Below are 72,089 nucleotides of genomic sequence, written 5' to 3'. Positions count from 1 at the left end.
TGTCTCAAACTAAAACTGAAAATAACTTCTATTCTTTTTTCTTCTCAACTTAGTGTCTCAAATTAAAACGGAAAATAACTTCTATTCTTTTTTCTTTTAAACCTAGTGTCTCAAACTAAAATTGAAAATAACTTCTATCCTTTTTTCTTCTCAACCTAGTGTCTCAAACTAAACCTCTTCTATTCTTCTCTTTTAATATCATTTACTTGTGTACTTACACTAGAAAAAGTTCTATCTTTTTTTTCTTTTCTATTCTTTTTTCTTCTCTCTACCGAATTAACTTCTATTCTTTTTTCTTCTAACTTCTATTGTTTTTTTCTTCTCTCTACCGTAATTAACTTTTTTTTTTCTTCTAACTTCTATTTCTTTTTATTTCTGCAGGTAATTAACTTCTATTCTTTTTTCTTCTAACTTCTATTTTTTTTTTCTTCTCTACAGGAATTAACTTCTATTATTTTTTCTTTCTACAATAATTAACTTTTATTATCTTTTTTCTTCTCAACCTAGTGTCTCAAACTAAAACTGAAAATAACTTCTATTCTTTTTTCTTTTCAACCTAGTGTCTCAAACTAAAATTGAAAATAACTTCTATCATTTTTTCTTCTCAACCTAGTGTCTCAAGCTAAAACTCTTCTATTCTTCTCTTTTAATATCATTTACTTGTGTACTTACACTAGAAAAACTTCTATTTTTTTTTCTTTTCTATTCTTTTTTCTTCTCTCTACCGAATTAACTTCTATTCTTTTTTCTTCTAACTTCTATTCTTTTTTTCTTCTCTCTACGGTAATTAACTTTTTTTTTTCTTCTAACTTCTATTCCTTTTTATTTCTGTACGTAATTAACTTCTATTCTTTTTTCTTCTAACTTCTATTTTTTTTCTTCTCTACAGTAATTAACTTCTATTATTTTTTCTCTCTACAATAATTAACTTTTATTATTTTTTCTTCTCTCTGCATTAATTAACTTCTATTGTTTTTTTCTTCTCTCTACAGTAATTATCGCAAAAATAGTTTCTATCAAACTAAAACTTACACTAGAAAATAACTTCTATTCTTTTTTCTTCTCTACAATAATTAACTTCTATTCTTTTTTCTTCTCTCTACAGTAATTATCGCAAAAATAACTTCTATTCCTTTTTCTTCTCTCTATAGTAATTATCTTCTATTCTTTTTTCTTCTCTCGACAGTAATTATCGCAAACCCGATGTAAATAATTTAACAGCGGTTTAGATCTAAAAGATATAATAATAATTGCTCATGGATTTCATTAACAAAGAAAATAAATGAAATAATGATGATACATTCCATGAACAACTTAATATATAGTCCATAATAAGGGCATTTGGTCTAGTGGTATGATTCTTGCTTTCGAGTTCGATTCTCTGAATGCCCCTCCGAAAGTAAAAAAGCACAATTTTGAAAGGAAAAAAAAAATAGTTATCAATGGGCCTAACCCAAAAGAATGCGATGCAATGCACAGCTTCAACTTATATAAATTTCATATATAGACTAACAGCTAAGAATTATAAATCTACTACAAAAGCATTTGGTCTAAGTGGTATGATTATCGTTTTGGGTGTGAGAGGTCTCAAGTTCGATTCTCAAAATGCCCCCAACAATATTATATCAAAATGAATTATGGAAGATAATATGATTTAAAATGTGGTTTTTAAACATTGAACCAAGAAGATGAGAATAGAGAATGAAACATATTCTTGGAAGAATAAAGATCGTCTCGAGCCGGACTTCAAAAAGAGCATTACACAAATTGTTCTATTGTATTCTTTCTAGAATGAAACATATTCTTGGAAGAATAAAGATCGTCTCGAGCCGGACTTCAAAAAGAGCATTACACAAATTGTTGTATTGTATTCTTTCTAGGAACTTTTCATTATGTTGTCCGCTGTCGTCAAATAGGTCATCTGTTGTCACAATCATTTTAAGGAATATGCACCCAAATAACCAATGAAGAAGTTTCAGAGAGCCATAGGTTCGAATCCTGTCACCTTGATGTGGTATTCTCAGGGGCTGAAGTGCAAAGCCCCGTAGTCTATCCGTGGTCAGGAAGGCAGGCATGTTGTCCGCTGTCGTCACAATCCTTTTAAGAAAGATGCGCCCAAATAACAGATGAAGAAGTTTCAGAGAGCCATAGGTTCGAATCCTGTCACCTTTATGTGGTATTCTCAGGGGCCGAAGTGCAAAGCCCCATAGCCTATCTGTGGTCAAGAAGGCAGGAAAATTGTGCACACTGAAAAAAAAAAAAAAAAGAAGATCTTTTCTATCACACGTAGAATTTTCATTCTTTTGTCTTTTGAAACCCCTTACCTTATCAGTCAACAGGCAGGTTTTTGGAATCATATATCGAGATAATTATTATGAAAAAGCTATTCCACTAGTGTGACTTAGATACCCTTTCTTTGTGGCATAAGTCATGCTATTTTAATACTCTGAAGTCATCATAGCCTCTCCATCGGTTCCAAAGACTCCTTTGGCATCAATGTGCTCCAATGAAAGAGATCAGACCCTTTCCTGAACCAGAATCGGGCACAAAACGCCGAGGAGAATGTCGAAAGCGAGCTCTTTTCGCGTATACGCAATCTCGAAACCCAATTAGCTCACGGACTGTCTCCTCAACCCTAGGAAGTATGAGTGCTTGGTAAGAGAGAATGTCGAATGAGAAAGACATTCGATTACGGCAACATTCGCAACTACCAAAGTGCACTAAACCTAGTCGAGATCTTCGACCTAACGATAATGGAACTTCAAGCCCATTTAATCAATCCGCTTTGTACCTTATTGTTGACCGAATCGGATGCACGCCAGGCCTAAATTCTCTCTCAGTCACCCGGAGACGAAAGGAAGATCAGATCCGAAGTTTACGAATCGAAGAGAAAGTGGATGTGAGTTCTACACGCTTTTATTTTCAAAAGCTTCGCTTGCCTACGGTACTTTATTGAGGATGTGCAACAATACGGTCATCTCTCAGCCGTGTATAGAGAATTCTTTGATCTTTTCGTTGGCGGATAACACAAATGAAATCGCTTCCCTGACCGCCCATCTTATGAGTCCATTCTTGTCTTGTTGGTTTGTTGTACTATTCTATACCTCTCTCAATTGATAGAAAGACGTTCGGGAGCTGGGAGGGCCTATCATGAGGGAACTTTCCTTTTCATGAGGGAACTTTCCTTTTCATGGTAGGCAAAGGTAAAGCGGGAGCTGCATATGTCCACGGTGATCAAGGCAGAGCGACTCCTTCTTTAAAAGAGGTTGGTTTTATCGAAACTGTTAGATCCGCTTTCGTTAAAGAAAAAATAGGAGCTCTTGGTTTGGTCGATGTCGATTTGTATGGCAATGCGGACTCGACTCAGGATGAGGATTTCGCTTTTCATACTGCTGCTATGAGCCGAAAGAGCTGGTAAGCTATCTCGCTAAACGAAAGGAAAGAGCACGTACTGGTTGACCTTGTTACAAGGGGCGGGGGCCAGCCAAAGAAGGTTAGTCGGACTAGGTTAGGACCCTTGATCTGGTTCAGCTAGGTTCTTCCATGCGAGAATGTATGCGTATCGGTATCCTCTTTAGGACTGGTTGCTTCCTCTTTTTGTTTATACGTTTGGAGAAACCTGCTAAGCCTGCCTTTCTTACCAAGTGTGATTCAATCTTTCAGCTCAAACTTTCCTATCGTTCGACGGAAAAGGTAGGAGTACGACTACCTTTTCCTTTTCTTGCCCGAGCCAAGGGATCATTCAGTTTCTACCAAAAAGTTCGCTATCTATTAGTTGCCGTAATCGAATGTATTTCTCATTTCATGTTAGCTGCTCCAAGAGCTTCCATTGAGTGAACTTTTCTCATTTAGTTTTAAAATAAATTGATTTTTTAGTTTTAATTTTAGTCCCAATAAATTAATTTTGATGTGGTGTTATGTATTTTGATAAAATTAATAACTTAATCAACAAAAATTTGTATTTTCTTTAAAATTATAATCTAAATTAATAAAAATACCATTGAACTTTGCACTTTATCTAAAACAATACTCATAATTTTTTTTTTTTAAAAATACAGTTGAATTTTCAAAAAAAAAAAAAAAAAAAAAACTTCAAGAAGTAATATCCTAGCTTAAGGTCGCGATTGAGAACCTACTAGTAGGCTACTTACTAAGTTTTACTCACTCCATGTTTATCATTTTTTTCAAGTAACTAAGAGTTGGTCATGGATGAGAGCGGACTTGAGAGTGTGGGCCATGGACTAACCTCTGTTTTTAATCTAGTATTTTTTATTCTTCTTTTGATTCTGCTTCTTATTTTGTGTTTGTAACGAGTATGTATATGTAACACCCAAAAAATGAAAGAAATTAGCTCCCATAAGAATAAGCCACTCATTGAAGACCGAAAGGATAGAAAGGAAAAAAAATTAAAGGATTAAGCAAGAACAAAGGACTTAGTCAAGTCACTCGTGTACCCTAACAAGTGATTTCAAGGAGTTAAAGGCCCTTTGAAAAGGATTGGAAAGGAAAAAGTAAATCAAAAGGGCAAAAAAGTCATTTTATCAATTATCAAGAATCTTTCTGAATTTGTAATTCCTTATCTAGAAGGAATCTCAAGATTCAAAAAAAGGAAAAAATGATAAAAAGGATGAGAAATTTGTAGAAAAATTATGGATTTTTTTTGAGAAAAATAATAATAAAATATTCAGAAAGTGGCAAATTACCAAAATACCCTTGGAAGAATGGATAATTACAGAAATGCCACTATAATTCGATTCAGAGCATCTACCGTGATCATCCGAGCAAAATCTTTCAAACTCAAATCTCAACTGTTGGATCTCCTCCAAAATTTGATATGATCTAGAACGAACACGCACGGATCATCACATCCAACGACTAGTATTCAAAGCCAAGGTCGGTAAGGCTATGATCGGAGTTGATATCTCCAAAAAATTATCCATAAAGTTCGATCTCTAAATAACGAAGATTCTGGAGCTCTCAATATCGGTTTAAGCTCCTCCTATAAGGTCAAAAGTAGGAGCAACAATACGAAATAAGAATAAAAAAAGGTCGATCCCCCAATTGAAGGCAATAAGCGTTTAGATTATGGGTCTCCTACTCTCAGATTTCTTCAAAATTCGAGAGCAATCCTCTAGCATTTCTCTTCAAACTTCTAAATAACGAAGAATCTGGAGCTCTCAATGTCGGTTTAAGCTTCTCCTATAAAGTCTGAAGTAGGAGCAACAATACGGAATAAGAATCGAGAAAGGTCGATCCCCCAATCGAAGGCAATAAGCGTTTAGATTATGGGCCTCCTACTCTCAGATTTCTTCCAAATTCAAGAGCAATCCTCCGTCATTTCTCTTCAAACTTATTCCTACCGTTTCTCAACAAGATTACCCACAAGTTCTATGAAGGAATAGAGTGCTGAAAGTGCCTAGAAATCATTCCCCCAATTCAATCAGCCATTGAAGAACTTCAAGAAAAACTTGAAAATCAAATCCGAGGATACATGATTACTCGTCGAGCAAGAATGATTCCAATCAGTTTCTGCACCTCCAAGGAATGCTTCCATAGAAGACCACGAAGAAAAATAACCTCGAGAGCGTGCCAAATTGAAGGAAATAGGTTTCGAAATTAAATTGGGGATAAGAGTCAAAATTACTATCTACGATCTCTTTTTCTTCAAATTAAGGATTCCTCTAGCTTCAGAGGAAGAAGTTGAGTAAACTTGATGAAGGAATCGAGAGCTGAGACATCGTAGAACAAGCTACCCACGAGATCGAAAATCTGGCGTTTCGAGTGAGTTGCATACCGAGAACGATTTTTGAAAATTAAGGTCCTACACTCAAAGACGTTCCTCCAAACCAATTCCTTTAGCCTGAAGATAGGATATGGAAGGGGTTCAATGAAAAAATTGGGCCTTGAAACCCCTAGAATCGGCTACCCAATAAGAAATCATTTGTTTTATCTCCAGCGATAAATAAGATTTTGGATGAACTTTGGTAGCGAATATCTTAGGCTACGATCCACGAGAAGTTATCAAATAAATCCCTAGTCCTTTCTTGTAACATCCATCTTTAAGTTTCACGAAGAAATCGAGGAGAGAAACACTGTAAATGTTGGCTGTACAGGGCGAGTTTCAGATGACGGTGATGCGAAAAATGCGCATCTTCTTCCTGTTTAGAGGAAGAAAACGATGATACAGCCAATTCAACTGAACTGTCCAAGTCAACTCAAAATTTGACCTTTTCTCGGGTTTTCTCAGTAGATCTTATTTTATGAAATGGTGTATGAATTCTTATCCCGAGAGGTTATATAAGGTAATGAAGTTTGAAAGTTATTGGAAAACTTTAGTTAGCGAAACCAAGATATGGGAGAAAATGCTCATCACGATCCATATGACTTTACCTCCTAGGATAACTAAAGTGGTATCCCTGAAATAATAGATTCTCCAGATGTACCCTTGGTCTCTAATAGATACTACGGGCACAATATCATGCTGAGCTATTCCTAAGAACTTATAAGTTCCAAGCTTGACCCAAGACGTTATGCATAAACATAGGATCACCAAGAATCCAAGAAAACACCTAGGTTAATGCAAACATCATGCTTAAAAAGTTGCTAGGATCCATGCCTGAAGTAACCATATCTCACTTCACGAAGTGTACCGCGAGCCCTCTATTTCTCTTCAGGTGGGATGCTATGGTATATTTACCATGAGTAGGATTCCATGATGAACTTATTATCTCCCTCACCGAAATGAGATGCCCTGCACCACGATTTGCTAGCAGGATGCCACGATTATGACAACGCCACCTATGCACTCATGGGGAGAAAATTAAGAGTTACTTCGGAAGAGTTTTCATGGTTAAAATACGACGCATGACATGACAACCTCTAAAGTTTAGTTCCTAAAAACGAAACAAGAAGTCATATGACATGAGAATAACCATGTAATTTTATATATTTCTTATAGTTAATTTATATATTGTTGTATATTACAAACAAATTGAAATAATACATTACATCCCAGTCTTTCTTTCTTCGGTACAAAACTTAACATGAAAACTATATTATTTCAATATTCAGTCGAGAAACAATGGGTGAAAACTATATTATTTCAAACCCTCCATTATTGCTTCTACTTTGCCTGAAAATGCTTCCACTAAATCATGTTACTAATTAGTTGGTTTGGTTCGGTTCAATTCTTGGGTCCACTAGATTGAATCGACCTAGCTCAATTAAACTCTTGATAATATAAAAATCATAAGTTTCTTAAATTACTTGACCTAGTTTCATAAGTATTTTAATATTATCATTGTGAATTATTAATGGTATTAGATTAAATCTCATTAATAACAATATCCCAAAACTCAGGTAAAGATACATAATCATAATAGTCACGGTGCACATATATTTACAACCTTAAAAGGTAAAATATCAAGGAGTACAAGAGAAAAGTGCTTAAAATAGTTTCAAAATATAAAAAAAAAAAATAGTAAGAATTGGTCAAAGTCAACATCCATTTCTTATGGCACACCACAACACAGACGAGGGTAACATTTTTTTATTTCTCTACTATATTAGGCTCTTTGGTTTATTGGCTTTACAAGATGAAGACATGAAGTTTCCTATGTTTGAAATAAATTTGGTTGATTGTTTTCTGGTTAGGATTGGTACCATCCAAACTTATTTATTTCTTTGAAATGTTTGAGTTTACAATTTACATGTTTTCATTTTTCTACTTTGTCTGTCTGCCTGCATGCATTTAGAAATCAAGCAAAATTAGTCTAGGATTTTAGACAAATTGTTATAATTCTAATTTTTAACTAAAAAAAAAAAAAAATTAGTCTAGTTGTCACGCTTAAAACTAACCTATAGGTATAATCGACCTATTATCCTTCCACCAATAGGAGCAAAAGGCAACGCTACTATGTGAAACTAGTTTCATGTCATTTATTCAACAATAAGGGTGTTAGCATGCATTTGGAAATGAACCCATATTTAAAAAATTTAGATAAAATAGAAAAGAATTGTTATCTCAAAGACAATGATACTATGTGAAACTAGCCTCAACTTAACTCTTAGGGGCGGTAAACCAACCATTCCTTCACCTAAGACCCATGGCCCAACTCCCAACATGGAAGGGATAATCTAGAGAATCATTCCAAGAACCCTAACGGATGGGTTACAAACTCACATTATTAAGCTCGACAACAAATCATGTCGCCGGCAAACTTAGGAAAACTACATGAAATTACGAATATATCAATGTAGGATTTTTTAATTTACCGATTTTTAAAATGTTAAATTATGTGAAATTATTGACAAATTAGAGAGCTCTTCCTTTTTATTCCAGATTTTGATATTTAAGAAAAGAGAAAATGAATACAAATAGAAAACATTTTATAGATTTAGGAGGGGTAAGTGAAAACAAAAAGGGAGTCATGACCCATTTTTGGTGGGTTCATGAAGCACAGATTACAAGTGAAAACAAAAAGGGAGTCATGACCCATTTTTGGTGGGTTCGAAAACAAAGTAAAATGTTTTTTTGAAATTAAAATATAATGAATATATATTTACATTATATTCAAAATAGAGTTTATAAGTTCATGGTACAAAATAATAAAGGAAATGTTAAAAAAAAATCATTTTAAAACCTAAAAAAATAGTTGAACATATATATTTACATTATATTCAAAATAGAGTTTATAGGTTCATAGTACAAAATAAGGGAAATGTTAAAAAAAAAATCATTTTAAAACATAAAAAATAGTTGAACATATATATTTACATTATATTCTATTATAGGTTCATAGTACCAAATAAGGGAAATGTTAAAAAAAAATTATAAAAAAAATCATTTTAAAACATAAAAAATAGTTGGTGTTGTTTGTCTAGGGCAATGAACTGGTGACCTCTTAATTTGCAGTCAAATGCTCTGCCACTAAGCTACGAACCCATTTTGCATGATTTCAACCTTAGTGACCTCTTCTACAGAGTGTCAGTCCAAAAGTGTAAAAAGTGTCCATCCAAAATAAAAGGGCCCAACCAAATTCAAACGGGTGACCCGTCAAATTCTCTACCACTGAGCCATGGATTCATTTTGTAGGATTTTAACCTTAGTGACCCCTTAGACATAGTGTCGGTCCAAAAAGTATAACAAATTTCTATCCAAGATAGAAGGGCCCAACTAGGTTCGAATTGATGAACTCTTGATCTGCAGTTAAATGCTCTAACATTGAGCTATGGACCCATTTTGTATGATCTCAACCTTAGTGACCATTTCTACAGATTAACGGTCCAAAAGTGACCCTATCGAATTGGCTATGGACCAATTTTGTATAAATTGGTGGATTACCTATCGGAAATTAAACACAGGTCGTTAGATTCAAAGTCGAAAGTGCTAACCACTATACCATAGAACCAGTTGTTAAACTTTATTTTGGCAACGATTTTGATAAGCGCCAACAACGTTGGATTTTGCAAAGCTAGAGGTCGTAGTATCCTTACAGACTTTCACAAGGTGTTTTCAACTTCTTTTATAAGTAATTGAACTTTTGAGTCCATGCAAATGATTGGTTGGATTTGGATTAGTATCAGTTTGAGAAGACAGAGGAGAGAAGAGAGACTTTGTTAGAAACTCTCCCATTGGTAATCTTCCCAGGTGTTTTCAACTTCTTTTATTGGTAGAATTTTAAAATCAAACCACAACAAAATTTATTTCTATCTACCAAAATTATTTTTTGTTTGAAACAACATTATTCCCTTCTTTTTCTAAAACTAAATTTGACTCTTGAATAGATTTTAATAGTTTTGTTAATTAAATTTTCTTTAAAATTTGTGTACACCGAAATAATATATATATATATATATATATATATATATATATATTTTACTATTTTGTAATTTGTATGGTATTATTTGAGGTTTTTGAATGAAATATGATAATTGATTCTCTGTCCTCTTTGTCAATTTTAGATACCTCCATATTTGATATTTGATGCGTCACGTCTCATTATGAGATCTGCCCTTGGGTCAATAAGACTTAAGCAGAGAGTTTATTTGACTAATGATTTGATTTTTTTGGGTTGTAGAGATATCCCTTACAAATCAAGACTTTGTATTATTTTGAAGACACTCATCAAGACATTTGTAAATGTGCCTGATATCTTGAAGGATATAAGACACGTAAATGAGAGAACCTAAAATTTTTTGGATGTTGGCTTTTCTAGGATATGTCATCACCAAAGTTTGAGACAAAGACCATTGGATGAGTTTTAATAAGGCTCAAATAAATTTAAAATCCAAGAAAACGGATCTGAGTTTGATATTATTTGATTTTGGGTATGGACACAACTAGCTGTTTTCTTTTGATTACATTAATGAATGTATGTAGATGTTTAAAGTGTTGACCTTAATGGTTTTAGAAAATATCAACACATCATCAATATAAACTATCGAAATTTTTTGAAAGGATTGAAAATATCATTCATAATCTTCTGAAATTCGGATGGAGCGTTTTTTAGCCTAAATGGCATGACGTTCCTCTCATATTTTCTAAATTGGACATAAATGCTATTTTATATTTGTCCTTTTATGAAATTAGAATTTTCTGAAATCCCAATTTCATGTCGAATTCTATAAAAATATTTGACTATAAATTCTTTTTATCAAATCATTTTTGTTTTGGATTGGATGTCTTATTTATTCTAAAACATTATTCAAAGGTTTGTAGTTAATTACGAGTATCAGAATTTCTGGTTTCTTTTCACCATGTTGTTAACCTAAAATGTTAGACATGATCACATGCTCTTTGAAGACCGTATTAGCTTCCTCTGCAAAATATCACCTAAAATGTCACAGTATTTAGTGTTTGATGCGGTACCCCTGAGTACTCTAACACACACAGGGAAGGACGTGTAGAAGAGTTAGACATTAAGCAAAAGATCATGCTAAAACTCTTCAGCGATCTGACAAAAGACTTCAGGACATCTACACCAAAAATCCATTGTCGTCCAGCGGTTAGGATATCTGGCTTTCACACAGGAGACCCGGGTTCGATTCCCGGCAATGGAATATTATTTTCTTATTTTATTCATTTTATTTTACAGTTTCTATCTTAGATTAAAAAGACTTTTATGAACTTCGTACCTTTGTTCGAGTTATGTTATAGATATTTTGTTCAATTTCAAATGGTTAATGCGATAATCTAGTCGTTTTCGAGGTCTCTCTTGTTGAACGACATCATGGTTGAGATGAGCAGGTGATTCAAATGGTTAATGCGATAATCTAGTCGTTTTCGAGGTCTCTCTTGTTGAACGACATCATGGTTGAGATTAGCACTCGAGTGAGTTTGACAAGTTTGGCAGAAGAGAACCATTCCTCAAGCCAAGTTCATGTGGGCTTAACAAACTTAAAATCCAAGAACACAACCCCTTAAATGTAAATCGAGATGCTAAGGAATTAAAAAGCTTTATTTTTGACGTAGAACAATACTTGAAGGTTACTGGAACTTGCTCATAGTCCCTAAGAGTTACGTTGGTCGCAATGCATCTCATGGACAATGCAAAACTATGGTGGCGCTCGAAGGTGAATGGTATAAAAAATGGGTCATGCACCATAAACTCATGGGAAGATTGTTGATGGAATCGATGCAATCGACGCTCCTCTGGATGGGTTGCCAATCAAAGACCTGACGTTTGATGTTGACCCTTTTGAAGAAAGAGCCACACGATCGAACAGCTCGAAACGTCGCGGTAACTCTGAGAACTCTATCACACACATGAAAGGACGTGTCGAAGAGTTAGACATTACCCAAAATATCATAGTAAAACTCTTTAGCGATTAGACAAAAGACTTTAGGACAACTACACCAAAAATTCATTGTTGTCCAACGGTTTGGATATTTCGCTTTCACCTAGGAGATTATGGTTTGATTCTCTGAAATTGAATATTATTTTCTTATTTCTTTTTATTTTATAGTTTCATCTTTTGTCACCAATTATATTTAAACTTTACCTCATTTTGAGGAGAACTTTAATGGTCAAGTTCAATAGTATCTTAGATTAAAGAGTTTTATGGACATCGTACCTATGTTAGTGTTATGTTATAGATATTTGTTTCAATTTCAACGAGTGGGGTTGACGTGATTTAAATGGTTAATGCGATAATCTGGCTATTTTTGAGGTCTCTCTTGTTGAACGCCATCATGGTTGAAATGAGCACCCGGATGAGTTTGACAAGGAGACCCGAATTTAAACTTTACCTATGTTTGAGAGGCACTATAATGGTCAAGTTCAATGGTATTTTAGATTAAAAAGACTTTTATGAACTTTGTACCTTTGTTAGTGTTACTTTGTACGTTTGTTTGTGTTACTTTGTACCTTTGTTACCTTTGTTAGTGTTATGTTATAGACATTTGGTCAAGTTCAACAAGTAGGGTTGAGGTGATTCAAATGATTAATGTCACTTTATTTGATTCAAATCGTTAATGTGATAATCCAGTTGAATAGTTATAGGTTATTTCCAAGGTCTCTCTTATTGAACGCCAACAAGGCTCAAATGATTGAGATGAGCACCTAAGTGAGTTTGACAAAATTGAAATAAAATCACTAAAAAAAATCAATAAATTTAAAAAAATTAAAAAAAAGTTAGCCTTATGACACTTCCTTCAACTCGAAGGGTGGTAAATCAAGGATTTCTTCACCCAAGACCCATGATCCAACTCCCAACATGGAAATGATAAGCTATAGAATCATTCCAAGAACCTCAATGGATGTGTTACAAACTCACATTACCCATCTCGACAACTGGACGTGTCATCGGCGTTAGAAGAACGATCGCATCATTGCAAGTCATGGGGATAGAAGATCCCGTTGAAGGATGATAGACCAACTGTAATCTTCAGCCCAACGAGCCAAGCTTTTGTAGAAGCAAGAACCCTTGTATTAAAGAAATTAACACCTTCTTATACAAAATTTGGATCAACCAAGAGATAAAGCTAGAGTTAGATGATGAGATCCAAGATTGAGAAACAAGATTTGGAACCTTTTTCTAAACTGAGACACTTCACCATCGAACTTGATCAAGGCTTGATTGAATGACTCAGATGCAATCAACCACAAGAATTGCATGAAACTTAGAAAGGACCAAGATATGCTCAGATTTCTATAAGGGAGATCGTCTCAACTTGAGAGATGATCACAAATATGATTTTACATAATAATTTGTGGGTATTTATAGTCTCCCAACAAAAGACGTTAGTGGCCGTGATTTAACCTCGATCCCTTTAAATCTCCACAGAAGACGAAGTCTATTTGAGCATTACAAACTTTATGAAATTAAAATAATAAATAAAGTTTTCTAACCCCTCATGAAAAGATGCTTGCAACTTCATCCACTACTTCAACCGTGCAAATATTTACTTTTGAATCTCCAAATGGTCTTGACTCAAACGAATCAGCTTGTAACACATGAAATGATGGTTGAACCTAGCCTATCAAATTTTGTAGATGAAGTTTGAATGCTTGTTGAATCTTCTTGGCCTTGGGTTGTGTAATAGGTCCAGTTGGAACACCGTGATTCTTATCATCATCCCCCTCTTCAAAAGAATTCGTCCTCAAATCAGAAAAATCATCACCTACATCAAAAGGACTCAACTCAGCAACATTGAAAGTAGAATGTACACCGTGATTCTTATCATCATCCCCCTCTTCAGGATTCGTCCTCGAATCAGAAAAATCATAACCTACATCAAAAGGATTCAACTTAGCAACATTGAAAGTAGAATGTATTGACAGTTCTACCGGAACATCAATTTTATTGTTCCATGGAATAAAATGAGTCGTTTTCCTAAATGTCTTATAGAGCATTTATAGTCAAATAAATAAAGAATTCTTATAGAGCATTTATAGTCAAATAAAGAATTAGGAATCTGTAAAATTATTGACGCTAATTCATTGAAATTTTAAGATAAGATAGTAAAAAAATGTCTTATAGAGCATTTATAGTCAAATAAAGAATTAGGAATCCGTAAAATTATTGACACTAATTCATTGAAATTTTAAGATAAGATAGTAAGTTTTACTACTTGAATCAGGTGTGGTGAAGGTGGAACGAACACGTGACCTTCAAATCTTCAATATTACGGTCTCCCGTGACCTTCAAATCTTCAATATTACGGTCTCCCAACTAAGCTATCCCCTATAAGATTGAAAATGAAAATTATGAAATTTTATAAAGAAATAATAACTAAATTTAGATTAAATAGTCAAGTAATTTTAAAAAGAAATAATCACTCATTTTAAATTGAATATTTAGGTTATGCAAGTTAGTCAACTTGAATTAGGTTGAGTGAACGTGGATCAAACACGTGACTTTCAGATCATCAGTGACGCTCTCCAAACTGAGCTATCCCCACTAACATTAAAAATAAAAATTCATCGGTAAAGATATTTTCACTACTTCATTGAGATTTTAAAAAGAAATAATCACTAATTTTAGATTGAATAGCCAGGTTATGCAACTTAGTCAACTTGAATCAGGTGCGGTGAACGTGGATCAAACGCGTGACCTTTAGATCTACAGTGACGCGCTCCCAACTAAGCTATCCCCACTAACATTAAAAATGAAAACTCATTAGTAAGGTACTTAGCTAATTCATTGATATTTTAAAAAGAAATAATCACTAATTTTAAATTGAATAGTTAGGAGTCAAGTTATGTGACGTGAATCAGGTGCGGTGAAACCAAGTTATCTTCGCTAATATTTGAAAAAAAAAATCATAAGTAAAGTTATTTCTGCTAATTCATTATTTATTTAAATTTTAAAAATAGATAATAACTAAATTTTTATTGAATAGTCAGCTTATGCAAATGGAAACAGGTGCGGTGTGTCACAATCTGCAATATGATTGTGACCCGAGTAAGTCATCGAGGACGATGACTAAGTTAAGTGGGGGAGAATGTCACAACCTTACTATGGAGAGAGTAGGTTGTGACCCTCACGCCATGACAAGCAAAGGGGCGTCCCTCAAGAGACGCCCATCCGGCCATATGCGGGCCAACGTAGAAGAATGCCATGATGCGATCGAGGAGGACGATGCATCATCCAACACACCACCACGCAAAGTGGGTATTGAAGACATGTTGAGACACAAGCATAACAGAGACATCAGCATAGACATGAAGGACAAGATAGGCTTGTTGAAGGGCCGGGTAGGGCCCCGGGCCTTAACCTCAAAAGTCGAGGTTCCGGAAGGAATTTGGTCATGCGGTTCGGGAGTTAAGTCCGTCCATATGAAATATGAATGCTCGCCAAGCTTGGTGTCGATCGGACATTGGACGGACAATGCACGACACCGTATGACACCTCACGAAAATCATGTCTACTCCTGGTAGAATGAAAATGGCTCAAAATGTACTATAGGGGGTACCATGGTGTTAGCTCTCCACCACCCCTGGGCCCTGTGGCCTAAGTGAGCTACCCTGTGGCACATACGTGTGTCACAGTGTGGGCGAGCGTGCCGAGACGAGTGTCTCGGGCGACTTCCTTTGAAATGGGTTTTTGAAGGACAGTACCGGACGGCACGGGTGTGCCGGTATTGCGCCCTAGCCCGCGTGTTGGAGGTTGCTACATACACCCGCTATCCGGTACGGTATCCGTAAATGACTCGGCATGGGCACGGGAGGGCCTATGCCTCGATAGAACCCGGATGGATGGATGTTTGGGAAGTCCCGATGAGATGAACGACACGCGGGCCCATTCTCGATGGCACGACTGAACGAGTTATGATGGCCGACGACATCCCGAGACTCGGGATGGCGTCAAGACATATGGACCCCGTCGATGGGGATCGAGATGGCAAGATGAGATGCGACGTTGTATTGAGAGACCTTGGCCCGAGTAGAGGCAAGGTCGAGCCGAATGAGTTGGCCTAGCGTAGAGGCAAGTCGGATGTGTCGCAAACGATTGAACATACACGCACAGGCGGCGTGTGTGGTTGGACAAGCTTGGATTCCGCACAAGCGATGTTCGATTGGCGAAGACAAACCTCGCCTAAGGTCCGACGAAGCCACAAAGCCGGGGCGAAAAATATATATGGGGCTTAATTCCCCTTAAGGCTGGTCGTGAGCGTGTATAGATCACGACGCCGCACGGTTAAGAAAATAGGACCGTGACACGGTGAACGTGGAGATTAAACGAACACGTCACCTTCAAATCTTTAGTTTGACACTCTCCCAACTGAGCTATCCCTGGTAACGTTAAAAATAAAAATTCATAAGTAAAGCTATTTCCACTAATTCATTATATTTTTTTAAAAAAAATAATAATCAACTAAACCATAAGGTCTTATAATCCCAACTAAGTCATCCCAAATAACATAAAAAATGAATAAATCAACTAAACTATAAGATGTTATAATCCCGGTTAAGTTATGGAGTCTGCTCCCTATATTTATAGCTTAGTCAACGGCTATATCTGGTAAAGTTATATTTGGTAAAGCTATATCCGGTAAAGCTATATATGGTAAATAGCTATATATAGTAGATGGTTAAATCTTGTTAAGCTATATTTAGTAGACTGAACCATATATATATCCCATCCAGTAAAGATTTGGAAATGTAGTTTCTATTATCTGTACTCTCTCTTGTTGTACATACATGAAGTCATCAATAAAAAAAATCCTTTTAGCCAGAGTTCTCCTTGCAATTTTCTCTATCCTGTTCTTTGTGTTCATCTAGATCGAGCGTGTGCGTTGTTGTGCGATCCTAACAACTGGTATCAGAGCAAGGCAAAATTCACCACGATCTGTGAAGATGGAAAGTTTAAAGATTGGAATTGAGAAGTTCGATGGATCTGATTTCGGTTTTTGGAAGATGCAGATTGAAGATTATCTGTATCACAAAGATCTTCACGAACCTCTGTTGGGGGTGAAGCCGGATACCATGACCACGGAACAATGGATGCTCAAGGATCGACAAGCCTTAGGGATGATCCGGTTGACGCTATCCAGAAACGTGGCGTTTAACATCATCAAGGAGAAGACAACGTCAGATCTGATGAAGGCGCTGTCAAATATGTATGAAAAACCGTCGGCTATGAACAAGGTGTATTTGATGCGTAGATTGTTCAATCTACAGATGTCTGAAGGTGGACGTGTTGCTGATCATATAAATGAATTCAATATGATCATAAGTCAACTGGGTTCGGTGGAAATTAATTTCAAAGATGAAATTAAAGCGTTGATTTTGATGTCATCCTTACCCGAGTCATGGGATACTGTTGTTGCCGCAATCAGCAGTTCCCGAGGATCTGATAAACTGAAGTTTGATGAAATTCGAGATGTAGTTCTCAGCGAAAGTATTCGCAAACGGGAAACTGGAGATTCATCAGGCAATGCTCTCAGTGTTGACCGAAGGGGAAGAAGCAAATCAAAGAGTTCAAACAAACATGGGCGTTCAAAATCAAAGAACCGGGGAAAATCTCCAAATAAACCCAACGTAACGTGTTGGAGCTGTGGAGGAAAAGGACACTTTCGGACAGATTGTACAAAACTGAAGAAGAAGCAAAATCATAAATCTGAAGATGATGATGATTCTATATATACAATAGAAGATGCTGAGGACGTTTTAATCCTTAGTGTGGACAGCCCAACTGAATCCTTGATTTTGGATTCAGGTGCATCGTTCCATTCGTCTCCAAGTAAGGAATTGTTTCGAAATTTCAAATCAGGAAATTTCGGGAAGGTGTATCTTGCCGACAACAAAACCTTGGAGATTGAAGGAAAGGGAGATTTCTCCATACAAACTCCAGTAGGAAATCAATGGACATTACAAGATGTCAGATACATTCCTGGTCTCAAGAAGAACCTGATCTCTATTGGTCAGTTGGATAGCACAGGCTATGTAGCAGAGTTTGGAGAGAGTTCCTGGAAGATTGTGAAGGGCGCCATGGTTGTTGCACGTGGCACAAAATCCGGAACCTTATACACTACTGCAGAGTGTATAAACATGACTGCTGCTGCTGAGAGTGCTTCCAATTCAAGTCTATGTCACAATAGACTTGGACATATGAGCGTCAAAGGAATGAAGATGCTGACTGCGAAAGGAGCTTTAGAAGGCTTAAAATCTGTTGATATGGGTCTTTGTGAGAGCTGCGTTATGGGCAAACAGAAATGAGTTAGTTTCAGAAAGGCTGCCAGAGAACCGAAGAAAGTGCGGTTGGAAATGGTCCATACAGACGTCTGGGGACCATCTCCAGTTTTATCACTTGGTGGATCAAGATACTATGTCACCTTCATCGATGACTTCAGCAGGAAGGTATGGGTTTACTTTCTGAAACACAAGTCAGATGTGTTTACCACCTTCAAGAAGTGGAACGCTGAAGTTGAAAATCAGACCAGCTTGAAGATCAAATGCTTGAGGTCTGACAATGGAGGAGAGTACAACAAATCAGAGTTTATAACATTTTGTGCAGCTGAGGGAATTAGATTAATAAAAACAATTCCCGGTAAGGCAAAACAAAATGGTATTGCAGAAAGGATGAACAGAACATTGAATGAGCGAGCAAGAAGCATGAGGATTCATTCTGGACTGCCAAAGACATTCTGGGCTGATGCTGTGAACACAGTAGCATATTTGATTAATAGAGGGCCGTCAGTACCCTTGAAGTTCAAATTGCCCGAAGAAGTATGGACAGGAAAAGAACTCAAGTACTCTCACTTGAGAACCTTTGGTTGTACTGCGTATGTTCATGTTGATCCAGAGAAGAGAGATAAGCTTGATGCTAAGGCTGTGAAATGCTACTTCATAGGCTATGGCTCTGACATGTTCGGTACAGGTTTTGGGATGAGAAAAATATGAAGATCCTAAGACACTGTGATGTGACCTTTGATGAAAATGTCATGTACAAGGACAGAGAGAAGAAAAACTCTGAGACTACGAAGCAAGTGGGAGTTGAACTTGAGTGGCAAGAAAATTCACGCAATGATGGTACAACAGAAGCTCAAGAAACTCCTGATCCTATTGCTGAAGAACCAGACGTGGAGCAAGTTGCACCTGAGCAGGTGTTGAGAAGATCATCCAGAACTACCAGAGCACCAGATAGATATTCAACCTCATTACATTATTTGTTGCTGACTGACGAAGGAGAACCAAAGTCTTTTGATGAGGCCCTACAAGTGGAAGATTCAACCAAGTGGGAGCAAGCATGGATGATGAGATGAGCTCACTTGAAAGGAATAATACGTGGGTGCTGACTGAGTTGCCTACAGGAAAGAGAGCTCTGTTGAACAAATGGGTGTTCAAAATCAAGGTTGAACCAGATGGCAGAAGGAGGTTTAAGGCTCGGTTAGTAGTTAAAGAATATTCACAAAGAAAAGGCATTGATTATGCCGAGATCTTCTCTCCAGTGGTGAAATTAACTACTATCCGAATTCTGCTGAGTATTGTTACATCGGAGAATTTGCACCTTTAGCAAATGGATGTAAAAACGACATTTTTACATGGAGATCTAGATGAGGAGATCTATATGCAACAACCAGAAGGGTTTGCAGCTCCAGGCAAGGAGCACATGGTGTGTAAGCTCAATAAGAGCTTGTATGGACTGAAACAAGCACCGAGACAATGGTACAAGAAGTTTGACTCCTTCATTAGCAAGAGTGGTTTCCACAGAAGTGAAAAGGATCAATGTTGCTACCTCAAGAAATACACTGATTCTTATGTGTTTCTATTCCTGTATGTGGATGATATACTAATTGCTGGATCAAGTATGAGGGAGATAACCCACCTGAAGGCAAGCTTGTCTTCAGTATTTGAGATGAAAGATTTAGGTGCAGCGAAGCAAATCCTTGGGATGAGGATTTCTCGAGATAGATCTGCTGGCACATTAAATCTATCCCAAGAGCAGTACATTGAGAAGGTGTTGTCTAAATTCAAGATGAATAACGCTAAACCTAGGACTACCCCCTTGGCAAATCATATTAAATTGTCAAAGGGGCAATCTCCCAAGACAGTTGAGGAACGTGAGCACATGGCATCAGTTCCGTACGCTTCTGCAGTTGGGAGTTTGATGTATGCTATGGTCTGCACTAGACCTGACATAACACGTGCAGTGGGAGTTGCTAGCAAGTACATGGAAAATCCAAGGAAGAAACATTGAGAAGCTGTGAAGTGCCTTCTGAGATATCTGAGAGGTACATCCAATACTACACTTTGTTATGGCAATGGAAAAGTAGTTCTGCAAGGTTTTGTGCATGCTGATCTGAGTGGAGATGTAGACTCCAGCAAGAGCACATCTGAGTATATCTACATTATAGATGGAACAGCAGTGAGTTGGATGTCCAAGCTTCAGAAATGCGTTGCTCTTTCATCTACTGAAGCTGAGTACGTGGTCATAGCTGAAGCTAAAAAAAGGAGATGATATGGATGACAGACGATCTAGAAGAATTAGGCCGGAAGCAGTGCAAGAAGATCCTTTATAAAGATAGTCAGAGTGCCATACAGTTGGTGAAAAACCTAGTCTATCATTCAAGGATAAAACACATTAGAAGACGGTATCATTTCACTCGCAGGTTAGTGGAAGAAGGCGATATGTGTTTGGAGAAGATAGAGGGTGCAAAGAATCCAGCAGACATGTTGACAAAATGTGTTGATGTTGGAAAATTAAGGTTATGCAAAGCCCTAATTGGTATGGTGTAGGATCAGTCTCCAAGTGGGAGAATTGTTAAGTTATGAAGTCTGCTCCCTGTATTTATAGCTTGGTCAACGGCTATATCCGATAAAGCTATATTTGGTAAAGCCATATATGGTAAAGCTATATCCGGTAAAGCTATATATGGTAATAGCTATATATAGTAGATGGTTAAATCTGGTAAAGCTATATTTAGTAGACTGAACCATATATATATATCCCGTCAGCTTTGGAAATGTACTTTCTATTCTCTGTACTCTCTCTTGTTGTACATACCTGAAGTCATCAATAAAAAAATCCTTTTAGCCAAGAGTTCTCCTTGCAATTTTCTCTATCCTGTTCTTTGTGTACATACCTGAAGTCATCAATAAAAAAATCCTTTTAGCCAAGAGTTCTCCTTGCAATTTTCTCTATCCTGTTCTTTGTGTTCATCTAGATCGAGCGTGTGCGTTGTTGTGCGATCCTAACATAAAAAATGAATAATCACATGTTTTAGATTTGATAGTCAAGTTATGCAACTTAGTCAACCTATACAAGTTGGATAAAAACATAAAAAATGAATAATCACATGTTTTAGATTTGATAGTCAAGTTATGCAACTTAGTCAACCTATACAAGTTGGATAAAAAACGTGACGGTATTTCCACTAATTCATTATATTTTAAACATAATTAATCACTAATTTTGAAAAGAATAGTCAAATTATGCAACGTGAACCAAGTGCGGTGAACGTGGATTGAACAAGTGACCTTCAGATCTTCAGTCTGACGCTCTCCCAACTGAGCTATCCCCACAATCATTAAAAATGAAAATTTATCAGTAAAGATATTGTCGCTGATTCATTGAGATTTTAAAAAGAAATAATGACTAATTTTTTATTGAATAGTCAGGTTATGCAAATTGAAACAGGTGCGGTGAACGTGAACGTGGATAAAACACGTGTGACCTTCAAATCTTCAGTCTAACAATCTCCCAACTGAGCTACTCTTGCTAACATTAAAAATGAATATTCATCAGTAAAGGTATTGGGTACACTTCTTAAAGTTCAACAAAAGGCAATAGTATTAGACCGAGATGCCAGATTTAAATCTCCCTTCTGGAAAATTCAACAAAAGGCATTGGGTACGCAGTTATAGTACGACATTCCACCCATAAAAAGATGGTCAAACAGAAATGCTCAAGCAAATATTGGAAGACATGTTAAGGGTACATGTGATTGATTTTGCAGGAAGTTGGGATAAGTACCTACCCCTTATGAAATTCGCTTATAATAATATTTGCCAAGCCACCATACTAATGGCCACATACGAGGTTCTCTATGGACGAAGATTTCGATCCCCTATCTTTTGGGAAGAAGGGGGGCAAACGACAACTATTGGGCCAGAGCTGGTGCAAATTACAAACGCCGCAATCCAGAAGATTAAAGCTAGGATACAAACCGCACAAAGCTGAGAGAAAAGCTATGCAGACCTAAGGCGCAAGGACATGGAATTGTAGGTAGGGGATCATATATTCCTAAAGGTAGCACCCCATGAGAGGGGTGCTCAGGTAGGGTAAAAAGGGGAAGCTAAGCCTTAGGTTTATTCGTCCCTTTGAGATATTAGAAAGGATTGGATCTGTGGCCTATAGAATCGGGCAATGCCCAAACTTGTCTGCAGTACATAATATCTTTCATGTATCCATACTACGGAAGTATACCCTAAATCGTTCGCACGTACTGGCTCATGAAACTCTCTTCTTGAGAGATGACCTAACATATAAAGAAGACCTGATTCAAATAATAGACAAGAAAGTCAAATGATTGAGAAATAAGGAAATCTCTCTTGTTAACGTCCTCTGGAAGAATCATAGAGTAGAAGAAGCCACTTGGGAAATAGAACTTGGGAAATAGAAGGCAAATAAGAACCTTGTACCCTGACCTATTTTAGAATAAGCACTTTCGATGACCGAAAGTTTTCGAAGAAGAGTAGAATTTGCAACACTCAAGGTCTCCAATAAGAGACGGTGTATAATCCCTACTAGGTTGTATCTAGAAGTAAAGAACAAGTAAAATAGAAAAAACATTGAGAAAATGGTACATTTTCTAATTTTTATAAACTTCCCGAATCATTAAATTTTTTATAGAATAAGAATTACAAGGTGCTTAAAAAAGGAAGGCTCTGATCGGAGAAGACTTTGGCAGAAGATTCAGAAAAATCAAGAATGAAAGAGGTCCTGAAAGTGCTTGTAGATTTTCACACGAATTAGTCCACGTTAGGTTACCCTCTAATGTTTTCCTAAGCTAAAACCTCAACTCCTAAAGCCTAACCCATGACATTATGTATAAACCTAGGTTCATTAATAATCCATGTACCAAGTACCTAGAACTATATGAATAACATGCTAAATAAGTCGGTAGGATCCATACCCATAAGTAACCATTATCTGCATTACAATGTGTACTAAAAGGCCCCTATTCCTCTTTAGGTAGGATGTCATGCAATATGTATCATGAGCTGGATGTTATGATAGGCCTACCTTTCCCATCAGCTAAACAAGATGTCCTGCACCACGATTTACCAGTAGGATTACATGATTATGACGACACCATTCATGTGTTCATGGGGAGAAAATTGAAGGTTATTTTAGGGGAAGGTTTCTAGGATCAGTATATGATACATGACACGATGACCTCTAAGTTCTAAGATCCTGAAAACATAACAAGAAGTAATATCCTAGCTTAAGGTGCGATTAAGAACCTACTAGTAGACTACTTACTAAGTTTTACTCACTCTATGTTTATCATTTTTTTTTCAAGTAACTAAGAGTTGGTGGTGGATGAGAGTGGACTTTAGAGTGTGGGCCATGGACTAACCTCTATTTTTAATCTAGTATTTTTTGTTCTTCTTTTGAGTCTGCTTTTTATTTTGTGTTTGTAACGAGTATGTATATGTAACACCCCAAAAATGAAGGAAATTAGCTCCCATAAGAATAAGCCACTCATGAAAGACCCAAAGGATAGAAAGGAAAAAAAATTAAAGGATTAAGCAAGAACAAAGGACTTAGTCAAGTCACTCGTGTATCCTAACAAGTGATTTCAAGGAGTTAAAGGCGTTTTGAAAAGGATTGGAAAGGAAAAAGTAAATGAAAAGGGCAAAAAAGTCATTTTATCAATTATCAAGAATCTTTCCGGATATTTAATTCCTTATCTAGAAGGAATCTCAAGATTCAAAATAAGCGAAAAATGATCAAAAAGTGATGAGCAATTTGTAGAAAAATTATGGATTTTTCGAGAAAAATAATAATAAAATATTCAGAAAGTGGCAAATTACCAAAATACCCCTAGAAGAATGGATAATTACAAAAATGCCACTCTAATTAGAATGAGAGCATCTACCGTGACCATCCGAGCAAAATCCTTCGAACTCAAATTTCAACTATCGGATCTCCTCCAAAATTTGATATGATGAAGAACAACATGGACGGATCATCACATCCAACGACTAGTATTCAAAGCCAAGTCGGTAAGGATATGATCGGAGTTGTTATCTCTGAGAAATTATCCAGGAAGTTGGATCTCTAAATAACGAAGATTCTGGAGCTCTCAATGTCAGTTTAAGCTCCTCCTATAAAGTCTAAAGTAGGAGCAACAATACGGAATAAAACTCGAGAAAGGTCGATCCCCCAATCGAAGGCAATAAGCATTTAGATTGTGGGTCTCTTACTCTCAGATTTCTTCCAAATTCGAGAGCAATCCTCCACCATTTCTCTTCAAACTTCTAAATATCGAATAATCTGGAACTCTCAATGTCGGTTTAAGCTCCTCCTATAAAGCCTGAAGTAGGAGCAACAATACGGAATAAGAATTGAGAAAGGTCGATTCCCCTATCGAAGACAATAAGCGTTTAGATTATGAGTCTCCTACTCTCAGATTTCTTCCAAATTCTTGAGAAATCCTCCACCATTTCTCTTCAAACTTATTCTTATCGTTTCTCAACAAGATTACCCACAAGTTCTATGAAGGAATAGAGTTCTTAGAGTGCCTAGAAACCATTCCCCCATTTCAATCAGCCATTGAAGAACTTCAAGAAAAAGTTGAAAATCCAATCCGAGGATACATGATGATTCGTCGAGCAAGAATGATTCCAATCAGTTTCTGCACTTCCAAGGAATGCTTCCATAGAAGACCACGAAGAAAAATAACCTCGAGAGCGTGCCAAATTGAAGGAAATAGGTTTCGAAATTAAATTGGGGATAAGAGTCAAAATTCCTATCTACGATCTCTTTTCCTTCAAATTAAGGATTCCTCTAGCTTCAAAGGAAGAAGTCGAGTAAACTTGATGAAGGAATCGAGAGCTGAGACATCATAGAACAAGCTACCCATGAGATCGAAAATCTGGCGTTTCAAGTGAGTTGCATACCGAGAACGATTTTTTGAAATTAAGTTCCTACACTCAAATACGTTCCTCCAAACCAATTCCTTTAGCCTGAAGATAGGATATGGAAGGGGTTCAATGAAGAAATAGGGCCTTGAAACCCCTAAAATCGGCTACCCAATAAGAAATCCTTTGTTTTATCTCCAGCGATAAATCAAATTTTGGATGAACTTTGGTAACAAATATGTTAGGCTACGATCTACGAGAAGGTATCAAATAAATCCCTAGCCCTTTCTTGTAACATCCATCTTTAAGTTTCACGAAGAAATCGAGGAGAGAAACGCTGTAAATATGGCTGTACAAGCTGAGTTTCAAATGGCGGCGACGCGAAAAATGCGCATCTTCGAGTTTCAACTGAACTGTCCAAGTGAACTCAAAATTTGACATTTTCTCGGGTTTCTCAATTTCAACCCCATTCCAGACCGATTCTCATAGAAAATCTTATGGTTTCAGATACTAGACACAATAAGGAGTACGTGGAAGAAAATTTGAAATAATTCAGATACTGGAAGCTCAAGAATGGACGTCCCAAATGTCGACGACAAGGCAAGTAGCCACCTTGGACTTTTTGTTAAGAAATACTTGTAGAAATCGCTTGGATTTTATATGAACCCTAAACCAAGTATGAATTCAGGATATATGAAAGAAAAACCCAAAGAACCGTGAGTTAAGACCCTGAACCGGTCAAATAGCTCGAGATTTAAGTAACGTTAAAATAACCCACTATATGAGCTCCGCTGCCAATCAAATTATAATACTGAGAATATTATAGTATGTTGAAGTTAGATATGAAATTTGGTGGTCATTGGATAAGGATAAGTAGGTAAACAAAGAAACGGTGTAAAATGACCATAATGCCCCTAAGGTAATTTACCTTCGGTTCATGACCTAGATGACCTTCAAATGCTATAAAATTCATCAGTAGATCTTATTTTATTAAGTGTTATATGAATCCTTATCCCAGGGGTTATATAAGGTAATGAAGTTTGGGAGTTATTGGAAAACTTTAGTTAGTGAAACCAAGATATAGGAGAAAATGCTCAACACGATCCATATGACCTTTGCCATGAATTACGATGTTTATAAGTTTTGTAGTCAATGTTACCCATGTTTGCTGCACACAAAAAAGATAGGGATGTTAAATTTTTAAGTCACTCTTGGAAAGTATGGTGGATAAATTGGATATCAAATTATTGTTTTCAACTGCATGTCATCCTCAGACTCATGAGCAAACTGAGGTGGTTAATAAAATATTAGGAGCATTGCTTAGGGCTATTATTTATAAGAATATTAAGTCATAAATTGGGTAACAAATTATTGTTTTCAACTACATGTCATCTTCACATTAATGAGCAAACTGAGGTGGTTAATAGAAGATTAGGAGCATTGCTTAGGGCTATTATTTGTAAGAATATTAAGTCTTAGGACGAATGTTTGCCACTCATTGTTCTCTTTTTGAAGTTGCTTACGGATTTAATCCACTTACGCGTCTTGATTTGCTTTCTATTGATTCTAATATTTTTGTGAGTAAAGCAGCCACAAGTAAGGCAAATGGGATCGAAACATTGCATAAAGAGGGGAAGGAGACAATTGAGAAACAAAATTTCAATGTTGCTTCAAGAATTAACAAAGGACGGAATGAAATCATTTTTCAACCCGGTAACTGGGTTTGGATACTATTTCGCAAGGAGTTTTTCCCATCTCAAAGGAAGACAAAGTTACATCCAAGAGGGGATGACCCTTATCAAGTCCTTGAAAGAATTAATAACAATGCATATAAAATGTTCTTCTAGGAGAATTTTCAACACATTCTACTTTCAATGTTGCTGACTTGAGTACTTTTGATGTAGGTGATTGTTAAGGATATTTAGTATTTCACACCGTGGTGGATTATGCAAACATTGTTGGTGATGATTTTCTGATTCGAGGACGAATCCTTTTGAAGAGGGGGAAGATGAAAAGGATCACGGTGTTCCAAATGTTCCAACTGGACCTATTACACGATCCAAGGCCAAGAAGATTCAACAAGCATTCATTCTTCATCTACAAAATTGGATAGGCTCGGTTCAACTATTATTTCATGTGTTACAAGCTTATTAGATTGAGGAATGATCATTTGGAGCTTCAAAAGTGAATATTTACACAGTTGAAGGAGCAAATGAAGTTGCAAGCATCATTACATGAGTTGTTAGACAACTTTATTTATTTTTAATTTCATAAAGTTTGTAATGGTAGAATTGGCAAATTGACTTCGTTTTTTTTTTTTTTTGGAGATTTAAGGGGATTGAGATTAAACCCCGGCCACTAACTTCTTTTGTGGGAGACTATAAATACCCAGAAATTATTATGTAAAATCGGATTTGTAATGAATCAAATTGATCTCTCAAGTTGAGAAGTTCGCCTTCAAAATTCGAGCATCATCTATGCAAGTTTCATGTCAATCTTGTGGTAGAATTGCATGTGAGCCATGCAGTCACGCTTTGACATTGTGTGTTTGAGTGAAATTCTCAACCTTCTACTTATTTTTGGGATTTCTTTTCTTCGTATTCATTGTAATTTATCCTCATACAAACAAGTTTATTTTTGTAGGGAATGTATTAAGCACATGGATTTATTAATTACGGTGAATTTTTGTATAAAACGAAGTAAATACAAATGGAGTAACATGAGATAGAAGTAAACATAGTAATAAAAAGAAACTACATAAACTTAAAGGAAGTTAATCCTATTTTACAATATAAATATTGTTCAATTGTAGCAAAGAAGTAGTTTTGAAAACTAGCCACTCCAGATCCATCTATGTTTGGAAAACTAAAATAAAGAAAAAATAAATAAATAAAACATAGTTTGGTGTGAAATTTTGCTTAAAATTCAAATGTTTTTTTATATATATTTATAAAAGGATAAAACACATAATTTTGAAAAAAAAATATAGTTATCAAATGGGCCTAATTTTTAACATATCTATCCCAAAGGAATGCATGGGCTTAGTGGCAATGCTGCTTCGACTGTGTGATAGACCATGTGAAGTTAACATGACAATAATAGTAGGTTCTAAAGCACAAAAATATGTGGATAAATTTCATATATTGAGGTGCGGAAAACATATACACACGGGCAACTAAAAATGAAAGATCCACTATAAGGGCATTTGGTCTAGTGGTATGATTTTTTTTTTACAAATTAGGTGGAATGAACAAACAAAATTAATGAGTTTAAAATTACCAAATAAAATATCATTTTTCAAATGGAATGGAGACATAAGACCATTCGAAAAAAGAAAAGGACAAAAGAAAAATATTAAATACATTTTGAACTAATGCATTTGGTTGAGAGATATTATGGCCAATATAAGAAAAATATAGCATTAACTAATTTTCATGGACACATATGGATCCTTAACATACTAAAATGACTGTTATTATTGGTATCAAACCAATAACAATTCATATCAGCTAAATCTTCCAATTGATAATTAGGCCCGAGAAAGAACTTGAATTTATTTTTATATCTATCAACATGTTTGCTACTTTTTATCTAAAACTTGATCACGAGTTTTTCTTATTTTCATTGTAAAATTATGTATTTCGATGGATATCATTTCTATTTCTAGAATTGAAACCAAAACATGTGGATAAATTTCAAATATTGAGGCGCATAAAAAATATGGACCAGCAACAAAAAATGATAGATCCACTACAAGGCATTTGGTCTAGTGGTATGATTCTCGCTTCGGGTGCAAGATGTGAGTTTGATTCTCAAAATACCCCCAACAATTATATTAAATTGAAGCATGCAATATAATAAGATTTAAAATAGGTTTTTTAAACCTTGAACCAAGAAGTAATTCAAATGGATATTTGGAAAGGAAAAAAAAAAAAGAAAAAAGGAAGCTATATTTAATTATAATTTACAAGTGTCTTTATAACATGTTAATTGAAGAGAGCAAACAACAAGAATAAACAAACAAAGGAAATTTGTGTATGTATGATTCTCTTCAAATCTTGGAAACTAAGAGGATTCCTCTCCTTTCTTGACATAAAGACTTACCTTTTCGGGACTTGGACCATAAACAGTCATCTACTCTTACTCCTACTCCCTTCTCTAAAAATCAACATGGCATAATCATTCCATGAAGGCCGAGGTAGTCTTATAAAAGAAGATGAGGGTACCACTTTCAAATCATTGCATGAGGACTTGAGAAAGTTTTGTAAAAGAAGATGAGGGTACCACTTTCTATTGCAGAATTTCTATGTGAACAGAGAATGAACCATATTCTTGGGAGATAAGATAGAGCCTCGAGCCTAACTTCAAAGGCATTACACAAATTGTTCTATAATATCTTTTCTAGGAACTCTTTGTTATGTTGTCCGCTGAAGGTTTCAAGAAAGGGAGACAGATTCTCTATTGCACTGATCTCCCAATAGAAGTTTTACCTAGGTCATCTGTCGTCACAATACTTTTAAGAAAGATGCGCCCAAATAACCAAGAACAATAACATTGAAAGAAGTTTCAGAGAGCGAGAAGGGGATTGTGATAGAAGTTGCTCTAGGTAAAACTTCTTTAAATGTCTTAGCCAATCATGACCTCATAATGAGGAGTCTCCTCGACAACAATAACATATGGACAATAATGAGATGAGAGTGAAAATCCATACTCATCAATAGCTAGAGTGAACAATAACATTGAATAATTATATTATTTTGAAGGTTATTTATTTCATTTCATCAATAATGAGATGAGAGTGAAAATCCATACTTATCAATAATTTGACGAATGTGGAAATCCATAATCATCAATAATGTGATGAAAATGGGAAAAGTGAAAATAAAGGTGAAAATAATAATACAAATGCAGAAAGTGAAAATAATAAAGGAAAAGATTGAAGACAAACAAACATGATGAGATATGTGAGGAGAAATGTTTCATCGTGACATATTTCACCAACTAATTTTTTTTATTTTTTTTACCAATAGTTTAACGACTATTCAGTCATTGATGATGATATTTACAAAGGTGGTTGAGAATCCAAAAATGGATTATTGAGATCATAAATCGTGTCTTCATCTTCTTCTTCTAAAATAGAAGGAGAAGACGTCTAACTGACTGATGCGGCCTCTTGAAGAAGCTTTTGAAAATCAGCTTCTGAAGTTGTCTGGGCTAATGCAGCGAGTAGCTTCGACTTTGAAAATTAAGGAATTCGCAGGTCCTCTTCTTGGATAAATCCTGAAGGTGGCCATTCTCAGATAGCCAGACCTTTACCGCTTTGATGTCTGCGTGGGTATAAGTATATTTATCCCACCATTTGATTTTGATAGTTTTGAAGACTTGTTTTATTTGGTCTTCGGTTTCTTTAATTTGAAAATTCCAAGTTAAAATCCAAGGATTTTGAAAGTATACGCAAAAGCGCATGGTTAATGGAAATGAGATTTTGAATATATTTTGAATGAAGTAGTGGTACGATTCCTGTATTGGGACTGAAAATATATCTTTGGCTGATCCAAAGATTTTCCACCCTTTGTTGAACCAAAATGGGTAATGAATTTTATGAGCATTCTGGCAGAATTGAATAAACCACGAGTGCTCGTAATTTTGCTACCAAATGACATTGAACCATGTCATCTGATAGTCTCTGTATGAGTAAGAATGAGGAACAAAAGGTTTTGAAAAAGTCTTCTCCGTGTATGGATCTTGATTCCAATACGTCGGGTTCTTGACTTTAAAAATTTTTAATTTTTAATACGCGATTTTCAAAGGATCATCGCGACTCGGAATTTGAGTAATTTCAACGGACTTTGTGTCGACTAGAATAAATTCATAAAACCTTCTGGGATATAAAAGAATCCCGATGGAAAGGCTTTTTTAACGACTTCGCCGATTTTTGGGTCGTCGTATTCTAGTTCTACCAGAGCTTCTGGAATAGACACAGATTTTTTAAAATAGGTCCTGATTTCAGGAATTGGAGAAAATCGAATGGGAACAACCGCATCCGAGTAGGTTGAGGGGACAGAAGGTCCCTTTGAAGTGGAAGAGACAGTAGGTCTCGATGGAGTAACGACAGATGGCCATGTTGAAGAGGCAGAAGGCCTCGCCGGAGTGATAACCTCTGCTTGTTTTTTAGAAGGCTTTGCTTTAGACCTGGTCACCAAGGTGAAACCAGCATCCATTGCATAGCTGTCAGACGTCATTGGAGTAGGTGTGCTTGAAGAAGCATTGGGCTTCTTCCCTTTTTCGATCACTTTCTTTCCGGTCATTACTGGGAGAAGGAGATTGGTGTTGGGGAGAATTTTTCTTTGAGAGTAAGAACTCTCTTGAGAGGTAATCTGCCCAGGGGTTTTCGACCCCTTTTATAGGCAAAATTTGGAAGTCGAAGCAAGATGAAATGGCTTGCCATCTAGCAAAAATTTGTTTAGACACAAGATTCTTGACATCTTTTTCTAAAAACAAATTTAGATGCACTTGAATATGTTTTGATAACAAAGCTTTTGTTAATTAAATCACTTTGAAATTTTTGTACACAAAGTACTATTGAAAGTATTTCTTTGTTTACTATTGAGTAATTTTTTTTAGTAGAATTCCATATTCCCGAATGGAAACGGACAATGGATTCTTTCTTGTCAAGGGACTGTTTCAAGATTCCTCCATATCCAATATCCGATGCGTCGGTCTCCACTATTAAACTAGTCCTTGGGTTTATCAGCGATAAACACGAAATTGACTTGACAAGGGATTTGATTTTTTGGACTGTTTTGGTGTGTTCTTCTGTCCAACGCTTTGGATTTTTTTTGAGCCTTTCATAAAGTGGCTTGCAAATGGGTCTCATATTTTGAAGGAAATCAGACACATAATTGAGACATCCCAAAAATCTTTGTAGTTGGGTTTTATTTGTAATTTGGTCCGAAAAATTTGAGGCAAACTCAATGGACCTTTGAATGGTTTAATTAGACCCAAATAAATTTCAAATCCAAGAAAACGGATTTTTATTTGAAAAAGTTTAATTTTTTGTTTAGACACAACTAAACCGCTTCTTTTGATTGTCGTAAAAAATGTTTGAAGATGCTTAAAGTGTTGATCGATGTTTTGAGAAAAAATCAGAGCATCGTCAATATAAACAATTGAAAAGTCTTGAAAAGGATTGAAAATATCATTCATAATCTTTTGAAATTTGGATGGAGCGTTTTTTTATCCCAAATGGCATAACGTTCCATTCATATTGTCCGAAAGGGACATTGAAAGCCGTTTTGTACTTGTCTTTTTCTGAGATCTCGATTTGCCAAAATCCTGATTTCATATCAAATTTTGAAAATATTTTTGCATTTGAAATTCTTTCCATTAAATCTGATTTATTTGGAATTGGATATCTAATCAATTCCAAAACCTTATTTAAGGGTTTCTAGTTTATTACCCGTCGCGAGACTCCACGTTCCTTCTCTCCCTGATTGTTGACGTAAAAAGCCGCACATGACTAGGGGCTCTTTGACGGTCTAATAAGACCCTTCTGTAAAAGATCATTGATTTATGCTTTGCAGAATGTTAGTAATTCTCTATTTATTGAATAGGTCGGACCTTCGTAGGAATATTTTTCTCCTCGAAGTTTTTGACATATGGAAGATCAACTATGTGTTGCTTCCTATTCCAAAAGGCATTAGGGATAATTGAACAAATTTTCCTTTCTATTTGAGTTTGTAAAGTTTTGATTTTAGACTGGACAGTTTTATTTTGAATCTGTTCTTATATTCTTTTGAATGAAATTTCTTCCTTTTTAAAAAAGAAATTTGTTTTTCCTTCTAATTTAATACATTTATTGATTGAATAATTGCATTTTTTGAAGGTTATTTATTTCACTCATCCTTGTGGGGAAAGAAAGTTAAATTTTATCTTCTTTCCTAAGACCTTTGACTCTAACCCCTTTTCTTCTGTTATTTTAAAAGGATATAATTGAGTAAAGAAAGGAGTACTTAGGATTAACTCTTGTCCTAAGTCCTTTACAGGAAAAAAAAAAAAAAAAATTTACGAAGCAAATTCCATCATTGCAAACATGAACTTTTGATAGTTTGTAATTAATTTTGAGTTTGTTGTTGTTTGCACCTCTAAGACCCTAGCAGTTTTTTCAAAATACTTTGTAGGTATTAGGCCTTCTTGAATGCAATTTTGATCGGCTCCAGTATCTATTAGAGCCTTTAGTGTGATTTTGAAATCATAAATTTTTAAGGTAATGAGAGCGTACCATTTTTGATATTGAGAAGTGGTGATGGCTCCAACGAAGAAACTTTGAAAAACTTCTTCGTCCAGATTCGGTTCGGCCGTTTCCCTTTGTTCGGGCAGCCTTTCCTGAAGATTGAGAATTTCTTGACGAAGCATATAAGATTCTGACCTAGTTTCAGATCTTAACGCTTGTACCTCTTGTTTGAGATTATTAATCTCTTTTTGTAAATCTTGAGTAGTGATTTCTCTCGGTTTTTCAAATCTTTGGATAACTGATTGGAGTCTGTAGGGATTTCTTTCTTCCCTTTCAGGTGGCTTAGAGATTGTCATAACAATTTTTTGTTGAATTTCTGGATCTTGAACTTTTTCTACTACTTCGAGTAGAATTTCTTGATCATTTGTAAGGACATTTATGCATCCTTCGCACGTCTTTTTTCCTTCTTGTTATGATTCATATTCTGTGCTAGAATATGAATCGGATTCTTCTTGGAGTTCGAGGATTTCTCCCTCGCTGGATTGTTAGGAGTCGGTTAAAAGCTATTCCACTAGTGTGACTTAGATACCCTTTCTTTGTGGTATCAGTCATGCTATTTGAATAGCCTTAAGTCATCATAGCCTCTCCACCGGTTCCGAAGACTCCTTCGGCAACAATGTGCTCCAATGAAAGAGATCAGACCCTTTCCTGAACCAGAACCGGGCACAAAACGCTGAGGGGAAAGTCGAAAGTGAGCTATTTTCGCGTATACGCAATCTTGAAACGCAATTAGCTCATGGACTGTCTCCTCAACCCTGGCGAGTATGAGTGCTTGGTAAGAGAGAATGTCAAATGAGAAAGACATTCGATTACGACAACATTCGCAACTACCAAAGTGCACTAAACCTAGTAGAGATCTTCGACCTAACGATAATGGAACTTCAAGCTCATTTAATCAATCCTATCTGTACCTTATTGTTGACCGAATCGGATGCATGCCAGGCCTAAATTCTCTCTCAGTCACCCGGAGACGAAAGAAAGATCAGATCCAAAGTTTACGAATCGAAGAGAAAGTGGATCTGAGTTCTACACGCTTTCATTTTCAAAAGCTTCGCTTGCCTACGGTACTTTATTCAGGATGTGCAACAATACGGTCATCTCTCAGCCGTGTATAGAGAATTTCTTGATCATTTCCTTGGCGGATAACACAAATGAAATCGCTTCCCTGACCGTCCATCTTATGAGTCCATTCTTGTCTTGCTGGTTTGTTGTACTATTCTATACCTCTCTCGATTGATAAAAAGACGTTCCGTAGCTGGGAGGGCCTATCGTGAGGGAACTTTCCTTTTCACAGTAGGAAAAGGTAAAACGGGAGCTGCATATGTCCACAGTGATCAAGGCAGAGCGACTCCTTTAAAAGAGGTTGGTTTTATCGAAACTGTTAGATCCACTTTTGTTAAAGAAAAAATAGGAGCTCTTGGTTTGGCCGATGTCGATTTGTATGGCAATGCGGACTCGACTCAGGATGAGGATTCCGCTTTTCATACTGCTGCTATGAGCCAAAAGAGCTGGTAAGCCATCTCGCTAAACGAAGAAAAAAGCACGTATGGGTTGACCTTGTAACAAGGGGCGGGGGCCAGCCAAAGAAGGTCAGTCGGACTAGGTTAGGACCGTTGATCCGGTTCAGCTAGGTTCTTCCATGCGAGAATGTATGCGTATCGGTATCTTCTTTAGGACCGGTTGCTTCCTCTTTTTGTTTATATGTTTAGAGAAACTTGCTAAGCCTGCCTTTCTTACCAGGTGTGATTCAATCTTTCAGCTCAAACTTTCCTATCGTCCGACGGAAAAGGTAGAAGTACGACCACCTTTTCCTTTTCTTGCCCGAGCCAAGGGATCATTCAGTTTCTACCAAAAAGTTTGCTATCTATTAGTTGCCATAATCGAATGTATTTCTCATTTCATGATAGCTCCTCCAAGAGCTTCCTGGTCCGTAGTAGACGAAACCTTGGACTTCTATCGGACGTATAGCATTGCCAGGTGAGCTCGTCGTTGAGGGTTGGCCTTACAGGAGATCGAGCAGCCTTTCTTTCCCTACCTGGTATGCTTTCCCGATTATCATGCAACTAGCCAACTAGCCAAAGAGAGAGGGAGAGGGATCATGTCAATCAATTTGTATGTGCATTTTGTCCGTCCTGTACTTGCCTGCTTAGCTTTCTTAGCCAACATCTCTGGTTTTTCCCGAACCAAGAGGTCCTGCTTATCCATACCCAACAGTCACACTTTCAGCTGAAAGACTGATTTTTTTCATAAAGTCGGTTCATAGATCGAGAAAGAATGAAGCTGCTTACAGGGACGGTTATGCGATACGTCTTTTCATACTCGCCTTTTCTTTAACCCTGCTATCAACCTAGTCATTCTTGCTTGTTGCTTTAAGAGGTCTCACCACTGTAGACTACTCGGATTGGTTCTCTCGTCCCTGTGCCAAAAAGGATGGGCGAGTTTGGTTTGAGTGTTCATCGATTAGGTGGATCCATATACTCCGAGGGGGTGAGACGAGGTGTAGCGCAGTCACGTCAATACATCAGTTTTGGGTATGTTGTCCGCTAATGGTTTTAGAAAAGGGGGTATAAATTTTCTACATAGGTCATCTGTGGTCACAATCCTTTTAAAAAAGATGATCCCAAATAATCGGTGAACAATAGCCTTTAAAGAAGTTTCAGATAGCAAGAAGAGGCATAACAGAGAATAGAAGTGAGTCGTGCAAGAAAGAAGAAACTAGTAGGTTTAATTTGGGTTCGTTTGAACTAAAAAATGAACCCAAATTTAAGACTCACTAGCCCAAAGTTCATATGTGGTAAAAAAAAAAAAAAAAAAAAACCTTCCATGGCCCAACCCTTATTTGCAGTTCGCATCCAACCATTTTCTTTTCAACCTACACATATGCTCCAGGCCAAACTCACGTAACTAGTTAGAAGATGCGCCCCACGACTGAACGGAAGACAAGTGTCACAATCGCACTCTTGCAGTAGTGAGACAATGATTATGTGACATTTGTTCTAATTCAATGAACAAGTCAACCATGCAAAATTTAGACTGAATGAACAATAGCAGTGTATGCTCGAATCACATTTAGAAGAAATATTTTAGAAAACGTGAGTGAGGAAATACGTTAAAAACATTTTAAAATAAAGCAATGTTATAAGCTAAAAGTGAAGAAACAACAACTGGTCACGTTCTCCTATAGTACATTTTGGGCATTTTAGTCTTGATGGGTGTAGATATGATTTAGAGAACTAATCATACACCCCGTATTGGCACAACAATAATAGTAAAGGCCTATCTAAGATGAAAGCAAGTAAAGGGGGTTTGGAATGATCATGCCACCATGAACCACAAATCGTTTACAAGAATAGCTGAGACATCTAACATGCAGCCACAGGCAACACGCCTTGGCCAATCATGACCGCGACATCTGCCCTTACACTATTTGTCAATATTTCTATCAACCGGCTCTTCATAAACTCAACGTTGTAGGATGAGGCTGACTTTATGTCTCGCGACGCACTTCTAGCTGATCTCAGTATTGAGGAGTCTTTTCCAACCTACTAGGACCTGTTGAAAATCAGTTCTCGGTTTGTTAACTCTTCAAGTCTTCTCTGTTGGTGTCTTTCCTACTTTCTTCGCTTGAAACAATTTCTTCTTTGCATGACGTCATACCACCTGCTTTTACTTGATGTTTTCTTGGTAAGAATAATAACGTTTCAAGTTACTGACGTGGACAACAGGGTTAGTCTGTATCCATAGGAGCAATTGGATCCTATATGATGTCTTCCTAATCTTTTGGACAACTTCGACTAGTCCATAGAATTTTCGCACCAGTAAAAAAAAATCAAACACAAAGACAGATTAATGCTACATAACAACCCCATCTGTGAGTGCACAACCTTTGAAGGCTCCCTCATCTCAATGGTAAGTTCCATTACGAACCCATGCAAAATAATCACACCTGTGACCACATCTCCTGACTTTAAACTGCTAGTCTAAACATGGTTTCGTCATAAAAGCTTTAGAGATAAATCTATCTTTACAAAAATATTTTTCTCTTAATTTATAACTAGTCATAAAAAGAAATAATTAGGTACAAATTTGGTCTAGAATTCAAAACTTTCAAATCTTATTGTTCCTTAACCACATTCAAATCCAGATTCTTGAACTCCTAGTACCTTAAATAAAGTTGGTATCCTCTCATAAAATAGGAATTTCTCTTAAGTTCATTAAATTCTTATAGATTCCACGCTCAATATCATTAAAACAATTATGTTTTATCTTGAACATGCCAAACATGAAACTAAAGTGCATTCAATTTAACTCCATTTTATTGCCATCTTGAATGATGTGTAGGGTATATTCTTTATTTACCTTAAAGTTCTTGTGACATGACAATTCATATTAGTTAAGCTTTTTGCAAAATCACAAGTTAAAAGACAACAATGACGAACCTAGGTCTATTAGTCAATTCAAAGACAATTTCTTTTTCCATCTTATCGATAATAATAGTTCAACTAAATCCATATTATGCAAAGAAACAAGTTTAGGACTCATAAAAACAACTACCTAAATTATGTCCTAAAAATTCTAAAACGTAAGTTGTAGTTGATAATTACACAAAAATTTCCCTAAATCCATGAACTCGTGTCCAATTAGTCAATCCTAAAGATTGTAACTAGCATATAGTAATTGAAGCTCCACATGAAGTAATTTAAAGCTCCCCTTACCTAACTAAAGTTCATCTCATGTTTAATGAAGCATGAATTGCACTGAAGTTCATGAAATGCTTATAGACTCCAACTCTGAGTACTATTAATGCAATTATGTTTCATATGAGTTTGTCATAAATGAAACTAAAGTGCATTCAATACAACATTATTTTCTTGTCATACGAGGCAAAATAGAAAAATTAAATCAAACAAACTAATGAACTGAACTGAATCAATCCAACCAAAATTGATTAGTTTGTTTATTTTGTTGGGTTGTTGGTTTATTTGATAACCCTTGTATATTATAATAATTCAACTTTTCGTTTTATAGCCCTCCAACTACTAAGAGAAAAATATATTTGAGTAGAAGCTAAAAAATATTGGGTGTTCAAGAAAAGGCATTTGGTTTAGTGGTATGATTCTCACTTGGGGTGCAAGAGGGTTTGAGTTTAATTCTTGAAATGCCCTATGTCTAAATCTTTTCTTATCTAAGGACTTCATATTCGAAATCAACCTAACTTCATATTCGACATTTTATACTTACCATCATGCTCTTAATACTCATAGTCTTTCTTAACATCCCATCCCAAAGGCTTTATTTGGCTCATAGTCTTCTTAACATCCCATCCCAAGGCTTTATTTGGCTCATAGTCTTTCTTAACATCCCATCCCAAGGCTTTATTCTCCAAGACAAATTCTACATCCGAGGACTTCACGTGTTTCCTGCAATACGACAAAATACGACCTTAATACCTAGGCCTAAGGCTTCATACATATGTTTCAAGTGGTATAACAAGGGTAAGGCTTCATACATATGTTTCAAGTGGTATAACAAGGGCATTTGGTCTAGTGGTATGAAAGTTCGATTCTCAAAATGCCCCTTCATGAGATTGTAGTATGAAAGACATTTACCAAGTAAATAAACACATTAAAATAACACAAGTGACACATATGTAAACTATGTTATTAATATTTATTTCTATTACATCTTTCCTTATTTATGAAATAATGAGCGGAGATATTTTTCATTTTCACAATTACTGATGACGGGATGTTTAGAATTTTTTAACGTAAGAATCTTGGGGATGTAGCTCAGATGGTAGAGCGCTCGCTTACGGTGTGGAAAGTACGGAGATCGATACCTTGCATCTTCAAATGAATCGATCACTAAACATATGAAATAATGAGCGGAGATATTTTTTCATTATCACTAAATATATTATTCCATCTTTCCTTGTTTATGAAATAATGAGCGTAGATATTTTTTCATTTTTACAATTATTGATGATGGGAGGTTTAGGGTTTTCTGATGTAAGAATCGTGGGGATGTAGTTCAGATAGTAGAGTGCTCACTTCTGATGTGGAAAGTACGGGGTTAATACCTTGCATCTCCAAATGAATCGATCACTAAATATATTATTTCTTTTCAATTTTTTCTTATTTACGACATAATGAGCAGGGATAGTTTTTCATGTCACTATTATTGATGACGAGACGTTTAGGATTTTGTGACATAAGAATCGTGGGGATGTAGCTCAAATGGTAGACCGCTTGCTTTGCATGCGAGAGGTACGGGGATAGATACCACGCATCTCCAAAATAAAACTATCTATTATTAAATATATTATTGAAAATTATTTCTTTTCAATTTTTCCTTATTCATGACAGGTTGTGTAGCGATATTCTTCATTTTCACTATTATTGATGATGGAAAATTTAGGATTTTGTGATGCAAGAATTGTGGGGACGTAGCTTCGCTTAGCATGCGAGAGGTGCGGCTTAGCATACGAGAGGTACGAGGATCGATACCTCACATCTCCAAAAGAAACTATTTATTATTAATATTTTATTTCTATTCAATATTTCCTTATTTATGACATAATATGCACAGATACTTTTTCATTTTCACAATTATTGATGAAGGGACGTTTAGGGTTTTTTGATGTAAGAATCATAGGGATGTAGTTCAAATGGTAGAGCGTTCATTTCCCATGTGGAAAGTACGGGGATCAATACCTTGCATCTCCGATTGAATAGATTACTAAATATATTATCTTTTTTCAATTTTTTCTTATTTAGGACATAATGAGCAAGGATAGTTTTTCATTTTCACTATTATTGATGACGAAATGTTTAGGACTTTGTGACATAGGAATTGTGGGGATATAGCTTAGATGGTAGAGCATTCGCTTTGCATGCGAGAGATATGGGGATCGATACCTTGCATCTTTAAATTTTCTTCATTTTCACTATTATTGATGATGGGAATTTGAGGGTTTTATGATGCAACAATTGTGGGGATGTAGCTTCTGATAGGAAATTTAGGGTTTTATGATGCAAGAATTGTGGGGATGTAGCTTATCATTTAGGGTTTTATGAATTTGAGGGTTTTATGATGGGATGTAGCTTCTGATAGGAAATTTAGGGTTTTATGATGCAAGAATTGTGGGGATGTAGCTTATCATTTAGGGTTTTATGATGCAAGAATTGTGGGGATGTAGCTTATGATGGGAAATTTAGGGTTTTATAATGAAAGAATTGTGAGATGTAGCTTAAATGGTAGAGCTCATTCAACATGCAATGATAGAGCTCATTTAACATGCAAGAGGTAAGGGGATATCCCGCATCTCGAAAAGAAACCATTTATTATTAATATTTTACTTCTATTCAACCTTTCCTTATTTATGACATAATTAGCGGAGATATTTTTTCATTTTTTCATTTTCACTAAAATTGATGATGGGACATTTAGGATTTTTTGATATAAGTATTGTGGGAATGTAGCTTAGATGGTAGATTGCTTGCTTAGTATTGGAGAGGTACGGGGATCGGATCGATACCCCATATCTCCAAAAGAAACTATTCGTTATTACTATTTTATTTCTATTCAATTTTTCCTTATTTATGACATAATGAATAGCGTTATTTTTTTATTTTCACTATTATTGATGATGAGATGTTTAGGATTTTGTGACATAATTATCTTGAAGATATAGTTTAGATGGTAGAGCGTTTGCATCCCATGTGAGAAGTACTGGGATTGATACCAGGCATCAACAAAGGAAACGATTACTAAATATATTAGTTTTTTTAAATTTTTCCTTATTTACGACATAATGAGCGGGGATAGTTTTTCACTTTCAATATCATTGATGACGGGAAGTTTAGAGTTTTTTGATGTAAAATCGTGAGAATGTAGCATGCGAGAGATATGGAGATCGATACCTCGCATCTCCAAAAGAAACTATTCGTTATTACTATTTTATTTCTATTCAATATTTCCTTATTTATGACATATTGAGTAGCGATATTTTTTTTCATTTTCACTATTATTCATGACGAGACGTTTAGGGTTTTGTGACGTAAAAATTGTGGAGATGTAGCTTAGATGGTAGAGCGCTCGCTTTGCATGCGAGTTATACGGGGATTGATAGCCCGCATCTCCAAAAAAAGTATTTAATTTGTTATTATATTTTTTCATTTTCACAATTATTGATGCCCCGCATCACCAAACCAAACTATTTGTTATTAATATTTTGATATTTTTTTATTTTTACTATTATTGATGATGGGACATTTAGGGTTTTATGATAAAAAAATCATGGGGATGTAGCTCAGATGGTAGAGCGCTCGCTTTGCATGCGAGAGTTACGGGGATCGATACCCCGCATCTCCAAAAATAACACTGTCTATTATTAAATATATAATTTCTTTTTAATTTTTCCTTATTCATGTCATGTTGGGTAGTAATATTTCTTCATTTTCACTATTATTGATGACGTAAAATTTAGGGTTTTGTGATGCAAAAATTGTGGGGATGTAGCTCAGATGGTAGAGCGCTCGCTTAGCATGTGAGAGGTACGGGGTACAGGGATCGATACCCCACATCTCCAAAAGAGAGAGATTGTTTTTTGAAATATAAGTTAATTTAACATGTTATGTATAAGGTGGGTACAAGAGAAAAAGAAAAGATACTTATATAAGGATTATTATATCATTATGGCTATGTAGGTACTTATATAAGGATTATTATATCATTATGGCTATGTAGGTACTTATATAAGGATTATTATATCATTATAGATAAAAGAGAGTAATGTCCCATATAGAGAGGACTTATTGTAAGTAAAGAAAGCAATCTAGTGTTCCACAAGCACATATAGAGAGAGAACTGCTACTTGTGGAGAGGGAATTTGATGAATTCCTTAAAAGATAAGAGCTTATAGGATGGGGGTAGTCCGATGCATATGACGGAACTTCTTCACAATTGCAATATCTGACCAATGAATATTATTGTCATTTATAGCTTCTATCACAATAATATAAAATTTGGGGTCAAAGCCTATATTAGGGGATAGCTTGGAATCAAATTCTTTAGTTTGGACAATTCTTTAGTTTGGACAATGGTTGCATTTGGGGTCAAAGCCTATATTAGGAGATAGCTTTCAATCAAATTCTTTAGTTTGGACAATGGTTGCATTTCTTTAGTCAAACAACCGAGACTAGTGTATTACCAATAGAATAAACATTCTGTACGTCTATTTTCTTACATATTAACAATTGTATACAAATAATAATTAAATTTATGAGAAGAAGTTTGGATGGAGTTTTATTAAATAGGTCATCTTAAATTATATCTAAAAATATATAAGATTTTTTTTTTTTTTTTTTTTTTGTAAGAACAAAACAAAGATTCAAGAAGATGTGATTCATGCCATGTTTTAATTTTTATTCTTTCTTATTTCTCAAAAATTAAAAAAAAAAAAGTTATCCACTCTCAAATATGGTTCCTTATTTGATTATTTTCTCTTGAGTGAATTTTAAGTGAAACACACTCTCTACCCAAGTAATTGCAAGATGCAAGTTTCACACTAAGAGGAATCAAAGTCCCAAGTATCAACGTCCTTTAAGTGTTAATTTTTATTCTCCATCTAAACATAAATTAAACTTATTTTCGTGAAGATATCTATTTATAAAAGCAAAATATTTCAAAGTCACAAAAATAAAAATGAGATATAGATACGAGACATAAATATGATACCAAATAGATAGGGTAACTATTAGGATTAGATTTGATTGAGTTATTTGGATTAGATTTGATGTAGTTATTTGAATTAGATTTGATTTAGTCATTTTTCAATTGGATGAGAGATTTCTCCCAATCCTTTTGATCTTTACAGTTTTCTTTTTTTTTTGTTCGTAACAGTAACATGTCATTCTTAAAAAACTAGACACCGATGTGACAATGATACATTAATTAAAAAGAATTATTTCAAAAAATTTATCAATTTTATATTAGAAATAAATTCATATAAATAAGTTTATATATTTGTATACTTAAAAAAAAGCTTAATGTACGTTTCACTCTTAAAATATATTCAAAGTCGAGTGTCTGATACGATGGATTATAAATTTGTAATGTATCAGTACATGCCCAACACGTGTCAGATTAGTGACACTAAGTTATTCTCATGCTTTCTTTACACCCATTTAAAGTAGTTTGAAAATTATCATCTCAAATATTATAATTGACTAACTACAACTTCAATTTTGTGCTTTAAGTATGGTCTTGACACAAGAGAAATAAAATCCTTAATTTAGTACATGGTAGCAAAGATGGACATGAGAATGAGTTATTCTCCTATGGAAAGAGATTTAACCTTAAGTTATATCTCATATCCTCTTCTAACTAATTATTTAGTTTTATTTAGTATGTTTTAGAAAGATATGTCCATCAATGACAAAAAAAAAAAAAAAAAAAAAAAAAAAAAAGATTTGATTAAATTTGCGAATTGGTAACATAATTAAAAAAAAATGTAACAAACACACCAAGGTAAGATTAGAAACACAAGTAAAAAAACAAACAGCCAAAAATCAAGATTTGGAAGGTGTTAAACAGTTTTAACATATAGACATTTCAAGACTTTACTCATGCAATATTCCCATGAAATATAACACTAGAGCATCATAAAATTTAGAGAAATGATTGAAATTGATGTCATGTTCATATAGGTTGACTTTAATACAAAGGACAAATCGAACTTTCTTTAGGATAAATTAGGGACACCAGCCTAAGCTAATCAGGTAGGTGGCCTTACCATCCGTATGGTTATATTTGATGTTGACTATGCCCGTGGTTCTGCAAGTTTCATATATATTGATATGTGTGAAATATTTGTGAATCGATATGATTATGATATGTTATAATATGTGAATTGTATGATAATACTTACGGTACCATGTGTTCAATGGTATATTTGAGATAGGATACGAGAAGGATGCACTAAACGTAATGTAACGATAGAAGTAAGACATGTTCATGAAACGTTATGGTTTGGTTACGTATCGAAGTGCTATGGGTATGATAGATTGATAAAAACGATATGGTCACGATGGATTCATAAAACAATACGATTAGGTTATGGGTAGAAAGGGATAGGATTATGATAGATTGATAGAACGATAGCGTTAGGATACGTTCCTGTAACGTTATGACTAAGGTACATTCAGGTAACGACACAACTATGATATGTCTAAGGACGTTAAGGCTATGATAAATTAGGGAAGGATATAACCACAAAGTTTTTACGATATGATATGATTATGATACGACATGTGAAGGACGGATATATATCCAACAAGTGTCAAAGAGGGACGTGAGAATAAATTATTCTCAAGCTTTCTTTACATCGGTCAAAGAGTATTTGATAAGCTTTCAAAATTAAGGGTTTTCTTTTTTATTCTTCCTTCTTTCTCCCTTTTAACGTTTAATTTTTTTTTAAATAAAAATAGTTTAATGTGAGAATGAAGAAGTTAGAAAGGAGGAAGAAATGAATGTAATAAAACTTTTCCGTCAGTAGGAATGGAAATGGTGAATGGGTCCTTGATGATAGTCGACCGCTATACTCTGGTTTTGGATGTAAGTGATGATTATCAGCAATATGAGTTGTGTCAATACCACACCATTATCAAGAGGAAGTAAAGTAGAGTAGAATAGATCAAGCGATCCATTTGTTGAGAGTACTGTACGAGACACACAAGTAAGAATGTTGGATATAACTACTCTTTCACATCCGAGGGATGAAGTCTCATAGATCCAACTACAATATCAAAGAAACTTTAGGTGGTAGTGATTGCTTGCATTAGTGTCTCCGTGGTATCCCAGCCACACCTAACATGATTTTTCTTGCTCAAATATAGCTTCATTTGTCTTAAAAGTTCACTTTTGAGTAATCCTGGAAGGCTTCTTAATTTGCAGCCTCTTATTCCTACAGTTTCTCAACAAGATTACCCAAAAGTTCTATGAAGGAATAGAGTGCTGAAAGTGCCCAGAAACCATTCCCCCAATTCAATCCGCCATTGAAGAACTTCAAGAAAAACTTGGAAATCCAATTCGAGGATACATGATGACTTGTCGAGCAAGAATGATTCCAATCAGTTTTTGAACCTCCAAGGAATGCTTCCATAGAAAACCACGAAGAAAAATAACCTCGAGAGCGTGCCAAATTGAAGAAAATAGGTTTCGAAATTAAATTGGGGATAAGAGTCAAAATTCCTATCTACGATCTCTTTTCCTTCAAATTAAGGATTCCTCTAGCTTTAGAGGAAGATGTTGAGTAAACTTGATGAAGAAATCGAGAGCTGAGACATCGTAGAACAAGCTACCCATGAGATCGAAAATCTTGCATTTCGAGCGAATTGCATACCGATAATGATTTTTGGAAATTAAGGTCCTACACTCAAAGACGTTCCTCCAAACCAATTCCTTTAGCCTGAAGATAGGATATGGAAGGGGTTCAATGAAGAAATAGGGCCTTGAAACCCCTAGAATCGGCTACCCAATAAGAAATCTTTTGTTTTATCTCCAGCGATAAATCAGATTTTGGATGAACTTTGGTAACGAATATCTTAGGTTACGATCCACGAGAAGTTATCAAATAAATCCCTAGCCCTTTCTTGTAACATCCATCTTTAAATTTCACGAAGAAATCGAGGAGAGAAACGCTGTAAATGTGGCTGTACAGGCCGAGTTTCAGATGGCGGCGATGCGAAAATTCGCATCTTCTTCCTGTTCAGAGGAAGAAAACGATGATACGGCCAGTTCAACTAAACTGTCCAAGTCAACTCAAAATTTGACATTTTCTCGAGTTTTCTCAGTAGATCTTATTTTATGAAATGTTGTATGAATCCTTATCCCGAGAGGTTATATAAGGTAATGAAGTTTGGGAGTTATTGGAAAACTTTAGTTAGCGAAACCAAGATATGGGAGAAAATGCTCATCACGATTCATATGACTTTACCTCCTAGGATAACTAAAGTGGTATCCCTGAAATAATAGATTCCCCAGATGTACCCTTGGTCTCTAATAGATACTACGTGCACAATAACATGCTGGGCTATTCCTAAGAACTTATAAGTTCCAAGCTTGATCCAAGACGTTATGCATAAACCTAGGATCACCAAGAATCCAAGAAAACACCTAGGTTAATGCAAACATCATGCTTAACAAGTTGCTAGGATCCATGCCTAAAGTAACCATTATCTCACTTCACGAAGTGTACCACGAGGCCCCTATTTCTCTTATGGTAGGATGCTATGGTATATGCACCATGAGCAGGATTCCATGATGAACTTATTATCTCCCTCACCTAAATGAGATGCCCTGCACCACGATTTGCTAGCAGGATGCCACGATTATGACAACGCCACCTATGCACTCATGGGGAGAAAATTAAGAGTTACTTCGCAAGAGTTTTCATGGTTAAAATACGATGCATGACATGACAACCTCTAAGGTTTAGTTCCAGAAAACGAAAGAAGAAGTCATATCCTAGCTCAAGGTTTAGACATGCTCCAAATGAAACAAGAAGTCATATCCTAGCTCAAGGTTTAGACATGCTCCAAATTACCAACTATTTTCTGTAAGGGTCTATTTTATATGACATGAGAATAAATTCAAGATTTCAAGGTTTTTGGAGCAAGTTCGGAACCTAAAACTCATGCTAGTTATTATGGGTTCAAATGATAGCAGAGCAAGTTCGGAATAACCCAAGAATGTTACACCTTATGCCTCAAGAAAATTTGTGTTTTGGCATCGAATGCTAGGTAACACCCTTTTGTTTTAAAATATCTTGTGTTGTTGTTCCTTATTCTGTGTTTTCGCATCAAGGTCATTTCTTAAAAAGGTCCTACCGTGAGTTGAACCCAGGTCGTTGGATTCAAAGTCCAAAGTGCTAACCACTCCACCATAGAACCCCTGGTAAAAATTGATTTTGGAATGGTTTTCCTATTTTATGCAGATTCCACAAGAAGAGAGATCCTATCACAAGTCAAACTCAAGTTATTGGATTCAAAGTTCTAGAGCTGTTTTATCTAACTCGTTGTGATCTTGAGCACCTTTAGAGTGGTTGCAAAAGTAACCCTCCAGTGTTGATTGAAGCTCTTGGAGAACATGTAATTTTATATATTTCTTATAGTTAATTTATATATTGTTGTATATTACAAACAAATTGAAATAATACTTTACATCCCAGTCTTTCTTTCTTCCGTGCAAAACTTAACAGGAAAACCATATTATTTCAATATTCACTCGAGAAACAAGGGGTGAAAACTATATTATTCCTAACCCTCCATTATTGCTTCTACTTTGCGTGAAAATGCTTCCACTAAATCATGTTACTAAGTAGTTGGTTTGGTTCGGTTCAATTCTTGGGTCCACTAGATTGAATCGACCTAGCTCAATTAAACTCTTGATAATATAAAAATCATAAGTTTCTGAAATTACGTTAACTTGAAAGTTTAACCCCTAATTTTTTTTAGAATGTTTAGCTTTGTGTCTAGCTAATCTCTAAATGCTTAGAAGTATCTAATAAGACTTCTATTTAAGGAACTTTTCTCTCTAAAAGATGTAAGACTTCAGTTTATTATTAAGGAATTTCAAATGAGTGATTTGATATATCATAGAGGACAAAATATTTATTTGTTTCAAATATCTTAGGTTGACCACTCTTTTTTGTCAAGTATTTTGAATATTATCGTTGTGAATTACTAATGGCATTAGATTGAATCTCACTAATAACAATATCCCAAAACTGAGATAAAGATGACATCAAAATTAATACTTTAATTTCATCTCCAAAATTTATTTTCACTTAACTCACTTGACTTGATAATCATAATAGTCACCAGTGCACAAATATTTACGACCTTCAAAAGGTAAAATTATAAGGAGTACAAGAGAAAAGTGCTTAAAATAGTTTCAAAATATAGAAAAAATAAATAGTAGGAATTGGTCAAAGTCAACATCCATTGATCAATTATGGCACAACACAACACAAATGAGGGTAACATTTTTTTATTTCTCTACTATATTAGGCCCTTTGGTTTATTGGCATTACAAGATGGAGACATGAAGTTTTCTCTGTTTGAAATAAATTTGGTTGATTGTTTTCTGATCAGCATTGGTACCATCAAAACTTATTTTTTCTTTGAAATGTTTGAGTTTACCATTTATATGTTTTCATTATTCTACTTTGTTTGAGTTTACCATTTATATGTTTTCATTATTCTACTTTTCATTTAGAAATGAAGCAAAATTAGTCTGAGGGTTTTAGGCAGATTGTTATAATTCTAATTTTTAACTAAAAAAAAAAAAAAAAATTAGTCTTGTTGTCACGCTTAAAACTACCCTATAGGTATAATCGACCTATTATCCTTCCACCAATATGAGCAAAAGGCAATGTTACTATGTGAAACTAGTTTCATGTCATTTATTCAACAATAAGGTGTTAGCATGCATTTGGAAATGAACCCATATTTAAAAAAATTAGATAAAATGAAAAGAATTGTTATCTCAAAGACAATGATACTATGTGAAACTAGCCTCAACTTAACTTTTAGGGGCCGTAAACCAACGGTTCCTTCCCCCAAGACCCATGGCCTAACTCCCAACATGGAAGGGATAATCTAGAGAATCATTCCAAGAACCCTAACGGATGGGTTACAAACTCACATTATCAAGCTCGACAACAAATAATGTCGCCGGAAAACTTAGGAAGACTACATGAAATTATGAATATATCAATGTAGGATTTTTTTAATTTACCGATTTTTAAAATGTTAAATTATGTGAAATTATTCGCAACGAAGAATATTCTAGAGAGCTCTTCCTTGATATTTAAGATTTTGATATTTAAGAAAAGAGAAAATGATTAAAGATAGGAGACATTTTATAGATTTAGGAGGACTTTGGAATAAGGTTTGGAATCGGTAATTATTAGGGTTCTAAGTACATGGTTCTATGGGGTGGAGGACTTTGGAATAAGGTTTGGAATCGGTAATTATTAGGGTTCTAAGTACATGGTTCTATGTGGTGGAGGACTTTGGAATAAGGTTTGGAATCGGTAATTATCTTATTTCTTTTCCTTTAGACACTCGGTGGGTGGTCGGGAGTAAATCGAACAAAGTGTCTGTCCAAAATAAAAGAGCCCAAACAAAATTAGAACTGATGACCTCTTGATCTGTAGTCAAATGCTCTACCACTGAGCTATGGACCCATTTTGCATGATTTCAACCTTAGTGACCCCTTCTACAGAGTGTCAGTCCAAAGTGTAAAAAGTGTCTGTCCAAAATAAAAAGGCCCAACCAAGTTCAAACGGGTGACCGGTCAAATTCTCTACCACTAAGCCATGGATCCATTTTGTAGGATTTTAACCTTAGTGACCCCTTGGACATAGTGTCGGACCAAAAAGTTTATCAAATTTCTATCCAAGATAGAAGGACCCAACTAGGTTCGAATTGGTGACCTCTTGATCTGCAATCAAATGCTCTAACATTGAGCTATGGACCCATTTTGTATGATCTCAACCTTAATGACCCCTTCTACAGATTATCGGTCCAAAAGTGACCCTACCGAATCGACTATGAACCAATTTTGTATAAATTGGTGGATTGACTATCGGAAATTAAACACAGGTCGTTAGATTCAAAGTTGAAAGTGCTAACCACTACACCATAGAACCACTTATTAAACTTTATTCTAGCAGCGATTTTGATAAGCGCCAACAAAGCTAGAGGTCGTAGTATCCTTACAGACTTTCACAAGGTGTTTTCAACTTCTTTTATAGGTAATTGAACTTTTGAGTCCATGCAAATGATTGGTTGGATTAGTATCAGTTTGAGAAGACAGAGAAGAGAAGAGAGACTTTGTGAAAAACTCTCCCATAAGTAATCTCCCCAGGTGTTTTCAACTTCTTTTATAGGTAGAATTTTAAAATCAAACCACAACAAAACTTACTTCTATCTAGCAATTTTTTTTTTTTTTTTTTTGTTTGAAACAAGATTATTCTTATTTTTTTTCTAAAACTAAATTTGACTCTCGAATAGATTTTAATAGTTTTGTTAATTAAATTTTCATTAAAATTTTTGTACCAGTACAATGGAAATAGTACTTTTTTATTTTTATTTTTATTTTTATTTTGTAATTTGTAGGGTATTATTAGAGGCTTTTGAATGAAATATGATAATTGATTCTCTGTCCTCTTTGACAATTTTAGATACCTCCATATCCCATATTTGATGCGTCAGTTTCATTATGAGATCTGCCCTTGGGTCAATAAGACTTAAGCAGAGAGTTTATTTGACTAATGATTTGATTTTTTTGGGTTGTAGAGATATTCTTTATAAATCAAGACCTTGTATTATTTTGAAGACACTCATCAACACATTTGTAAATGTGCCTGATATCTTGAAGGATATAAGACACGTAATTGAGAGAACCTAAAATTTTTTTGAAGTTGGCTTTTCTAAGATACAGACCATTGGATGGATTTTAATAAGGCTCAAATAAATTTAAAATCCAAGAAAACGGATCTAAGTTTGATATTATTTGATTTTGGGTATGGACACAACTAGCTGTTTTCTTTTGATTACATCAATGAATGTATGTAGACATTTAAAGTGTTGACCTTAATGGTTTTAGAAAATATCAACACATCATCAATATAAACTATCGAAATTTTTTGAAAGGATTGAAAATATCATTCATAATCTTCTGAAATTCGGATGGAGCGTTTTTTAGCCTAAATGGCATGACGTTCCTCTCATATTTTCTAAATTCGACATAAATGCTATTTTATATTTGTCCTTTTAGAAAATTAGAATTTTCCAAAATCCCAATTTCATGTCGAATTTTATAAAAACATTCGACTCTAAATTCTTTTTATCAAATCATTTTTGTTTTGGATTGGATATCTTATTTATTCTAAAACCTTATTCAAAGGTTTGTAGTTAATTACCAGTATCAGAATTTATGGTTTCTTTTCACCATGTTGTTAACCTAAAATGTCAGAAATGACCACATGCTCTCTCGAGACTTTATCAGCTTCCTCTGCAAAATATCACCTAAAAGGTCACAGTATTTAGTGTTTGATGCTTTTTTACTTAACCCTAGAGTTCTATTTACCGTCTACTTGTGATAATTTTTGTCAAATTATATATTTGAATACCTAATACATTAAGATATAATATCTTATTTAAAAATATTAAAATGTCGTAGATTATCATAATATATGTTTAATTAATATGAATCTCATTCAAATTTCAAATATATATTTTTATTTAATGTTTATGATACACATCAATTATTTTAATATTTAAAATATCAAATACGTTAATATGTTTTGATATTATACTTCAAGACTATAGGAACTTGTTCAGAGGACCTGAGAGTTACATTGGCCCACGATGCATCTCATGGACGATGCAAAACTATGGTGGCGCTTGAAGGTGAATTGTATAAAAAACTGGTCATGAACCAAAAAATCGTGGGAAGACCATTGATGGAATTGAAGCAATCGGCGCTCCCCTGGATGGGTTTCCAATCAAAGACCTAATGTTTGATGTTGACTCTTTTGAAGAAAGAGCCACAGGATAGAACAACAAGAAACGTGGCGGTAACTCTGAGAACTCTATCACACACATAAAAAAACGTGTCGAAGAGTTAGACATTACTCAGAAGATCTGGCTTTCATCGAGGAGACCCTAGTTTGATTCTCGACAATAAAATTTTATTTTCTTATTTCTTTTATTTTATAGTTTCATCTTTTGTCACCAATTATATTTAAACTTTACCTAGATTTGAGAAGCACTATAATGGATGAGTTCAATAGTATCTTAAATTCAAAAGACTTTAATGAACTTGGTTTGAGAGGCACTATAATGGTCAAGTTCAATAGTATCCTAGATTAAAAAGACTTTTATGAACTTTGAACCTTTAATAGTGTTATGTCATAGATATTTGATTCAATTTCAACAAGTGAGGTTGAGGTCATTCAAATGGTTAATGTGATAATCCGGTCATTTTCAAGGTCTCTTTTGTTGAACGCCATCATGGCTGAGATGACTGAGATGAGCAACAGAGTGAGTTTGAGAAGGAGGGTCGTAGAGAACCACATCACAAGCCAAGCTTATGTTGGGCTTAACAAACTGAAAATCCAAAAACACAAACCCTTAAATGGGAACCGGGATGCTAAGGAATTAAAAAACTTTATTTTTGACGTAGAACAATACTTGAAGGTTACAGGAACTTGCTCATAGGATCTAAGAGTTACGTTGGCCACAATGCATCTCATGGACGGTGGCGCTCGAAGGTGGATGATATAAAAAATGGGTCATGCACCATAAACTCATGGGAAGACCGTTGATGGAATCGATGCAATCAACGCTCCCCTTGATGGGTTGCCAATTAAAGACCTGACGTTTAATGTTGACTCTTTTGAAGAAAAAGCCACACGATCGAACACCTCGAAATGTCGCGGTAGCTCTAAGAACTCTATCATACGACCTGAGAGTTGAGGGCTACAGGAACTTTCTCATACGACCTGAGAGTTACGTTAGCCGCAATGCATCTCATGGACGATGCAAAACTATGGTAGTGCTCGAAGGTGAATGGTATAAAAAATGGGTCAGTCACCATAAACTCATGGGAAGATCGTTGATGGAATCGATGCAATCGACGCTCCCCTGGATCGGTTGCCAATCAAAGACCTAACATTTGATATTTACTCTTTTGAAGAAAGAGCTACACAATCGAACAGCTCGAAACTTCGCAGTAGCCGTGAGAACTCTAACACACACAGTGGAGGACGTGTAGAAGAGTTAGACATTAAGCAAAAGATCATGCTAAAACTCTTCAGCGATCTGACAAAAGACTTCAGGACATAAACACTAAAAATCCATTGGCGTCCAGCGGTTAGGATATCTGGCTTTCACCTAGGAGACTTGGGTTTGATTCCCGGCAATGGAATATTATTTTCTTATTTTATTTTATTTTACAGTTTCTATCTTAGATTAAAAAGACTTTTATGAACTTTGTACCTTTGTTAGAGTTATGTTATGGATATTTTGTTCAATTTCAAACGGTTAATGCGATAATCCAGTCGTTTTCGAGGTCTCTCTTGTTGAATGACATCATGGTTGAGATGAGCAGGTGATTCAAATGGTTAATGCGATAATCTAGTCATTTTCGAGGTCTCTTTTGTTGAACGACATCATGGTTGAGATGAGCACCCGAGTGAGAGAACCACACCTCAAGTCAAGTTCATGTGGGCTTAACAAACTTAAAATCCAAGAACACAACCCCTTAAATGGAAACTGGGATGCTAAGGAATTAAAAAGCTTTATTTTTGACGTAGAACAATACTTGAAGGTTACTGGAACTTGCTCATAGGACCTAAGAGTTACGTTGGTCGCAATACATCATATGGACGATGCAAAACTATGGTGGCGCTCGAAGGTGAATGGTATAAAAAATGGGTCATGCACCATAAACTCATGGGAAGACTGTTGATGGAATCGATGCAATCGACGCTCCTCTGGATGGGTTGCCAATTAAAGACCTGACGTTTGATGTTGACCCTTTTGAAGAAAGAGCCACACGATCATCACGGTAACTCTGAGAACTCTATCACACACATGAAAGGACGTGTCGAAGAGTTAGACATTACCCAAAACATCATAGTAAAACTCTTCAGCGATTAGACTAAAGACTTTAGGACAACTACACCAAATCATTGTTGTCCAACAGTTTGGATATTTGGCTTTCACCTAGGAGATTCTCGTTTGATTCTCTGAAATGGAATATTATTTTCTTATTTCTTTTTATTTTATAGTTTCATCTTTTGTCACCAATTATATTTAAACTTTACCTCATTTTGAGGGGAACTTTAATGATCAAGTTCAATAGTATCTTAGATTAAAAAGACTTTTATGAACATCGTACCTATGTTAGTGTTATGTTATAGATATTTGTTTCAATTTCAATGAGTGGGGTTGAGGTGATTCAAATGGTTAATGTGATAATCCGGCTATTTTCGAGGTCTCTCTTGTTGAACGCCATCATGGTTGAGATGAGCACCCGAGTGAGTTTGACAAGGAGACCCGAATTTAAACTTTACCTACCTTTGAGGGGCACTATAATGGTCAAGTTCAATGGTATTTTAGATTAAAAAGACTTTTATGAACTTTGTACCTTTGTTAGTGTTACGTTGTACCTTTGTTAGTGTTACTTTGTACCTTTGTTTGTGTTACTATGTACTTTTGTTTGTGTTACTATGTACCTTTGTTTGTGTTACTTTGTACCTTTGTTTGTGTTATGTTATAGACATTTGGTCAAGTTCAACAAGTGGAGTTGAGGTGATTCAAATGGTTAATGTCACTTTATTTGATTCAAATTGTTAATGTGATAATCCAGTTGAATAGTTACAGGTTATTTCCAAGGTCTCTCTTATTGAATGCTAACAAGGCTGAAATGATTGAGATGAGCACCTGAGTGAGTTTGACAAAATTGAAATAAAATAAAAAAAAATCACTAAAAAAATCAATAAAATTAAAAAAAATTGAAAAAAAATTAGCCTTATGAAACTTCAACTCGAAGGGCGGTAAATCAAGGATTCCGTCACTGAAGACCCATGATCCAACTCCCAACATGGAAATGATAAGCTATAGAATCATTCCAAGAACCTCAATGGATGGGTTACAAACTCACATTACCAATCTTGAAAACTAGACGTGTCATCGGCGTTAGAAGAACGACCGCATCAGAGCAAGTCATGGGGATAGAAGATCCCGTTGAAGGATGATAGACCAACCGTAATCTTCAGCCCAACGAGCCAAGCTTTTGTAGAAGCAAGAACCCTTGTATTAAAGAAATTAACACCTTCTTATACAAAATTTGGATCAACAAGAGATAAAGCTAGAGTTAGATGATGAGATCCAAGATTGAGAAACAAGATTTGGAACCTTTTTCTAAATTGAGACACTTCACAATCGAACTTGATCAAGGCATTGAATGACTCCCATGCAATCTAACACAAGAATTGCATGAAACTTAGAAATGACAAAGATATGCTCATATTTCTATAAGGGGAGTCGTCTCAACTTGAGAGATCAATTTCATTGATAACAAATATGCTTTTACATAATAATTTGTGGGTATTTATAGTCTCCCAACAAAAAAAGTTAGTGGCCGTGATTTAATATCGATCTCTTTAAATCTCCATAGAAGACGAAGTCAATTTGAGTATTACAAACTTTACCAAATTAAAATAATAAATAAAGTTTTCTAACCACTCCTTAAATGATGCTTGCAACTTCATCCACTACTTCAACCGTGCAAATATTTACTTTTCATCCACTACTTCAACCGTGCAAATATTTACTTTTGAATCTCCAAATGGTCTTGACTCAAACGAATCAGCTTGTAACACCTGAAATGATGGTTGAACCTAGCCTATCAAATTTTGTAGATGAAGTATGAATGCTTGTTGAATCTTCTTGGCCTTGAGTTGTGTAATAGGTCCACTTGGAACACCGTGATTCTTATCATCATCCCTCTCTTCAAAAGGATTCGTCCTCGAATCAGAAAAATCATCACCTACATCAAAAGGACTCAACTCAGCAACATTGAAAGTAGAATGTACATTGTGGTTCTTATCATCATTCACCTCTTCGAACACCGTGATTCTTATCATCATCCCCCTCTTCAAAAGGATTCGTCCTCGAATCAGAAAAATCATCATCTAAATCATCACCTACATCAAAAGGACTCAACTCAGCAACATTGAAAGTAGAATGTACATTGTGGTTTTTATCATCATTCACCTCTTCGAACACCGTGATTCTTATCATCATCCCCCTCTTCAAAAGGATTCGTCCTCGAATCAGAAAAATCATCATCTACATCAAAAGGACTCAACTCAGCAACATTGAAAGTAGAATGTACACTGTGGTTCTTATCATCATTCACCTCAACTCAGCAACATTGAAAGTAGAATGTACACTGTGGTTCTTATCATCATTCACCTCAACTCAGCAACATTGAAAGTAGAATGTACACTGTGGTTCTTATCATCATTCACCTCTTCAGGATTCGTCTCAAATCAGAAAAATCATCACCTACATCAAAAGGACTTAACTTAGCAACATTGAAATGAAAATTCATATCTAAATTTAGATAAGACAGTCGTGTGGTGAAGGTGGAACGAACACGTGACCTTCAAATCTTCAATATTACAGTCTCCCAACTAAGCTATCCCCTATACATTGAAAATGAAAAATCTGAAATTTTATAAAGAAATAATAATCACTAAATTTAGATTAAATAGTCAAGTAATTTTAAAAAGAAATAATCACACATTTTAGATTGAATATCTAGGTTATGCAAGTTAGTCAACTTGAATTTGGTGGGATGAACGTGGATCAAACACGTGACTTTCAGATCTTTAGTGACGCTCTCCAAACTAAGCTATCCCCACTAACATTAAAAATAAAAATTCATCGGTAAAGATATTTTCACTACTTCATTGAGATTTTAAAAAGAAATAATCACTAATTTTAGATTGAATAGCTAGGTTATGCAACTTAGTCAACTTGAATCAGGTGCGGTGAATGTGGATCAAACACGTGACCTTGAGATCTACAGTGACGCTCTCCCAACTAAGCTATCCCCACTAACATTAAAAATGAAAACTCATTAGTAAGGTATTTAGCTAATTCATTGATATTTTAAAAAGAAATAATCACTAATTTTAAATTGAATAGTTAGGAGTCAAGTTATGTGACGTGAATCAGGTGCGGTGAAACAGAGTTATCTTCGCTAATATTTGAAAAAAAAAAAATCATAAGTAAAGGTATTTCTGCTAATTCATTATTTATTGAAATTTTAAAAATAAATAATAACTAAATTTTTATTGAATAGTCAGCTTATGCAAATGAAAACAGGTGCGGTGAACGTGGAGATTAAACAAACACGTCACCTTCAAATCTTTAGTTTGACACTCTCCCAACTGAGCTATCCCTGCTAACGTTAAAAATAAAATTCATAAGTAAAGCTATTTCCACTAAAGCTATTTCCACTAATTCATTATATTTTAAAAAGAAATAATAATCCACTAAACTATAAGGTGTTATAATCCCAAGTAAGCCATCCCAAATAACATAAAAAATGAATAATCACACGTTTTAGATTTGATAGTCAAGTTATGCAACTTAGTCAACCTATACCAGTTGGATAAAAAAGGGTATTTCCACTAATTCATTATATTTTAAACATAAATAATCACTAATTTTGAAAAGAATAATCAAATTATGCAACGTGAACATGGATTGAACACGTGACCTTCAGATCTTCAGTCTGACGCTCTCCCAACTGAGCTATCCCCACAATCATTAGAAATGAAAATTTATCAGTAAAGATATTTTTGCTAATTCATTGAGATTTTAAAAAGAAATAATGACTAATTTTTTATTGAATAGTCAGGTTATGCAAATTGAAACAGATGCGGTGAACGTGGAGATCGAACACGTGACCTTCAAATCTTAAATCTGACGCTCTCCAAACTGAGCTATCACCAGTAAAGATATTTCCACTAATTAATTGAAATTTTAGAAAGAAATGATCACTAATTTTAGATTGAATAGTCAAATTGTGCAACCAAGGATCGAACATCTCAGACATAACAGACATCTCGAACATCTCAGACATCTCAGACATCTCGGATATCTCAGTCATCTCGGACATCTCAGACATCTCAGACATCTCAGACATCTCAGACATCTCAGACATCTCAAGGATACCATGACCACGGAGGAGTGGAAGCTCAAGGATTGTCACGCCGTAGGGTTAATCTGGTTGACGCTGCCAAGGAACCAAAGAAAGTGCGATTGGAAATGGTCCATACAGACGTTTGGGGACCATCTCCAGTTTCTTCATTTCTAGTACCAAAATTTCATGGATTAGATGTCTCGCACTGTGCAACGACAATTCTCTGTTTTCCTAAGGCTAGTCAGATATCTCATGACCATTCTTTTCCTCCTCACCATATCTAGACACTATAACGTTGATCCACTATTGTCTTATATAGTTAACGTTCACTCTTTAATGTCCAAGGACATTTTATAACTACCACGAAAATCAAAAAATACAATAAATTCATACAAGTTTTACAACATATCCTATAATACAAAATAGGGTTAGACTGCATACTTGGTCGCGGAGAGACGTGTCATCGAGCCGAGTCATAGAGATATACAACTCTTTATCCTAAGAAAAAATCTATATAGTTTAAAATCTGGCTGCTCTGATAGCAATCGGTCACAACCCAAATTTCAAGGGTTCAAAACTCAAATAGAAACTAAAATTGAGAGTGAAAACAAATAAAAATAAAAGTAAATTAATATAAAATAAGTAAATGTTGTAAAATTAAAATGAGATTGAGAAAACAACACAACATTAAATATAAAATAGAATAAAATTATAAGAAGGTGTTGTTCAAATTTATCTCAAAAAAAAAAAAAAAAAAAAAGTGTTTGGGATACAATTACAAAAAAAAAAAAAAACAAAAAAGTACAAAAAAAATTCAAACACAAAGATAGACTAATGCTACATAACAACCCCATTTGTGAGTGCACAACCTTTGAAGGCTCCCTCATCTCAATGGTAAGTTCTATTACGAATCCATCCAAAATAATCACACTTGTGACCGCATCTCCTGACTTTAAACTGCTAGTCTAAACATGGTTTCGTCACGAAAGCTTTAAAGATAAATCTATCTTTACAAAAATATTTTTCTCTTAATTTATAATTAGTCATAAAAAGAAATAATTATGTACAAATTGTCTAGAATTCAAAACTTTCAAATCTTACTGTTCCTTAACCGGATTCAAATCAAGATTCTTGAACTCTTAGTACCTTAAATAAAGTTGGTATCCTCTCATAAAACAGGAATTTCTCTTAAGATCATTAAATTCCTAGACTCCAAGCTCAATATCATTAATACAATTATGTTTTATCTTGAACACGCCAAACATGAAACTAAAGTGCGTTCAATTTCACTTCATTTTATTGCCATCTTGAATGATGTGTAGGGTATATTCTTGATTCAACTTAAAGTTCTTGTGACATGACAGTTCATATTAGTTAAGCTTTTTGCAAAATCACAAGTTAAAAGACAACAACGATGAACCTAGGTCTATTAGTCAATTCAAAGACAATTTCTTTCTCCATCTTATCGATAATAATAGTTCAACTAAATCCATATGATGCAAAGAAACAAGTTTACTACTCATAAAAATAACTACCTAAATTATGTCCTAAAAATTTGAAAACATAAGTTGTAGTTGATAATTACACAAAAATTTCCCTAAATCCATGAATTCATGTCCAATTAGTCAATCCTAAAGATTGTAACTAGCATATAGTAATTGAAGCTCCACATGAAGTAATTTAAAGTTCCCCTTACCTAACTAAAGTTCATCTCATCTTTAATGAAGCACGAATTGCACTGAAGTTCATGAAATGCTTATAGACTCCAACTCTGAGTACTATTAATGCAATTATGTTTCATATGAGTTTGTCATAAATGAAACTAAGGTGCATTCAATACAACTTTATTTTCTTGTCATACAAGGCCAAATAGAAAAATTAAATCAAACAAACTGATGAACTGAACCGAATCAATCCAACCAAAATTGATTAGTTTGTTTTTTTTGTTGGTTTGTTGGTTTATTTGATAACCCTAGTATATTATAACAATTCAACTTTTCGTTTTATAGCCCTCCAACTACTAAGAGAAAAATATATTTTAGTAGAAGCTAAAAATATTAGGTGTTTAAGAAAAGGCATTTAGTGGTATGATTCTCTAAATCTTTTCTTATCTAAGGATTTCATATGCGAAATCAACCTAACTTCATATTCGACATTTTATACTTACCATCATGCTCTTAACACTCATAGTCTTCATATTCGACATTTTATACTTACCATCATGCTCTTAACACTCATAGTCTTCATATTCGACATTTTATACTTACCATCATGCTCTTAACACTCATAGTCTTTCTTAACATCCCATCCCAAGGCTTTATTCTCCGAGACAAATTCTACATCCGAGGACTTCACGTGTTTCCTGCAATACGACAAAATATGACCTTAATACCTAGGCCTAAGGCTTCATACATATGTTTCAAGTGGTATAACAAGGGCATTTGGTCTAGTGGTATGAAAGTTCGATTCTCAAAATGCCCCTTCAAGAGATTGTAGTATGAAAGACATTTACCAAGTAAATAAACACATGAAAATAACACAAGTGACACATATGTAAACTATGTTATTAATATTTTATTTATATTACATCTTTCCTTATTTATGAAATAATGAGCAGATATATTTCTCATTTTCACAATTACTGATGACGGGAGGTTTAAGATTTTTTAATGTAAGAATCGTGGGGATGTAGCTCAGATGGTAGAGCGCTCGCTTCCGATGTGGAAAGTACGGAGATCGATACCTTGCATCTCCAAATGAATCGATCACTAAACTTATGAAATAATGAGTGGAGATGTTTTTTCATTATCACTAAATATATTATTCCATCTTTCCTTATTTATGAAATAATGAGCGTAGATATTTTTTCATTTTTACAATTATTGATGACGGGAGGTTTAGGGTTTTCTGATGTAAAAATCGTGGGGATGTAGTTCAGATAGTAGAGCGCTCACTTCTTATGTGGAAAGTACGGGGTTGATACCTTGCATCTCCAAATGAATCGATCACTAAATATATTATTTCTTTTCAATTTTTTCTTATTTACGACATAATGAGCAAGGATAGTTTTTCATGTCACTATTATTGATGACGAGACATTTAGGATTTTGTGACATAAGAATTGTGGGGATGTAGCTTAAATGGTAGACCGCTTGCTTTGCATGCGAGAGGTACGGGGATAGATACCACGCATCTCCAAAATAAAACTATCTATTATTAAATATATTATTGAAAATTATTTCTTTTCAATTTTTCCTTATTCATGACAGGTTGAGTAGCGATATTCTTCATTTTCACTATTATTGATGATGGAAAATTTAGGGTTTTGTGATGCAAGAATTGTGGGGATGTAGCTTCGCTTAGCATGTGAGAGGTATGGCTTAGCATACGAGAGGTACGAGGATCGATACCTCGCATCTTCAAAAGAAACTATTTATTATTAATATTTTATTTCTATTCAATATTTCCTTTTTTATGACATACTTGATGGTGTTAATATAATACATGCGGAAGCAATTTGAATCTTAGGCACTTTTAGAACATCAATTATAGTAAATAACTAGCATGTTCATAAGTATTAAAACTTAATGAGTTTAGATACTAACCTTTTGTAGTTCAAACTCCTTTTTCCTCACGAACCGGTTTCGAACCACCACTAGTGTCTTCTCCACTATCCTCCGGCTTTAGAACGGGATTGTGGAATCCAGTGAGTGACTAAACTTGGGTCCACTAGATGGAATCCAGTGTTTGTGAGAGGTTTTTCTCAAGGTTTTTCACCAATAAGAAGAAGACCTTCCATGTACCATGATCACTCTATTTAAAGAGTCATGTTTGCATGTTCATGCAAATTTGAGATCACCAAATTTTGACACTCAAAATTTCACTCAAATGTTTGGGATTATGTGGCAAGCATGCATGTTTGAGTTAACCAAATTTTGACACTCAAAATTTCACTCAAACTTGTGGGGTTTATTTGGCAAGCATGCAAGTTTGGTTAAACCAAATTTTGACACCTCAAAATTCCACTAACATGTATTTTTCCATTAAATGAAGTCAACATTTTGACTTTCTTCATTGTAATTGAACAATTAATTTGAATAATGAATTTCAAATTAAAGTAACATTAAATGATTAATTAAACTATTTAATTAATATTTAATATTAATTCAAATGTAATCCCAATCAATTCCGACACATAATTGATTAAGATTTAAATATCTCAGATTCTCTCTTTTTGTTTAATTCGTAAATAAAACAAAAATGCGGTTAAATATATCGTATATATGTAGTGCATATTCCCTAATTTGAATTCGAACACTTCAAACTCACTCGTCACACTGTTCTATGGTTTAGTTCGATATGAGCTAGCAGAGGGACCTAATGGACCTATAGATCATGGGCTCCAACGATCCAAGATTAACCGGCTAAACTCATCAACCTTGTAACCAACATTCGTTAACTACTAGGACACTCCACTATAGCCTAGTAGTTGCACTCCCCTCACTATAGATATATTTCTGTCCATTTGATATAACCATGATTAGTAAGTTGATCCTTCACAGGGTGTTCGTAACTAGAGCTGGGTAAATTTACCGTTTTACCCCTAAAGTTACTTCTTGTTCCTTATGTCTCACTGATCCTCTAATGAACAATTGGTTTGTGGTCCAACCAGTAAACCGAATCCCTCTCAGGACAATGAGAGGGTGGGGCCCCTTGTTCAAGACCTGGAGTCAGTGCTTAAGGGAACTACTTTTCTTCTATCCCTAAAAGTGGGTAGGAGTGAATTCCATCTTGCACCCCACGTCCCCAGCCATTCACCCAGTCTTACCCCTGAAATGGGAGGCCTATTTAGTCGGCGAACTAGAGCCACTCTCACCCGTGCAAATCTAAGGATAATTCTGAATAAACAGGAGTTCATGGTTAGCTCAGGATTAAAACCGAGTTACCTAGGTTATCGAATGAAAAGAAAATCAGTCTCAACAGTAAACGACATTATAAAGTGAGAGTGGTTTTCTTCATGGTCCGATCTTATGCAATACTCATTGCATAGGACGTCCCCACTCACATGTCTCCACATGTACAATTTAGTGATCACATTGTTTATATCATATACAAAAGTGGGCCGCATCCATAGTGTCCCTAGAATAAGGTACTCAGCCTTATCCTTATACTATAAATCATTTTGACCATATACTTGAATTTGATCCACTCTTATGTCTCGACATATAGTTCAAGTAATCATACTATAGCCAGAGTGTTCTTAGTTTATTGGATTTAGATTAATGATCGTAAAGTTCACTTTATTCAATAACAATCTTTACTGAATAAACAACAATAATAACTTTATTGAAAATAGAATATGTTTTTGTTTACAAACTATGAGTTTTAGAACATAAAACCCAACATTTGCATCGTCCATGAGATGCATTGCGGCTAACGTAACTCTCAGGTCGTATGAGAAAGTTCCTGTAGCGCTAAACTCTCAGTCGTATGATAGAGTTCTTAGAGCTACCGCGACATTTCGAGGTGTTCGATCGTGTGACTTTTTCTTCAAAAGAGTCAACATCAAACGTTAGGTCTTTAATTGGCAACCCATCAAGGGGAGCGTCGATTGCATCGATTCCATCAACGGCCTTCCCATGAGTTTATGGTGCATGACCCATTTTTTATATCATCCACCTTCGAGCGCCACCGTCCATGAGATGCATTGTTGCCAACGTAACTCTTAGGTCCTATGAGCAAGTTCTTGTAACCTTCAAGTATTGTTCTACATTAAAAATAAAGTTTTTTAATTCCTTAGCATCCCGGTTCCCATTTAAGGGTTTGTGTTTTTGGATTTTCAGTTTCTTAAGCCAAACATGAGCTTGGCTTGGGGTGTGGTTCTCTACGACCCTCCTTGTCAAACTCACTCTGGTGCTCATCTCAATCATCTCAGCCATGATGGCGTTCAACAAAAAACACCTTGAAAATAACCGGATTATCACATTAACCATTTGAATGACCTCAACCTCACTTGTTGAAATCGAACCAAATATGTATGACATAACAATATTTAAGGTTCAAAGTTTATAAAAGTGTTTTTAATCTAGGATACTATTGAACTTGACCATTATAGTGCCTCTCAAACCAAGTTCATAAAAGTCTTTTGAATTTAAGATACTATTGAACTCATCCATTATAGCGCTTCTCAAACCTAGGTAAAATTTAAATATAATTGGTCACAAAAGATGAAACTATAAAATAAAAGAAATAAGAAAATAAAATTTCATTGTCGAGAATCAAACTGGGGTCTCCTCGATGAAAGCCAGATCTTCTGTGTAATGTCTAACTCTTCGACACGTTTTTTTATGTGTGTGATAGAGTTCTCAGAGCTACCGCCACGTTTCTTGATGTTCGATCCTGTGGCTCTTTCTTCAAAAGAGTCAACATCAAACATTAGGTCTTTGATTGGAAACCCATCTAGGGGAGCGCCGATTGCTTCAATTCCATCAATGGTCTTCCCATGATTTTTTGGTGCATGACCAGTTTTTTATACCATTCACCTTCAAGCGCCACCATAGTTTTGCATCGTCCATGAGATGCATTGTGGGCCAATGTAACTCTCAGGTCCTCTGAGCAAGTTCCTATAGTCTTGAAGTATAATATCAAAACATATTAACGTATTTGATATGTTAAATATTAAAATAATTGATGTGTATCATAAACATTAAATAAAAATATATATTTGAAATTTGATGGAGATTCATATTAATTAAACATGTATTATGATATTCTACGACATTTTAATATTATTTAAATAAGATATTATATCTTAATGTATTAGGTATTCAAATATATAATTTGACAAAAATTATCACAAGTTCACTGTGTAAATAGAACCTTAAGGTTAAGTCAAAAAGCATCAAACACTAAATACTGTAACATTTTAGGTGATATTTTGCAGAGGAAGCTGATAAGGTCTTCAAAGAGCATGTGGTCATGTTTGACATTTTAAGTTAACAACATGGTGAAAAGAAACCAGAAATTTTGATACTGGTAGTTAACTACAAACCTTTGAATAAGGTTTTAGAATAAATAAGATATACAATCCAAAACAAAAATGATTTGATAAAAATAATTTAGATTCAAATGTTTTTATAAAATTGGACATGAAATTGGGATTTCAATTCTAATTTTCTAAAAGGACAAATATAAAATAGCATTTATGTCCAATTTAGAAAATATGAGAGGAACGTTATGCCATTTAGGCGAAAAAACGCTCCATCCGAATTTCAGAAGATTATGAATGATATTTTCAATCTTTTCAAAAAACTTCTATAGTTTATATTGATGATGTGTTGATATTTTCTAAAACCATTAAGATCAAGACTTCAAGCATCTACATACATTCATTAATGTAATCAAAAGAAATCAGCTAGTTGTGTCCATACCCAAAATCAAATAATATCAAACTCAGATCCGTTTTCTTGGATTTTAAATTTATTTAAGCCTTATTAAAACCCATCCAATGGTCTTTGTCTCAAACTTTGGTGATGACGTATCCTAGAAAAGCCAACTTCAAAAAAATTTGAGATTCTCTCAATTACGTGTCTTATATCCTTCAAGATATCAGGCACATTTACAAATGTCTTGATGAGTGTCTTCAAAATAATACAAAGAATTTATTGGTAAGGGATATCTCTACAACCCAAAAAAAATCAAATCATTAGTCAAATAAACTCTTTGCTTAAGTCATATTGACCCAATGGCAGATCTCATAATGAAACGTGACGCATCAAATATCGGATATGGAGGTATCTAAAATTGTCAAAGAGGACAGAGAATCAATTATCATATTTCATTCAAAAGCCTCGAATAATACCATACAAATTACAAAATATTAAAAAATAATAATAATAAAGTATTATTTCCCTTATACTCTAGGTACAATAAAATTTAAAGAAAATTTAATTAACAAAACTATTAAAATCTATTCAAGAGTCAAATTTAGTTTTAGAAAAAGAAGGGAATAATCTTGTTTCAAAGAAAAAATTATTTTGCTGAATAGAAGTAAATTTTGTTGTGGTTTGATTTTAAAATTCTACCAATAAAAGAAGTTGAAAACACATTGGGAGAGTTTCTAACAAAGTCTCTCTTCTCTTCTCTGTCTTCTCAAACTGATACTAATCCAACCAATCATTTGCATGGACTCAAAAATTCAATTACCTATAAAAGAAGTTGAAAACACCTTGTGAAAGTCTGTAAGGATACTACGACTTCTAACTTTGCAAAATCCAGCGTTGTTGGCGCTTATCAAAATCGTTGCCAGAATAAAGTTTAAATAGTGGTTCTATGGTGTAGTGGTTAGCACTTTCGACTTTGAATCTAACGACCTGTGTTTAATTCCCGATAAGTAATCCGTCAATTTATACAAAATTGGTTCATAGCCGATTCGGTAGGGTCACTTTTGGATCGATAATCTGTAGAAGGGGTCACTAAGATTGAGATCATACAACATGGGTCCATAGCTCAATGTTAGAGCATTTGATTGCAGATCAAGAGGTCAGCAATTCGAACCTAGTTGGGCCCTTCTATCTTGGATAGAAATTTGTTACACTTTTTGGACCGACATTATGTCTAAGGGGTCACTAATGTTAAAATTCTACAAAGTGGATCCATGGCTCAGTGGTAGAGAATTTGACCGGTCACCCGTTTGAACTTGGTTGGGCCCTTTTATTTTGGACAGACACTTTTTACACTTTTGGACTGACACTCTGTAGAAGGGGTCACTTAGGTTGAAATCATTCAAAATGGGTTCATAGCTCAATGGTAAAGCATTTGATTGTAGATTAAGAGGTCATCAGTTCGAATTTGGTTGGGCCCAACCTAAGGGCCACTATTCTCGGACAAGAACCAAGAAATCATTAAGAAAAGAGTGTTGTATCCAAGCACCCACTATGAACATGGTTAAAAACCTAGGACCACTATTCTCGGACAAGAACCAAGAAATCATTAAGAAAAGAGTGTGGTATCCTCCAAGCACCCTCTTTTAACTTGTAATCCGTGCTTCGAGAACCCACCGAAAATGGGTCATGACTCCGTTTTTGTTTTCACTTACTCCTCAATCTATAAAATGTCTCCTATTTTTATTCATTTTCTTTTTACTTAAATATCAAAATCTTAAATAAAAAGGAAGAGCTCTCTAGAATATTCTTGGCCAGTAATTTCACATAATTTAACATTTTAAAAATCGGTATATTCGTAATTTCATGTAGTCTTCCTAAGTTTGTCGGCGACATTGTTTGTTGTCCAGCTTGATAATGTGACTTTGTAACCCATCCGTTAGGGTTCTTGGAATGATTCTCTAGATTATCCCTTCCATGTTGGGAGTTGGGCCATGGGTCTTGGGTGAAGGAACCGTTAGTTTACCGCCCCTAAGAGTTAAGTTGATGCTAGTTTCACATAGTATCATTGTCTTTGAGATAACAATTCTTTTCTATTTTATCTAAATTTTTTAAATATGGGTTCATTTCCAAATGCATGCTAACACCCTTATTGTTGAATAAATGACATGAAACTAGTTTCACATAGTAACGTTGCCTTTTTCTCCTATTGGTGGAAGGATAATAGGTCGATTATACCTATAGGGTAGTTTTAAGCGTGACAATCAGACTAATTTTTTTTTAGTTAAAAATTAGAATTATAACAATCTGCCTAAAACCCTCAGACTAATTTTGCTTCATTTCTAAATGCAAAGTAGAAAAATAGAAAACTTCATGTCTCCATCTTGTAAAGCCAATAAACCAAAGGGCCTAATATAGTAGAGAAATAAAAAAATGTTACCCTCATCTGTGTTGTGCTGTGCCATAAGTGATCCATGGATGTTGACTTTGACCAAATCTTACTATTTTTTTTTTCTATATTTTGAAACTATTTTAAGCACTTTTCTCTCGTACTCCTTGTAATTTTACCTTTTAAGGTTGTAAATATATATGCACGGTGACGGATTATCAGTCAACTGAGTTAGGTGGAAATAAATTTTGAAGATGAAATTAAAGTATTAATTTCGATGTCATCTTTACCTGAGTTGTGGGTAATCTTGTTGAGAAACGGTAAGAATAAGTTTGAAGATAAATGGTGGAGGATTTCTCAAGAATTTGAAAGAAATCTGAGAGTAGGAGACCCATAATCTAAATGCTTATTGTCATCGATTGGGGGATCGACCTTTTTCGATTCTTATTCCGCATTGTTTCTCCGACTTCAGACTTTATAGGAGGAGCTTAAACCGACATTGAGAGCTCCAGATTCATCATTATTTAGAAGTTTGAAGAGAAATGGTGGAGGATTGCTCTCGAATTTGGAAGAAATCTGAGAGTAGGAGACCCACAATCTAAACGCTTATTGCCTTCGATTGGGGGATCGACTTTTCTCGATTCTTATTTCGTATTGTTACTCCTACTTAGACTTTATAGGAGGAACTTAAACCAACATTGAGAGCTCCAAAATCTTCGTTATTTAGAGATCCAACTTCCTAGATAATTTCTCGAAGATATCAACTCCGATCATATCCTTACCGACCTTGGCTTTGAATACTAGTCGTTGGATGTGATGATCCGTGTGTGTTCATTCTAGATCATATCAAATTTTGGAGGAGATCCGACGGTTGAAATTTGAGTTTGAAGGATTTTGTTCGGATGGTCACGCTAGATGCTCTGATTCTAATTAGAGTGGCATTTCTGTAATTATCCATTCTTCTAGGGGTATTGTGGTAACTTGCCACTTTTCGAATATTTTATTATTATTTTTCTCGAAAAATCCATAATTTTTCTACAAATTGCTCATCCCTTTTTGATCATTTTTCGCTTATTTTGAATATTGAGATTCATTCTAGATAAGGAATTACAAATCCGGAAAGATTCTTGATAATTGATAAAATGACTTTTTTGCCCTTTTCATTTACTTTTTCCTTTCAAATCCTTCTCAAAAGGCCTTTAACTCCTTGAAATCACTTGTTAGGCTACACAAGTGACTTGACTAAGTCCTTTGTTCTTGCTTAATTCTTTAATTTTTTTCCTTTCTATCCTTTCTATCCTTTGGGTCTTTCATGAGTGGCTTATTCTTATGGGAGCTAATTTCCTTCATTTTTGGGATGTTACATATACATACTCGTTACAAACACAAAATAAGAAGCACACTCAAAAGAAGAACAAAAAATACTATATTAAAAATAGAGGTTAGTCCATGGCCCACACTCCAAAGTCCACTCTCATCCACGACCAACTCTTAGTTACTTGAAAAAAAAATGATAAATATGGAGTAAGTAAAACTTAGTAAGTAGCCTACTAGTAGGTTCTTAATCGCGACCTTAACCTAGGATATTACTTCTTGTTATGTTTTCAGGATCTTAGAACTTAGAGGTCATCGTGTCATGTATCATATACTGATCCTGAAAACCTTCCCCTAAAATAACCTTCAATTTTCTCCCCATTAACACATGAATGGTGTCGTCATAATCATGTAATCCTACTGGTAAATCGTGGTGCAGGACATCTCGTTTAGCTAATGGGAAAGGTAGGCCTATCATAACATCCAGCTCATGATACATATTGTAGGACATCCTACCTAAAGAGGAATAGGGGCTTTTTAGTACACATTGTATTGCATATAATGGTTACTTATGGGTATGGATCCTCCTGACTTATTTAGCATGTTATTCACATAGTTCTAGGTACTTGGTACATGGATTATTGATGAACCTAGGTTTATACATAATGTCATGGGTTAGGCTTTAGGAGTTGAGGTTTTAGCTTAGGAAAACATTAGAGGGTAACCTAACGTGGACTCATTCGTGTGAAAATCTACTAGCACTTTCAGGACCTCTTTCCTTCACCAAACTGATAGGTAAACTTATTTAGAAGGTGCAGGAACAAGTTTGTTAATGAACAATGGACTATAGTTCTCGAATTCGAGGTAAACCCATGAACACGATACCCCAAAACAAAAAACTTGTATCTCTCGATTGGGTACTCGATTAAGCTTGCTTCTTGCCCCTAATAGTCTACCCTAATTCATAATTTAGAGACAGATTTTCCACTACCATTGAAACGTCTAGAATTTCTATAATTTCATTCCTGATTTTTCTAAATCTTCTGCCAGAAAAGTCTTCTCCGATCAGAGCTTCCTTTTTTAAGCACCTTGTAATTCTTATTCTATAAAAAATTTAATGATTCGGGAAGTTTATAAAAATTAGAAAATGTACCATTTTCTCAATGTTTTTTCAATTTTACTTGTTCTTTGCTTCTAGATACAACCTAGTAGGGATTATACACTCTCTTATTAGAGACCTTGAGTGTTGCAAATTCTCCTCTCCTTTGAAAACTTTCGGTCATCGAAACTGCTTATTCTAAAATAGGTCAGGGTACAAGGTTCATATTTGCCTTCTGTTTCCCAAGTGGCTTCTTTTACTCTATGATTCTTTCACAGGACCTTAACAAGAGAGATTTTCTTGTTTCTCAATCATTTGACTTTCTTGTCTATTATTTGAATCGGGTGTTCTTTATATGTTAGGTCATCTCTCAAGAAGAGAGTTTCATGAACCAGTACGTGCGAACGATCTAGGGTATACTTCCGTAGTATGGATACATGAAAGATATTATGTACGTGCGAATGATCTAGGGTATACTCCCGATTCTATAGGCCACAGATCCAATCCTTTCTAATATCTCAAATGGACGGATAAACCTAGGGCTTAGCTTCCCCTTTTTACCCTACCTGAGCACCCCTCTCATGGGGTGCTACCTTTAGGAATATATGATCCCCTACCTACAATTTCATGTCCTTGCGCCTTAGGTCTGCATAGCTTTTCTCTCGGCTTTGTGCGGTTTGTATCCTAGCTTTAATCTTCTAGACTGCGGCGTTGGTAATTTGCACCAGCTCTGGCCCAATAGTTGTCATTTGCCCCCCTTCTTCCCAAAAGATAGGGGATCGAAATCTTCGTCCATAGAGAACCTTGTATGTGGCCATTTGTATGGTGGCTTGGCAAGTATTATTATAAGCGAATTTCATAAGGGGTAGGTACTTATCCCAACTTACTCCAAAATCCATCACATGTACCCTCAACATGTCTTCCAATATTTGCTTAAGCATTTCTGTTTGACCATCTTTTTATGGGTGGAATGTCGTACTACGTACCCAATGCCTTTTGTTGAATTTTCAGAAGTGTACCCAATACCTTTACTGATGAATATTTATTTTTAATGTTAGCAAGAGTAGCTCTGGGAGATTATTAGACTGAAGATTTGAAGGTCACACGTGTTTTATCCACGTTCAACGCACCTAATACAAGTTTATTACTTGACTATACAATCTAAAAACATAACTTGATTATTCAATCTAAAATTAGTGATTATTTCTTTTTTAAACATAATGAATTCGCGAAAATACCTTTACTTATGAATTTTCATTTTTAATATTAGCGGGGATAGCTCTGTTGGGAGAGCGTCAGACTGAAGATTTGAAGGTCACGTGTTTGATCTCCACGTTCACCGCACCTGATTCTAGTTGCATAACCCGACTATTCAATCTAAAATTAGTCATTATTCCATTGTGAAATCTCAATGAATTATCGGAAATACCTAACGTGTTCTAGTTCACCGCACCTTATACAAGTTGGATAACTTGAATATCTTATTAAAAATTAGTGATTATTTCTATTTAAAATTTCAATGAATTAGCGAAAATACCTTTACTGATGAATTTTTATTTTTAATGTTAGTGTGGATAGCTCAGTTTAGAGAGCGTTAGATTGAAGATCTGAAGGTCTCGTGTTCGATCCACGTTCACCACACATGGTTCACGTTGCACAATTTGACTATTCAATCTAAAATTAGTGATCATTTCTTTCGAGAATTTTAATTAATTAGCGGAAATATCTTTACTTAAAAACTTTCATTTTTAATGTTAGCGGAGATAGCTCAGTTTGG

General features: G+C 35.1%; 2 non-coding genes across 2 annotated transcripts; both read left to right on the top strand.

Annotated features, from left to right (window-relative positions):
• Positions 1 to 10,989: 10,989 nt before the first annotated feature.
• Positions 10,990 to 11,061, top strand: TRNAE-UUC (transfer RNA glutamic acid (anticodon UUC)). The gene has a single exon. It is a non-coding gene; the product is annotated as a tRNA-Glu (tRNA).
• A 30,569-nt stretch (positions 11,062 to 41,630) lies between these two features.
• Positions 41,631 to 41,703, top strand: TRNAA-UGC (transfer RNA alanine (anticodon UGC)). Its single transcript has one exon. It is a non-coding gene; the product is annotated as a tRNA-Ala (tRNA).
• Positions 41,704 to 72,089: the final 30,386 nt, after the last annotated feature.

Source organism: Cucurbita pepo, chromosome 10, assembly GCF_057944985.1.
Source record: "Cucurbita pepo subsp. pepo isolate OVF chromosome 10, ASM5794498v1, whole genome shotgun sequence".
Lineage (NCBI taxonomy): Eukaryota > Viridiplantae > Streptophyta > Magnoliopsida > Cucurbitales > Cucurbitaceae > Cucurbita > Cucurbita pepo.
Note: the sequence above shows the minus strand (reverse complement) of the source record. Positions and strands in the feature narration are given on the sequence as shown.